Raw genomic sequence first — 71813 nt, 5'->3', positions numbered from 1 at the left:
CCGGTCTCTAAAAGGTTCGCCATCAGTGGCTTAGGACCTGGGTATCTGAAGGAGTCTCCCACCCCATAAGATCTGAGACGAAGGTCCTTAGAGAGCCCTCCTTGAAGAAGATTAGGAGGGTGGCTACCTGGAGAAGGGCCTTCTCTGCGGTGGCACACTGGACAAAACAACCACAAACTATGGCATTTAATATATTACTATGTTGCTATGTTTTGTCTTACCAGGTTTGCAAGTGAGATTGCAGGTGTTGATGATCTAGGAACTACAGGAAGAGGCAATGAGATGCAAGTTGGGACTTATATTGAAAAAATGTTCATGTCTGAGTTATCAGGCAATATAATTGATATTTGCCCAGTAGGTGCCCTTACCTCCAAGCCCTATGCGTTTACCTCTCGACCATGGGAGACAAGGCATGTATCTCTACTTGATCTATAACGTGTCATATTGAGTATAATCTTTGTTATGCCATTTCAAATATGCTAATTTGTTTTTCCTGGCTCTTGCTGTATATTTGAAACCTTTGAATCTTTTGAGTATCACTAGGATCCCACCAAAACTGAGTTGATATAAGAATTTATAATAAATGGTGGATGGACCTACAAAACATATTCCTTGGCATTGTTTTCTAGAGTAGAGGAAGCAATATTTGCTTGTAACAGCTGGGTAAAACTCCCCCCAACCCCACCGCCAAGAGTTCCCCCTTCCTAGCAGCCTCTGGGGCTCCAGTAGCCCAGGTTTTCTCCCTAAAGAGCCAACCTACACTGGATTCAGCACACAGTGGCCCAAGACTTGGAGGAAAGGGATTTTATTCCACAATAATTAACAATACAACCACAACACATACACTACACGTTACACAACAGTAAGGTTAAGGGTGTGGGGAGGGGGAAAGTGGATAGCAGCAACCAAGTAAAACGTTACAAGTAGTCATATCTCTTATTTCATTTGGCCACCGAAGCCTTAAAACAAAAACAGCTAGCTGATCAAAAATCCTAACACTTCCCTAGTACTTATCGGTCTTCTCAGGAGTAGCGGGGCTTCCATTCCAGGGCTTCGGCATCCACTGGCAGACCTCTCTCTCCCAGGCGTGCATGCTGTTTGTCAGCTCTCCTTTTTATCCCCTCCTGCACAATCAGCTCCTTTGTTGCCAGGTCTGACATCAAAGCCAATCTTCTTTCTCTGACCTAGGTGCTAACTTCAGCACCCTGCCCCTCCCCGCTGAGGTTGCGTCTGTCCATGACAAACTCCAGACCTGCAGCAATTCCCTAGCTACGTGCAGCCTCGGAGGCCATCTGTGTCAGCATGATATCTCTCAGCTTCGTTAACCCTTGCCTCCCTCCTTCTCCATCTCAGGCCTTCTCTGTCACATTGCTAAACTGGAATTATTTGCCCACCATAAGTTAGGCAGAACTCTTTTTTTTTTTTCAGAACCATGCACGAGTGAGTTCATGCCAGATGGTGACATCACTGTTTTGTTATTCCACATGAGAATACTTCATTATAGGAGCAGATGTGCTGATCACTTAAGGATGCTCAGGGTACAATTTTGAAGCATCAAGGAAGTGTAGTAGTAATGAGTGGTGGTCCTTTACAAGTTGAATTTAGGGTTAGATTAGTTGGTTGCTGACTGCTGTTCTGCAATCATAAAAGATTAGTTGCACCTGTAATCCATGTCCAGAATTGTGATGATGGGATGCTGTGCTCTTCCCTTAGGAAGACAGAATCCATTGATGTTCTTGATGCAGTAGGGAGTAACATTATAGTGAGCACTCGCACTGGAGAAGTGATGAGAATTTTGCCAAGACTACATGAAGATATCAATGAAGAATGGATATCTGATAAAACAAGGTCTTTGTATATTATTGACTATCTTCTTAGGAACCATGTTGTAAAAAAGACAATTGCAGGACTTTCTTTGTCTCGGTATTTGAAAATTTAGTACTTGAGAACGTTGGTATACTCCTTGATGATATTCCTGTTGCTGCACAGAGGCTGTCAAACTCCTCTTTAGTTATAACCCCGTTTAGGGGTACCCTTTTCTCAAGAAAAGTGCAGACTGCTGTTTTCTCCTGAAATACTTGATCATATTGTTGGAATGTTGCTACTGTTCATCAAAATTGTGCATACAATATTTGTTTAATTTTTAAATTGTTACAAAGACAAGAGTAATAGGCTTCCTGCCTTTTTCTAAGTACCATTTGTACTAGAATGTTGGTTCCAGATGAACAAACACTGGAAACCTATCTGCTACAATTTTTAAAAAACACTTTTTAAAAAGAAATGGCTGCTCTTAGTTTTGAGAAGGAGGTAGTCTGTTCAAAGTTGAGGTAGCAGGTTTTAGAGGGACATCATTTGTAGTTGCTTTATATCATTAGCTTGGTCTTTATTCTCCAGATTTGCTTATGATGGTCTGAAACGTCAACGTCTCATTCAGCCAATGATAAAAAATGAAGAGGGGTTGTTTACTTGTGTATCTTGGGAAGATGCCTTGAGCCGGGTGGCAGGAGTGGTAAGAACATTTTCTTTCAACAATACTGTATACTGTTAAATGCAGGCCTACAAACTTTTAACAGAACTTCTTGAACTTTTGAAAGCAAATTACAAATAAGATCCATTGCTTCCTTAATGGTTCTTATAATGTGGGGGATTGTTGCTTTCTGTGCTTCAGAATTCAATGGTTACTTGCATTACACAATGGAAGGCATGTTCTTGAACTGGCTCTTAACTAGCCCTTGTAAGTTAAGGACTAGTTCAAGGACATGCTGTGCATTGTGGGTCATGAAAAGCTCTTTTGCATTCCCAGTGCCATATTTTATATTTGAAATCTCGTTTTTTTTCAATGCACAACTGTTTGGATTTTTTTTACAGAAATAAACACCCTGTATGCTCTCTGGAAACCATGGGTATCCTTCTGGGCAGGTTGGCTGGATTGTGGGTTGGGGCCCTGCTTTGCAGTGGTTCCATTCCTACCTGGCTGACTGTGTCCAGAAGGTGGTGCAGAGGGACAGTTACTCTGCCCCAGGGCTCCATACTGTCCCCTATGCTGTTTAACATGTACATGAAACTGCTGGGAGAGGTCATCTGGAGGTTTGCGCTGAGGTGTCAGCGATATTCTGACAATACTCGGCTCTACCTCTCCGTTACATCTGATCCAAGTAAGCAGTCTTTGTTCTGAATCAGTGTTCGGGCTTGATAATGGACTGGATGAGGATCATGGATGAGGAGAGCCAGTGTGGTGTAGTGGTTAAGAGCATGGGACCGGGACTCAGACGACCTGGGTTCTAGTCCCCGCTCAGCCATGGAGCCAACTGGGTGACTTTGGGTCTGTCACAGACTCTCAGCCCAACTTACCTCACAGGGTTGTTGTTGTGGGGATAAGATGGAGGAGGAGAATGATGTAAGCTGCCTTGAGCCCTTTGTAGGAAAAAGGCAGGATATAAATTGCAATATAAAATAAATAAATAAATAAATAAAAATTAAACTGAAATTCAATCCAGACAAGATGGAAGTGCTGTTAGTAGGTGGCTTGTCTGCTGGGCGGGATGGCCATTTCCCTATCCTGGACAGGGTTGCACTTGCCTTCAAGGACACATTCAGCAGCTTGGAGGTGCTCCTGGATCCAGCAGCCCAAGGGGATTCGTGACTCAGTGGCCAGAAACTCCTTTCAGTTGTGTTACATATACCATATATACCAACTATGCCCCTATCTGGATAGACAGAGCCCGGCCATAGTCACTCATGCACTGGTAACATCCAGGTTAGATTACTGCAATGTGCTCTATGGATCGTGCCTTTGAAAGACAGTCTGGAGACTTCAACTGGCTTGGAATAGGGTCACATGATTAGTATCTGGCGCTAGTTCATGGGCCAACATAACACCAATCTTATAACTACATTGGTTACCATTTGAAGCCTGGACCCAATTTCAAGTGCCTGTTTTAACATATAAAGCCCTAAAAGGCTTAGGACCTGCCTACCTGAAGGACTGCCTTCTCCTGTACATGCCTACTTGTCCGTGATGATCTGGGCAAAAGGCCCTTCTGAATGTGCCATCCCTCAAGGTGAGAGGGGTGGTAAATAGAAGGGCCTTTTTGATGGCTGCTCCTGCACCTGTGGAACAGGCTTCCCAGAGAACTTCACCTGGTGCCAACTTTGCTTTCATTTCAGCACCGGGCAAAAAATCTCGTCACCCATTTTAATAATTGATTTTAATAATGGATGTTGGATGTTTATTTTTATTGTATTTTAGTAAATTTGGTTGTCCAACTTACCTAAACATGTTTTTTAACTGATCTTGGCTCTATTAATAATTTGTTACTTATATTTTAATGCTGGTTTTAATTGTTCTGTTACTGTTAATTGCAACAGTTAATTTTACTGATGTATGCTGCCTAGAGAGACTATTTGAATTACTTGGCAGCTTATAACTGTAATAACCTGTTTTTTGTTTACCTTATTCTGTTTTTCTGTGTTTTGTGGAAGTTCCGATTCTCTAAGACTGACAGTATTTTTTTTTTCTCAGAAAGCATGCATTAGATTATAGCAGCAAATTGATTATCACCCCATGGTGCTTTGTGTTTCTTCTTTGCAGTTGCAAGTTTGCCAGGGTAATGATGTAGCTGGAATTGCAGGAGGACTGGTGGATGCAGAAGCACTAGTATCTCTCAAAGACTTGCTAAATAGAGTTAACTCCGACAACTTGTGCACTGAAGAAGTTTTCCCTACTTCGGGAGCTGGGTGAGATAACTGAATAAGGGCTTGAAAGCATATTCTTAGATCACTCAGGGTTGGTCAGTATACCATGATAATAATAGAAGCTTGTATAGTAGAGAAATTTGTGTACCCTTTGTTAGAGACCAGTGTAGGTTTCTATAGCAATGTAGGTTTCTTTCTGTTTTGGGCTTCCAGGCAGTTCTGCATAAAGTGCTGTACTACTTACTGCATTTCATCTTACAGTATAAAGTTGCAAGCCCTTTTACAAAGGGAAAATGCTCCTATTGCTCAGAAATGATACCTCCAAACTGGGGAAATGGACATGTGGTTCAGCATAAGCATAAAGTGATGCTTGTCAAGGCAAGCAATTCTGATTTCCTATGTATCTGATTGCCTGAGTACCTGATTCCTTCCAGATGGTTTGGACTGAAACTCACAGCATTTTTCTTCATGCTGTTTGATGGGAATTGTAATCCAAAATATATAGAGGGCATCATGATAGACAGGGTGGTGTGTGTGTGTGTGTGTGTGTGTGTGTGTGTTTGATGGGTCTGAACTGGGGTGACTGACCAAAGAAGGGATTTGAGGTTTGTGTTGGAAAGCTTGATGAAAATGTATGGATACAGTGAAAAAGGCAAATTTCCTCCTGGGAATCACTAGGAGAGAGAGAAAATATCACAGTGCCTTTATGAAAATGTGCAGTGCATTCACTTTTGAAATTCTGTGTACAGTTCTGGTCTTTGCACCTCAAAAAGGATATTGTAAAACTGGAGAAAGTTCAGAGAAGGACCTCCCAGGTGGCCAGGGGGTTGGATCAACTTGCCTGTGAGGAAGGATTACAGTGTTTTGGGATTTTTAACTTAGGTAAAGGGAAGGCAAGTCAAGTTATGCATAGTATAGAGAAATTAGATAAAGGGATTTTGTCCTTTCATAATACTAGAATGCAGAATGGTAGAAAATCAGACAGATAAAAGTACTATTAAACACAGTGGCATTTACCTCAAGATGTAGTGATAGCCCCCAATGTAAAATGGCTTTAAAGGGGATAGTACAAATTGAGGACAAGGCTATGGTATTCGTCGTGATGCTCATGTATTCTGTTCTGTGTTGGAGGCAATATGTCTCTTGATACCAGTTCCTGGAGAACAGTAGTGGGTAGGTACTGTGACACTCATATTCTGTTTGTGGTCTTCTCATAGATATCTAGTTGGCTACTGTGGAAACAGAATGCTGGACTAGATAGGGCTTTAGTGTGGCCCAGCAGTTACTTTTATGTTCTCTGTTAGTTTATCTTGCTCAGTAGAAGTCAGATCTGCAGTGCAAATTACTTGCATTTAGCATTTTGATACCTTGATTCCTTTTAAACTTAAGATAAAATTCTTGCTAGAACTATCTATGAAAAAGTCATTTGAACTCCTTATTGCAATTATAGTTTTGCTGATTGTTTTTTTCATTCTGTTTTTAGGACTGACCTGCGATCTAACTACTTACTAAATACCAAGATTGCAGGAGTAGAAGAAGCAGATATCCTGCTTTTGGTTGGCACCAACCCACGCTTTGAGGCGCCACTGTTCAATGCCAGAATTCGAAAGAGGTTTGTAGTTCCATGTTATTAGACTGCAAACTTAGAATGACATCTTGGAAGGCCATGTTGGATTTTCACCTACATGGTACTACCAGTTGTGAAACTGGAAGTTAAATTTGATCTGAGGTTAATGTCATGGTGACTACAGTTATTGTGTCAATGGAACAAGTGTGTTGAATGGACTGTTTCTCTTGGCATCATAAAGAAAAAGTGGGTACTTTTCCAAAGGTGCACTTGTTGGGTTTTCTCTGTGCTTTAAGATTGAATTCTCGTCCTTAATAAGGTGTTCCATACTGCCTAATGAACTGCCTCTGAAGTTCTGGGCAACTTCAAAAACATCTTCTGATGCAGCTTGAGAGCCTGCTAATCCTTTCAGGGTTGGGAAGATGAATCCAAAGCCTTGAATATGTATGGATGGTATATACTGCCTTTAATTACAGGCTAATACTTGTCATCATGTTCAGTATATCTGTCAAGTTCAATAACTGCAGATGGAGGAAAACTCCAGTAAAGAAAAACCTATTATGTATATACAGTTAGGTATATTTTCAGGCAATGAAGGGTGACAAAGAGACAACAAAAGCAGAGCTTTTTGAGGTTTTCTGGGGCTTTCATGTTAGAGGGCCCCAGGGACTTCTTAGAACCATTTCAGGCCTGGCACTCACTGGCACTTCCATGAAAAAAATCTTTTGCATCTGCCGGAACTTGTACTCCAGAGTTAAAGCAGCTGAATTTGTGGATATACAGAGCACAGCCAGGTCCAGTTTTATTGGATGAGTTTCATTTGGTACCATTCAAGGATGTAGACAAAGTGCTTGGACAGGTTTGTGCAAGTACCTCTGTGCTGGATCTTTGCCCCTCCTGGCATATGACATCTAGCAAGGAAGGGGTAACAGGCTTGGCTAGGGAGGTAATTAATGCTTTTTTGTGAGAGGGAGTGGTCCCGTGCTGCCTTAAAGAAGTGGTGGTGAGAGAATTCAAGAAATCTTCCTTTGACCTGAAAGATTGGAACTTTAGGCCAGTAGCAAATATTACTTTCTTAGACAAAGTCTTGAGAGGTGGTTGCTAATCAACTCCAGGCACTCTTGGAGGAGACTGATTATCTGGATTCCTATTAGTTGAGTTTCAGGCCTGTTTTGGCATGGAAACAATCTTGTATGATGTATGACAGTAGAAATGGGGGAGTGTGATCCTGTTGATACTGCTGGATATATTGGTGGTTTTCAGTAAAATTGACAATGATATCCTCCTTGGGCAGCTGGCTGAGATGGGAGTTGGGAGCACTGCATTGCAGTGGTTCTGCTCTTACTCAGGGCTCAGTTGATCTTAGTGGGCTTGGATTACTTTCTACCAGCTTCAGCTGGTGGCCCAGCTATATCCCTATCTGGACAAGGCTTCACTAGTCTATGCTCTGGCAATCTGTTAAATAGATTACTGTAGTGCACTGTATGTGGGGCTGCCCTTGGAGGTGGTTCAGAAGCTGCAGCTGGTGCAGAATGGGGCAGTCAGATTAATAACTGGGGACCTGCAGGTCCAAACACATAAGACCAGTTCTGGTCTGCTTGCATTGGCTGCCTGTATGCTTCTGGGCCCAATTCAGGTTGCTTATTTTAACCTAAAAAGCCTTACATGGCTTAGGACCATAATACCTGTTGAAATGCCTCCCCCATCTGCAGTCTACTCAGACACACTACACCCAACTTCTTGGGTCTTGGAATTGCTGACTGAGGGAAGCAAGGGGGAGGATTTCTTTGTAATAGCCGCCCCCCCCCCCACTTATGGAACACCCTCCCTACTGTGGCTTGACTGGTACCATTTTTTTCTTTTCAGCACCAGGTTAGGATGGCCCTTTATGCCAAGGCTTTTCAGGACAGGGCTTGAGGGGATTGCCTAACCCAGGTGTTTTTTCTTTGTTATTGTTTGGTTTTAACTGCTTTAATGTATTTCTGATTTTTATATATCTTATTGCATTTTATTATCTGTTATGAACTCTTGAAACTGCCCAGAGAGCTTTGACTCTGGGGTAGTATAGTAATGAAATAAAGAACAGCAACAACTTCTACAGAAGTTGCAGTGCAGTGCAAAAAAATGAAATTGAGAGTTCACACATTGTAAAACCTTGCATCTTAATATTGTGTTGCCTTTTCCTCCATTGTTAGCTGGCTACACAATGAACTCAAAGTGGCTCTTGTGGGCAGCCAAGTTGATTTGACTTACACATATGAACATCTGGGAGATTCCCCTCAGATACTTCTAGACATTGCTTCGGAAAAGCACCCATTCAGCAAGGTAGTATTAAAAAAATCATTGCATCTGTTTAAAACTTTTAAAAAATGGATCTCTTGGTTCAGTACTCTAGCTGGGTATTGATTTTCTGCTTTCTTGCCTCACCAACACAGGAACTGAGCCAAGCTAAAAAGCCAATGGTGGTGGTTGGCAGTACAGCACTTCAGCGTAGTGATGGAGCAGCTATTCTTTCAGCCATTTCTACCATGGCAGAAAATGCTAGGACAAAGAGTGGAGTTGGTGCTGACTGGAAGGTCATGAACATTCTTCACAGGTTTGCTCAAGCTTGTTAACTCTTCCCACCCCAAATGATAGGCATGAAGGATGAAGGCTTATGACAACCCTGTTAGCTACATCTCAAGTGTAAAGTAGAGAATTGTTAGGAAATAATGGATACTAAGTTGTGGCTTTGATACAGGAACAAGCATTATGACAATTAAAGCAGAGTACACAAGTAGTCAGAAGGAGGCATAACCTGGCAATATGTCTGGCAGAACATGCCTAAATATGATTAGAACAAAATGCAAACTTATTTTCAGAATGGAACATACTTTTATTACATTTATAAATGCTGTTTTCCCACAGGATTCCAGTGCAATGAATGTAATATCCAAAACATGAACACAGCATCAGATACAAGAATTCATTTGTCATTTATGCAGTTTACCTCTTTCCCTGCACTTATATATGCCTAAATATTTGCATGTATTTTCTATATAGTTATAACTTAGAATTATTGGAAAGTACTTCCAATAATTATTCAAAGTATGTCTTGCTATGGGACTGAATGGGTTACTTAGTTTCATATCCCTCAACATTTTAGAAATAGCTCACATTGATAGGAAACTATCCATAAATTATTGTCACCACTTAGCCGTAGCTTTGTTATAAAAGGTCAGCATTTTCCCATGATAAATGTAGGAAAAACTTATTAGAAAAAAGTGTTTCTGTAATGCTGTAAAAATCTTTTTTTCATTTAAAAACTGTATTGGCCTGATGGAATGAAAGGAATGCTTGCATCTAATAAGGTGGATATTATTACATATCCCAGATCTCTTGAAGCTGTTAATACAATTGTTTGTACCCTAACCTGAATTCTGGTGTTTTTTTGTTTTTGTTTTTGTTTTGTTTTTTAAGCTAGACCTTCAGCTGTTCTATAGGATCGGTAAGGTTGTTCCAGTGAATACAATTTGTTTGCATTATTGTCTAAAAGTTTGTACTTTGAGGGAATGAATGATCCAGTGTTCAAAGATAGGTTGGGCATGCACATGATAGGCATGTTGCAAGCAGAGCTGGCTAGAGCTGGGGGTCAGACTAGATGGCCTCTTCTCTTCTGACTCGCTCTGTTTCTGTGTTTCCCACCAGTGGCCTCTAGACATAGTCTGAGAGGCCAAGGATGGCTTAGATTCCCAGCTCTGAGAACGGAGCTAGTACTCTGACCACAGAGCTGGGAATGGGAGTTTTAACTCACCGCCCCTGCCTTTCTGGTACAGAACAAACTGTTCTGGCTACTTTCTGAGGGGCAGGCAGAGAAGAGCGAAACAGCCAGAATGCAGGTGCTTCTGAAGCCATTCCTGTTTCCTGCTCTTCCACTCTGAAGCACCATTACCAGATGGGCAGAAATGGCCTAGTAAAAATGTGGAGTGGGAGGAATAGATCACTTCTGCTGCTTTTCCCACTTTTCACTGGATGCACCTAAGCCCCTCCTTCTAGGGCTTACAATTTCTTCCATGGGACAATGTCTTTAATATCCTTTTTCTGGATATGTTCTTTTGTCCTGTTTTCTTTTTAGCAAGACATACTTTTACTGTACCAAATAGTAACAAGGGACATTGATAAGGTTACAGGAATGGGTTCTTGAACTCTTTAACCATCAGTTGAAGAAATAATTAAATGAGAAGTAATTTCTGTCTCTGTAGGGTTGCAAGCCAAGTTGCTGCTCTTGATCTAGGTTACAAACCAGGAGTGGATGCAATCCGGAAGAATCCTCCGAAAATGCTCTATCTCTTAGGGGCTGATGCAGGTTGTGTTACTCGACAGGATTTGCCCAAGGGTTGCTTTATCATCTACCAGGGTAAGTAGCACCATAAGCTCACCGTATCAAGCAAGTGCTTAAAAAGTACAAAGCATTTCCCCATTCTTCTCCTGCCTTTCCCAAAAGTATAGCTGATAAATGTTTGCTTTATTAGCCCCCAGAACTATGCAAAATTGTAGCACCTTCCATATTCAGCTTTCATGACGTGAAGACCAAGAAGTAGCTTATGTTCATCTTGCTAAAGGCCTCCACACAGAAGAAATTGAAAACATTAAATATTTCTTGGCATGCTTGGTTTGCCCCTAACAAATGCAGGCACTCTTAACTGCACTGTTTACCTTGCATATTCCATTACAAATGTGGGTGTTTCTGAGACCCTGCAGCTGAAAACATTTGAGATAGGTAACTAATAAAGATAGGAGACCTGATTATATAAAGCCACAGAAGAACTCTTGGAATAGCTCAGAAAAACCCCCTAAATAGCTATCTCAGTTTACTTACCTGAACTCTTTGACTTATCTTGTAAGAACTGGGTAGGTGTTGTCCTATACTGGGTAATAAGTCTTGGCAAGAATATAATTTGACAGAATTAGATAGGCAGCTATTCTGCACATGCTTAACTGAACTCATTGATACTACTTAGTGGTTACAGGATTGCACCTTTAATACTCTATTGAAGAAAATGCTGAAGAGCTTTTTAACTTTTTAACTCTCAACTGGCTGATCCTGTCTGTAAAGCAAACCACTAAGCATAGCTTCTGACTAGGTTTAGACATAACAAACCATGAGTAGAGCTAAAACTAGTGCAGATTATATCCCATGGGTAGTAAGGGATACGATAATAGCTGAGAATAAAGGAACACAGAATAAGAATATGCTGTACTTAGCATGGTGTATATTCAGGATACATACAGTTATTGAGGAAGCAAATGTTTGTTGGCATTGGGAAAGATTTCTAGCAATACAGCTGGGGAATATATTGAGAAATCCTTCCGAAACCTTTTACAGGCACTTATGCCTGGTTTAATATTAAGTACGTATAGTGTCTTAAAAAGCCTCAAAATCTGTAGTGACAGCTGCAAGCAATTTCTTGAATATAATGGTATATAGCAAAAATGTTTTAAAGCTAAAGAGGTAAAAACAGAATATCCAAATACAAGAACTAATTTGCTAACTCCACTCAGAAAGGCAAATGTAGCATTGGAGAAGAATGATAATGCTAAAGGCAGCTGATTAGAGATAGATTATATAGGTCTAAGTGAACTAGATACATAAATTATACACACATGCATTGAAGTTATGAATTTTTCCATTACTATTGACATGTCTGTTGCACTCTTTTCCAGGGCACCATGGTGATGTAGGAGCTCCTATGGCTGATGTTATTTTTCCAGGAGCAGCATATACAGAAAAGACTGCAACCTATGTAAACACTGAAGGCAGAGCTCAGCAAACCAGACTAGCAGTAACACCACCTGGCATGGCGAGAGAGGACTGGAGGATTATTAGAGCACTCTCTGAGGTACTGCAAGTGAAATAAAACTGGTAGTTTCTAGTAGCTGCATTGTATTTGCTGCATTTATGCAATCTGTTAAGGCATTAAGTTGTTTTAAAACTTAATATTAAAGACAAAGTCATGTAGGACAAAATAAGAGTTGCCAAAGGTGGCATTGGTTCTCTTCAGAAGCCAGAGCCATAAACTGCTTAGTCTGGACTTCTCTTCTGCCATTGCCTCACAGCTTTAAATAGTTGTTGGGAAGATGGTGGAAGAACTTCCTACTTGAAACATACTCTTTGGGAACTAATCGCATCAGCTCCCTGACCTGAGTTTCTCTGTTCAAACATTTGGCAGCTTCATTGGACTGTAAGTCTTTGAAAGATAATTGGTACAGAATGCAAGTAAAAGCTTCCAGTAGAGATGGGCAATTTGTGGATCTCTAAATGTTTTGCCTTACCACTCCATGATACTTCACTATTGGCTGTGTTGCTTAGGGCTGATGGGAGTTATAGTCCTCCAGATATTTTGGACTACAGGCTGTCTATATTCCTCAGCTTTTATAGATTCCTATATTCAGTTGTGAAATGTATTTGCTTGAGTTATGAGAGCTGAGCCTGGAATCCAGCAAATTCTGCTAAAATCATGGTTGTGGACTAGATAATTAAATGCACTTGTTTGACATGGGATTTCCCAGAGAAGACTGGTAGCAGACTGGGCTCAGCTTTATTGCTTGGAATATAATTAGGTATTCAATGCTGCTATTATAAAATTTGGGGCTAAACAACACTGTATGTCAGCCTTTTCCCTTTGCATTGTATTTATACCAAGAAGAAATTCTATTTTGTTGCATTGTACAGTCCAGTAACTATCTTTAGTTAATATGATAACCATATGAAACTGGTCACAATGCCTCCAAAATTATAATAATTCCAAAGTACTTCTGTTGTAAATATTAAGTGTTAACAGAAGGGGAACACATCTACACTTCATTTTAAGCTTGTTCTTCCCTTCTCACTTCATTGTTCAGGTGGCTGGCATGACCCTTCCTTATGATACTCTTGATCAAGTGAGGCACAGATTAGAAGAAGTATCTCCTAACTTGGTGCGATATGATGATGTGGAGGAAGCCAACTACTTTAGTCAAGCAAATGAGCTGTCCAAGGTATAATGAGCTTTAACTGTGTACAATGTACTACATGGCATATGAGAATAACCATATTCCCAAACTGCTTCATTCTTTCTTCTTTCCCGTCATCAAAATTTACAACTTCCAGGTAAACTTTCCATATAAAACTTATGAGAAAGATTACAATAAAGATTCCTATGTAGAATGTGTCTACCTTAATCATTCTGATTAAAAAGTATTGTACTCAGTACAGTAAAATTAACTATACTATCAAGGACTATACTATTAACCATTCTATCACACCAACTACCCTGGTCGTTTTCATTTCTTTAGCTTGAAGTTTCCTTGCAGCTAAAGCACACACAGCAGTTTTTAGAAGTAACAAAAATGTGACAGGTACTTGTAAATAAGATTTCTAGATTAGAATTGGTAGTTAAAGTTTCTCTTGACCTAAAGTAAAGGTTCTCCAGTGTGTAATGAATTTTATATTCCTCGATTGATTCAAAATACAGATGCATTTCAATTTGGTATCTGGGGCTTTATTTGTTATTCATTCCTTCAATTGCAGGCAGTAAATCAGAAGCTTCTGGCAGATCCTCTTGTTCCACCCCAGATCACAGTTAAAGACTTCTATATGACAGGTAACAAGTCCTACTTGTGTGTCTTATGCTTAAACACAAATAATTGTCTCCTAATGTTATTACTTCTGTATTCAATATTTTAATTACTGATACAAGATGTATTTACTGAATATGTCTTTAAAACATGTTTGTTTTTGCAGATCCTATTAGTAGAGCATCACAAACAATGGCTAAATGTGTGAAAGCTGTAACAGAAGGAGCAAAGGCAATTGAAGAACCCTCCATTTGCTAAAGAATGAAACCAGAGTCCAGCAGTTAACCATTATGCCTTTTTATTTTAAGTGATTTTGTGGCCTCATTAGGTTTCTACTATATGAATACAAGTAAAAATTTATTTAAGGCCATCTGTCCACTGTGCATTTGGTAATTGTGTTCAGTGTAATATATATACTGATTGTGTATAAACATGATGTAAAATTAAAAGTTTTACACATGCGAGACTATTTCTATGCATTGTGATTCTTTAGTGATAATATATAAATTTTCTCCCATGTTTAAATGAACTTTGAATATATATGCAACATAGAATGCTTTGAAGTAGTAAGAAATTCAGCAAGATTAAGCCACCTTGTTTCATTTCATGATGTTGTCAAATGTCATTACATATTTATCACTGCTTTTCCATACTCTTTTGTTTTATGAAGGAATGTACTTCCCTCAAAGAAAATTTGAAATTTATATAGAGTTAATATATGGGAAGTGCTATAGGTGACCTATTATTTACCAAAAATAAATCACAAACCCAATATAAGAAATATAATGGTACATTAGAAGAGATTATTTTGAAACTACAGAAACATTTAAATTCTTTTTGCTAAAAGAGGCTGCAGTGCTGGCCATATGGGAAATTTTAAAAATCCACATTGAGTATCAGTTTAACATAGTGGTTACTGTGCCAGACTAGTACTTAGAAGTCTTCTTACTGGGTGACTCTGGATCAGGCACAAACTCTCAGCCTAACATACCTTAGAGCATGGGTCTTCAAACTACTTCATGGTGGGACCCGTCCCGCCTCAGAGGTTTTGGACTCCCCGCACTCGCTGCTGCCTCGTTTGCTCGGAGATCATTTTGGACTTACTCGGAGAAAATGATCTCCAAGTAAGCAAGCTGCTGCCTCGCGCGCACACCCGGCGGCACCTTGCTCTCTTGGAGATCGTTTTGGACTCGGAGATCTCTGAGTGAGCAAGCCGCTGCCTCGCCGCGTGCGCCCGTGGGCACCCCCTGCCTTACCAGCCCGCGCTTGCCACCGCCACCTTTCAACTGGCCCCCTGTTGAAAAAGTTTGAGGACCCCTGCCTTAGAGGGTTGTTGTGAGCATAAAATGGAGGGCAGGAGGATCATGTAAGCCTCCTTGGGCTTCTTGCTAGACAAAAATGGCACAGGACATGAATAAATAAAATCTAACAATACCCAATTGAAAGGTCAATATATGCAAGCTTTAGGAATCTCCAAATCACTTAATTAAGCATGATGTTACACAAAAAAGTTGAGTGGGGAAATGGTAGGGGCGGGGGAGGCTGACTAGATGTTAAGATGTCTACATCCTTGTAATCCCAACAGGACATGGGGAAAATAGAACTTGGCCCTGCCAGGTGATGTGATGGGCCTTAGGACCATTTAATAGAAGGCAATCTTACAGAATCATACTCACTTTTTAAAATGCAAAATTAATCTGTTAATGCAAAATGACTCCATCTGAACAGATTTCTAGTATCCTTAAATTGCTTTCTCTGATAAGGTATGTATTTTTTACTATCTTTGCAGCCTTTATACTAGTTATTTGGAATGAGTTCCAATTAGAAAAAAATGACTGTCTCTGAATAGTTTATAGGACACAGTGGGAAGAGGTAGCAGCTCTAAGGCTAATTTAAAGACTGCAGAAATAGCTTTTTGCCAAATCTACCTGTTCAAGATTAAGTCAAGCAAAAAGCACCCTTATTTTGTATTTACGGATTGAGTTTTATTGCCTACATACAGTTTTAGAATGCTGGTACTTGCAAGAAAAGATGGCATCTTGTGAGTTCTGTGTACTTCTATGAGGGAGTCATTAATTTCCTCCCAGCAAGTTGCTCCCCCTTACAACATACACCACTTCTGGACCATGTGGTCCTAAAGGGGCAGTGGGAGGGAGTGCAAAAGACCTAGTATTTTAATCTCCATATATAGGTAGTAAACCTAATATTGCTTTCTAGTTACTTCACTATTTTTCCATTTCCCCAAATCTTTGTGGTTGCTTACACCTTTGTTAAGGGAAGCCATAACAAATTACAAATTCCTCAGCGGGAATTTAAAACTTATGTGGAAATTAAGGAGACAATACCATATTTAGATCAGTGGTTAAACAGGGCAGATTAATGAAATTAACTTCCAATTATCAACCACTTTAATTAAACATAAAGCAATTAGCTAATTGCCCTTCTCCCAAATTATTGAGCATGTTTGCAAACAAATGTACTCATTACTAACTTCTTTTATGCAAAAGGACAAATTGGATTTAAGCTACTTACTGTGATAGGACTAGCTTTTCACAGCCTATGGTGTAGCTATACTTTTAATGAAAGCTTTTCATTATGATTTGCTGATCAAACATTCAGCATGAGAATTGGAAGCACAAAGTAACTTCTTTGCAAGGAAAACAGTGTTTTACATGTTAAGATTCTTCACATCCCCCCACCCCCCAACAACACACAATAACCACAGCTAAGTCTCAACCATCCGTGTTGGCATGCCAAACATGGCACAGTACAAACAATCATGAACTAGTGGTTGACTACGGAAGGAAATTCTGTTTCATAGTTAAGGACTCTAGCATTGGAATCAGTGTTAAGTATTATAATAGTCCTTACCCATCTTGCTAAGCAGCTATAGATCTAGTCAAAAGTTGCATGAGCCCCTAGCTGCAAATTTCATCTATCTTACCCTGAACAATGAGGACTATAAAAGGTCATATTCAAAAGTTGGTAAAAATATTAAATACTCCTTGTCCTCATCCCTCTCATTTTAATTACTTTTAACTGCTCCCCTTATCTAAATACAGCATTTTGGACAGAAAAAGGTAACAGACAAAAACTAACCTATAGAAAGTGATGGTAAAAGGATCTCCATAAACAGATGGAATTCTAGGCAGTCTGTTTAGTTATTCACCAGGTTAAAATGTATTGGAATCAGTGCCTTATCTGAAAAGTAGTTTTGTTTTTCAGCCAACATATATAACAATATTTGCAGTACAAGCCTAAACATGCCTATTCAAAAGTAAGCCTTGTTGGGCCTGTTCACATGTAACAACAATCTATCAGTTTAAAAACTGACAGGCTGTTGCACATGACAAGATGCACTGCTCTCAGTGTGCCTGCCTCTCCTGCTTTTACCTCACAAGCCATGATCAGCTGCTTCAGAGGTTGTTGAGTCAGATATCCAAACCTGGACTGATGGGTTGCTTAGGCGCTAAACGATGCAGTGGTTAGCCTAACAAATAAATCATGGATGTAGGATTAGCTCTTGCCTAAGAACTGTGTGTGTGTAAAAACATAACAAAAATGCATATCCCCAAAGGAAATACCATAATATTTGAAAGGGAGAGAACTCTGCAAAGAAATGCCTCAGTGTATATGAAGACTTCCCCCTCCTCCAAAAAAAAAAAAAAAAAAAAAGTGAGGCTGAATTTACCATTTATAAGAGGGCAAAGAAGCAAAATTATCCCTATAAAGTAGTACTTTCTTTAAAATATTGCTACACCTTTGTGGTGATGCTGTTTGGAACATTTATAAAACACCTGCATATATTGTAGAATTCTGTAAACTAGTGCTCCAAGATGGTACAAATAATGAATGGACACAATGCAGCCAAAGGTAAGCAATTTAGTCTGCAAGTTTGTATATGTTTAAATAGTAGTAAACCAACTGAATGCAATATGACTTCTGAGTAGTATACATAGAGAATTAAATTGATTACAATTGGAGGTTTGAGCACATATTTGACTCTTCTATTAAAACTAACTGGAGTTTCACTATAAGATATTCTTAATTTGGGCTGGATTGTGCTCAATATTTACCATCACCCTAGACAAAACTTCCTATTTCTAAACTGTGGGTTACTGGCTTACCACTTCTATGAGAACTAAGCTCAAATTATGCAGTTCTGTTGAGCCTAGACTATGAGTTTAAGAGAATTTCACTGTACATGACACAATACCTCAGAAGTGTATGTTGATCATAAGCATGTTTACCTATACACAGAATTTTCTCTCAGGTAACTGCATATGATTGCAACCTTGATATTTTTCAAATGCAGTAACTTTTTAGAACTCGTATCAAAAAGCAGGGATGGGGAACAGCTAGGTTCCAGTTTAACCTAGCCACAGAACCTTTCAATCTTGCCTTTGGGCTCTCTTCTGTTGGCACTGGCTCTGTCCCCATTAATATAGGGAAGCAGAACACGGAAAATTGCATAGGGAAGGAATGAGTTTGTTTTGTTGCAGTAGAGGGTTCATGTGTGTTGGAAAAGTATTAGAGCACCAATAGATCTTAAGTGCTTAGTTCCAGGTGTAGAAATCCAGATGGAGGAGGCTGGACGTACAGAAGCAAGAAAAATTGCTTTTTTTGGACAATGAGGATTCTTAAGAACATCTGATGGATATGGGATTAATAATTTGTGTGAGAGTGCGGGTGGGGAAGAAAGAATGAAAAGGTGAGTGAAAATGGATGGATGGATGGAGAGGTGGTGGATCTAAGATGATGATTTTAAGATTCCCTTTCCCCACTTGACATATACATATGCACACTCTCTTCCTCCACACTGTTTTGGTTAAGATTATTAAGGGTGTGTGTGGAGGTTCTGATCTTCCCTGCATTTATCTACACAAATAACACTTCAAAATACAGCAAAATAATTATTTTCCAAAGGTAAGTTTCAGCAGGAGTAGTAGTCAGTAGGAGAAAAATCTACACTCCTACATAAGAAACCTACACACTATATCCCCAATTTTTTGTAATGGTATATCATTTATACATGTTCACACATGAGAAACCAACACCAACCTTTACTATGACTGAAATGAACCAATTTCTAGCATCTGTATCTCAGACAAGGCATTTTGCAGGCCACATTATGTTTCTCACCGCTTTCAGTCTGGACTGCCAGTTCACAAAAGACAGAGAATGCAGCAAATAGCATTCTTTCCTCTATTTGGTCCTAGTAAGTGCCAGGGTGGCCTAATCACAGGAAAAATTATTTTGTAAAGTCTATGCTAGTTAACAAATCTTAATTTCCAGAAATTCTAAATTGTAAGAACATAAATTAGAACCAAAATCCATAAGCTCCTGGAAACTAGTGCTAACCCAAATATTTGGTTTCTGACAGTAATGTCGTAAAACTATATTTACACAGAAAAAAAAGTCCTCCAAATCCTAGCATGTCCCAGCCAGCCATGCTGGTTGGGGCATGCTGGGAGTTGGAGGACTTTTTCTTATAGGATTGCATCTGAAATAGCTCAGATTAGATACTATATAAAGATAACCAGGATAGGCCAGTGTGGCCTAAAACCACCCATTCTGAAATCTCACTAGCAAATCACATTTGCTTTAGAAGAATTTTTCTCCAGAAGGTCAAAAATTGTGTACTTGCCAACTATAAAGGAAAGCAACAGTATTCTTGCCAGGATGGAAGGCAGGTTTGGCAATTCTGACAAGAATATCAGGTATTAGGAAATAATCCTGCCAAACTAAGAGGGAGAAAGCCTGTAAGACTACTACTTCAGGACTAAATCCAACCTGTCAAGTAAATTCGTTCTAAGCAAATGGTTATGGAAAGCCACCTCCATGGAAATAAATGGAAATTAATTCCAAGTAGTGTAGGATGGGGGTGCACAACTCAATGACATACATAAAAATTTCAGACAATAAAAGAAACAATATATTCAAAATTGGGTAGTCAGGAATCAGCACTCATTAAAATATGGAATAGGGTCCTCTGAGTCATTCTTTAATATGTAGCCAATGCTGAACTGGAAACACCCTCACTTTACACATGTTACCATGAAACAAGAGACAAAAGCTAATGCCAGTTTAAAACCACTGCACTGTTATAATTCCCACCCTAATACTCTGAAATACACTGCAATTTGAAAATTTCTCCCATAAATAACAGATTTCTAAGTGTTTTGGCAGTAATTTACACTACATACACTACACTGAACTGGGTAACATAATAGTATATACTAGTTTTTTAAAATTGTCTATCGTTTTTACACACACACACACACACACACACACACAGTGATAGACACTGCATATGTGCACATGAGAGAAACATGCACAAATACATATGCTTACATAAATCACAATCTCCCATTACAGCAATATTTAGATTTGTTTCTGAAAAGCCAACCTAGAAGTTTCTCAACTTTGAATATATCACACTTTGTCACTCAAACTTCACACAAAAACAGGCAAATTAAAGAAATGTATAAAATAGCCCAAGTATTTGTAAAATAGTTTTAATACTATAGTAAAACTTTTCTGTCAATTTATTGAAATCACTTTTATTCTCCCCCCATATTGCACCAATATAAACAAAGACATTGAAAGAAAGTACGTTACATGTACTTTTTAATAATTCCTGTACATCACCTTGGACCCTAAACATTTATCTTTTCCCCACCTATCATTTTATCTTACCTTGAACAAGGAAGAGTCAGTTTCTGTCAGAGTCATCCCATATCAATTTCAGCTTGCTTGCACAGAAATATTAACCATTCTATGAGAATCTCCTACATTTTCAGACCTACTGCACAAGTTATTAAGTTTACATTAAACTTCTGGGGCAAGGGGAGTGGGAACCAAACACTGCTCTGTTTTTATGTTAAAATAATAAATGAAGAAAAACGTATTAAAATACACATTTTTCACCTTTTAAGTTGCATCTGAGCTTCAAAGGATTTTTTAAACACAAACATTTGTTTTTTGTAAAAAAAAAAAAAAAGTCCGTCCAACCCCACGTTTCTACAAAAGGTGTCTTTCTAAAAATCACACTTCATAAAAACGTACTGTACTTTTCTCCCCTTCTCTTTCTTTCCTCTTCCTCCTCCTCCTCCTTCTTTCTCTCTATACTACCTCCAAGATGGTAGGAAAGTTGTTGTTTTGGAGGGCAGAGGAACCGCTCTCTGGTGTTATGTCCTCTCAGTGCCTGTAGTGGTGCTGTAGGAGGCTGCTAAGCTCTCTTCTTGAGCAGCCCCAGCAGCCCTGCCTTCTTTGCTGGAGAATATATTCAGGGATTCCCCTTAATAATCACCTACCCTCTGAGCACTTTGTAGTTTTAAAATAATAAAGAGCGCCCGTTCAAAGCTTTCTTCTCTTCTAAAAGCAGGAATCTTTCTCTTCAGAGCCAGGGGGGCAGCAACAGCTCCTCAGCACTGAAGCAGCTCCGAGTCCATTCCCCGGTCCCTCTGCTGGGGAGGAAACTCTGGTCTGTCAGCCCAACAGAGGGAAGGGGGGAGAGGAGAGAGAGGAGAGAAAAAAAAGCAGCTGGAAAGGTAAGCCAGGCCTGGCCTTCATCCCCGGGCTCTCTTAGAGCGGCAGGCGGCGCTAAGTGCGCAGGGCGGGCGGCCAGGCGGGCTACGCGAGGCCGGGGATTCGAAGGAGCGCTCTAGGCCTTGGGGACTTAAGGGGGGGCGGCGGGATTTTGGAGGCCGTGGGGTGCTGTAGAGGGAAAGAGGGGGGCCGAAATGGCTGGGTCCTTTGCAACAGGGGAAAGGGACGGCGGCGCCGGGCTGTATTTGAGGGAGAGCGGGAGGGGGAACAGGCCTCAACCCAGCGAGGGCCTGCAAGCTCCCTGCCCCCGCAGGGTCCCGCTCCAGCGCTAGCCGGCCCCAAACACCAGGCACTAACGCGGGTTGAGACGGCATTTTCCCGCCTCCACCTTACTTTGGGGTTCGGGGGGTGGCTGGGAGAGCGCGTAAGCCCGGGAGCGTTGGCCGAGGCCCCAAGCCGTGCCGGGGACGGGGAGGAGGCGGACTGGGGCTGCGGGGCGCGAGGGGGGGAGAGGCTGTGGGACGGGGGAAGAGGATGAAGAACATTAAGCCGATCATCGTTTTTAACTATAATTTAAATTACAATTCGAACATGGTCCCCAGCTTTCAGTTTAGACTGCGGTCGGGTGTGTGCGTGCCGGGTCCCGACAAGACTTGGGGGAGCGCGTTTAGTAGTAGCTCCTGCCGCCGGCCTTTAAAGTTGAATTTAGGCACCGACCTCTTCCTTTTTCAAATTCCCTTGTTTATTTTATACTTGTGTATTAAACCAGGACTTGGTGTGAAATGAATGTAAGAATATTTTACTGTGTCCGAAATTGCAGGGGGGGGGGGGGACACACCACCTTCATTTTTTAACCCTTCTTTGCCCTACCCTTCCTCTTCCTCTTTCCCGTAAGTTATAATGTTAATTCGAATTTAAAGTTGTTCTGATGGTGGAAACTTTCTGGGATGCCCCCTTGTACTCGTACGTTGGACAAAGGGTTAAAGGTTCTGAGTAGAGTGGAGGAAGGGCATCTTGCTTCATACGTACTACAAGGTCCCACTAGGAAAAACTTCGCCACGCTTGTCATTACCTTGCATAGGTTAAGCTTTGCTTTAGACAGGGCAGGGGGGTACATCATGCCACCTCCCGCCAACTTCTTACTTCTGTAGTTCGTTTTTCAGGACTCCTCGATCTTCCCACTTAAGTATGTTGTAGGTGCTGTCACTGGAAGTCCAGCAGTGCTAACACGTGCTGGGTTTATGCATTACACCCGGTTTTGTGAATGAGTGTATTACACTGGCTGATCGCCTTGGTTCTGATCATACATAGCCTGCAAATATTGTACTGTCCAAGCCCCAATCCCATAAAATTGATATTGTGTAGTGTCAGAGTGTGTTGGGCAATAAATAATAGAAAAAAATTCTATAAATGATTGTTGAATTAGTTGAAAAGTCAGCATTTGTGCATAAAAGCCTTAAGAGAAAGCTTTTGTTGCAGATTATGCACCATAGTTTCAAGGATAAACCTGTCATTCTGTCTTGATTCCTTGGGCTGGATTTCATCAAAATAGAGAACTACATTGGGCACACTCCTGGGCATGCATTAAATCAAATTACTTAAAACCAAGGGAACCATTTTAGCCATAAGAAAAATTCCAGAATCTATATAGTATAATACTTTTATTAGCACTCAAAATGACTATATGTAGGTTATCCAGTTTATAAATTTTATAGATTGAATTAAAAATATTTTTATTAAACTAGCTAAAAGATGACAAAACATGTGCAAAGTTTTGAGAGCTCAAGATCCTTTCATGAGGAAACATCTTTGGTTGTACATGCAGTTGTAGTAGTAATGTTTTTCCTGATGAAGACATCCGAGAAGTGTGCACATTTATTGTGATCTTTGAGTTGTCATAATAAAGATATTATAGTATATGAATTTTGAAAAGTTACTTGAATTTGGATGCCCACAGTAGATTAGGCTTCCATCAGATGAACTTTTGACCACAATGCAAGAATTTTGGATCTTAGGGTTTGCGGCTTTGAATTTGTGTTTCTTGGACTGCAGCTCTTCAAGCTATTTGTCAAACAGCTTCTGGGACTGACAGGAGTTGTTATATGCAATACACAGAATAAGAAAGTTTAGAAAACAGCCCTATATGCTTGTAAGGACTTGAGTATGTTTTAAGCCAGACCTGGGCATTGTACAGTCCGTGGGCCACATCCGGCCCAATGGCTGACCCTGACTGGCCTGCATGAGGTCACTAGCAAATATTCAACCTGACTTCAGTGCACTTGTTGAAGCCCAAAACAGACTAGATTTCTCTCACTAAACAACAACAAAAAAGAACTGAGGTAATGCAAGCAAACAAAGCTGGATGCATTTATAGGGAATCCAAAGGCAACTTGGATTGTTGAGTTTTCTGTTTCTCTGTACTGTTATAATTCGTAAGCTCTGTACCTTACAATGTTAAGCACTGGGAGATTACATATGTTGTAAATTTGCGCTATAAAAGTAAATTTTATTTATTTATTGCTTTTCATGTAATGTTAATGATGTTTTTGTGAATATTCATTAAATAGTGTTGTTCTGTGCTCCACATTTTCATTGTATCATTGTAATGTTTCATATACTGTTTTTATAGAGATATGTATTGAGCAGAGCTGTAAGTGTATTGGTCCGGCCCTTAACAACTGTCAAAGTTTCTCATGTGGCCCCATAGGAAAATTAATTGCCCACCCCTGCTTTAAGCAATTCTTTGGATCTCAGCCTCTGTATTTGCATGCAGAACAATTCTGGATTTGCATTCAGAAGAAGAATCAGATGAAGTTAATAGACATAACTTAATGTTAATAGACATGATGGGAAACATGTATAGTCAAATTCAGGCGAGTGCAGGGCATTTTCTTTTTAGTCCTAAAAGTATGTCTGAATAATAAGGTGTATAGTGCACGAAGTTTTCATAGAAATGTGCATTTCAGAACTGTTGTTCAAACCAGCTTCCTGAGATTCTGAGTGGTGTTATGCTGGATGGGAAAACACCAGCTTTTCCACACCTTAAAATATTAAGTTTAAACTGCAGCCCAAATACATTCTAAGCCTAAACATGATGGTGAAGCAGTGTTAAAGTGTTAAAGCATTGTTATCTGCATTAGGCTTAGGCCTAATCTATGCTTTCACAAATATATTTGAAATCAAAGCCAATATTTAAAGCAAATTTCGTTAGACAGTAAGGGAAAAAGTAGTCTTTGTGTTTGAATTTTTATTTATTATGTAGTACCATCAGTGTGTTTGGTACTTCCTAGAGTACAAGAGGGCAGAACCTGACTTACCATCTTTTCTCCCATTTCTTGAGCTTGAATATTTCAGTATTTAATAAGTTACTGTATAACTGATAAATATTTTATAGATTCTACCTCCCAAAATGTACAGAACATTTTTAATAAGGTTATATTTCCAACTTCATTCTTGGTTTTCTTTCCTTGCAACAGTTTCTAAGTTAATTGTACATGCTCATATATAAATTTATCCCAATATGGAAGATAACAACCTATCTTAGAATGATTCTCCTCCTCCAATTTAGGAAAATAATTGTCAATCAGAGTATCAGGGTGTTTGTTTGTTTGTTTGTTTTTGGCCAAACAGTCCACTTAGCAGTCTCAACAAAGAAAGTGTTTGGATTTTAGTCAAATTGGTATGCCTGGTGGGGAGATATGTTGAGAGGATCCGTTGCAGGTCTTTCTGATTCAACACTATGAATTGTGATATTTTACCAGTGAGGAAATTCTCAAAATGTAGCAACTTGCAAAACATTGTAAGGAGTCTGACACTTTGCATTGTGCATACCAGAAACAGGACAATAATGTGGCAGCATTAAACACAACCCTATCCAAACTGTCAGAGTTACAGATGTTGCAAGCACATGGTTGTGAACACAAACATAACTTGTCAAAATGCGGATGGTTCATGTCAAGGTGGTTCTTTGCCCCAAATAGAGATAGGGTTCTGACTTGCTTGTCTTGGTGTCTTAGTAACTCTTTGCATGTCCTCAACAGTTTTAGCTTTGTAAACTGAAATTTCTCTTCCAGAGCTGGGAAAATGACAGTTTAAGAATTAGAGACAAGCTAAAGCTGAGGGTTTTAGTCTGCTGCTAAGTAATAAAATATTCTAAAATAAGATGTATCAATAAATTTCATGGGGAAAGGCCTCTAGAATAAGGGTTATCTGACAGTGAGATAGCGTATCCTATTTTTTTGTTCTGAATATTTTGGTCCCACCAGCCTACCTTGTCTACAGATTCTAAAAGTTTATCAGTTTTAGAGAGACAGAATGGGGGCATTTTTGTCACATCTAGCTTCTGGAGCTTTTTTTTAAAGTGGCTTGAAGTGTTCAAATATAGAATTACAGATGATAATGAGAAAAATGCTGCTGGGACTAAATTAACATCTTTCTGATATGTGGGAGTTGGTACTGAGAGCAAGATGATATGAGTCACTTTCACTCTGATCCTAAATACATGTGAAAAGAACTCATTAGTTTCAGTGGAACTTAGTTTCACATTTAGGGCTGTCATCATGAGCTCATACCTGGGGTTTACCACTGAGTAAACATATGTAGGATTGGGCTGTAAAATTGCTTAGTGATGTGCAGTAGAACCATGTCCCCACAGTTCATGCATAAGAGAGGAGGTTGCATTACCAGCTTCATCTAGTACCTGCTCCTAGTTGATTCACCTCTGCAAAACAACAAAGCAAGAAGAAACTGTTTGTCAGTTTGCATGGATAAATTCCTGCTGTGGAAGATGAGAGAAATACCTTGTGGGTGGGATATTAGGATCATGGCTGCTGTACCTCAGGATGAAAATGACAAAACATGAATAGTTCACCAGAAGATGATGAGTATCTGTTGTAAATTTGACTAGCACTGATCTGTGAAGTCTAAGAGGCTTTCATGGCAATAAGTTTAGCACCATAAAAACTTAAGGCTGCAATTCTAAGCACATGTACTAGTGAGTAAGGAGAAGTGAATTGAATGGAACCTATTTCTTTGCAAACATGGTTAGAATTATGTTACAGGAAATGAACTGTAGAACTTTAAGCGGAATTCCAGTTTCAGAGATGTATTATAACTGGATTGCTTAGTCACTGTAATAAGCTGTCACCCCTCAGAACTGTGCAAGGTTTTTTTGTGTATTCAGACGAATCTCCTTGAAGCATGGATATTTGTCTTTCCTTTTTCACACACTGCAGTTGCTTGCTAAACACCATCATTTTATAGAGAGGATTACCAGTGAATCCCTGCACTAAGCATAGAAACATAGAGAGTCAGAAGGGGTCTTCCGGGCCATCTAGGCTGACCCCCGGCTCCAGCCAGCTTCGCTCACGACATGCCCACCATGTGCATGTCTGGCCTATCCTTGAACACCCTCACCGATGGGGCCTCAACCACCTCCCATGGAAGCCCATTCCATACCCTCGGGGTCCTAACTGTCAGGAAATACTTCCTGGCATCCACCTGGAACCTTGGTTCCTTGAGCTTTGCTCCATTGGAACGTGTCCTGCCTTCCTCTGCAGGGGAGAAGAGGTCTCTACCCACCTCCATGTGGCACCCCCTCACATACCTGTATATCTCCAACAGATCCCCTCAGGGGTGATAAGCAGAAATGTTTCTGCCACAGATATTTGCAAACCTCTTCCATGAAATTGCCTTGTTTGTTTCTATGCAGGAAGTCTGCACATGTGTTCCAGACTTTTTTGGGCAACTTCTAATAGATACCTGTGTACACCATTATTATTATTATTATTATTATTATTATTATTATTATTATTATTATTATAGCATTTCTATGCCGCCCCTTGCCGAAACCTCGGGGCGGCTTACAACATGATAAAATACTTTGAAATACAATAGTACATAATAAATTACCATTAAATATAAAAATACAAAGAATACATTGATTTACAAAAATAAAATTAAAATTATCAGTATAAAATAAAAATATAGGAGGACAAAGAGAAGGAAGAAGAAGTTGCCCTGGCCAGATCATATGTTTTAACAATTGAAATGATGTTTAAATAAAAAGGTCTTTACCTGGCGCCAAAAAACCAGTAACGACGGTGTCAGGCGGACCTCTTTGGGGAGTGAATTCCATAGGTTGGGCGCCACCGCAGAGAAAGCCCTCCTCCGGGTACTTACTCTCCTAATTTCTTTCATGGAGGGTTCCCGGAGAAGGGACTCTCCCGCAGATCTCAAAGGGCGGTCGGGCATATACGGACGTAAGCGCTCGTTCAGGTAGCCAGGACCCAAGCCGTTTGGGGCTTTGTAGGTCATAATCAACACCTTGAATTGGGCCCGGGCTTCAATGGGAAGCCAGTGAAGCTGACGGAGGACTGGAGTCATGTGAGCATAACGCCCCATCCCCGTCAGCAACCTGGCAGCTCTATTTTGCACCAATTGAAGTGTTCGGACTGTCTTCAGGGGAAGCCCCACGTAAAGCGCATTACAGAAGTCTAGGCGGGAAGTCACCAGCGCGTGTGTCACCGTCGCTAGGCAGTCGTACTCCAGGTAGGGGCGCAGCTGATTAATCAGCCGAAGCTGAAGGAAGGCGTTCCTCGCTACCGCTGTCACCTGAGCTTCCAAAGAAAGCTCCGGGTCGAGGAGTACTCCTAAGCTGCGGACCTTATCCCTAAGAGGGAGTGTTGCACCATTCAGGACCAGGTCAAATCCACCCTCTCCGAAACCCGATCCGCCAACCAACAGGACCTCCGTCTTGTCTGGGTTGAGTTTCAGTTTATTGGCCCTCATCCATTCCCTTACCTCGGCCAAGCACCGGTTCAGCACAGCCACTGCCTCACCTGGATTAGTGGAGAACGAGAGGTAAAGCTGGGTATCATCAGCGTATTGATGATTCCGCAGCCCACACCTCTTATTGAATATGAGAGTCTCAAGTCCCCATATGGATCAAGAAATGAGTAGTAAATTATAGATGGTGATGTTTTATGGCATGTTACAAGTTTGGTATATTAAAAGATACCAAAAAGCTGGTTTTAAAATATCATTTGGCAGTGAGAACATTCATGATGCTACTGGTTGCTTTTCCAGAATTTTATGGCATTTTTGTGGAGGTTTTGTTTTAAAAGGTCACTGGTACATGTTTGTACAGTGAATGATGAAGATTGAATAGCTGAATGATGTTCCATGTGATAAATTCTAGCCATGTGAGTAGAAAAAAACCTTAGGCATTGCATTTGTTCTACTATCTCTCCAGGGCCAAAAACATTCCTTGTGGCCCACTAATAATAATACCATTGAGGCATCAATTTGCATAATCCTAGTGGAACCAAAAAAATAGATAGCTTGCTCTTCTTAACTGTTTTCCAGAATTTATTCAACCAATCCAAAGTAGGGCCTGGTGCTTTCAGTAATAATTGCTCAGATAAAGTTCTAAATATGGTGCTGTCTTACAAAGTAGTCTGAATTTAGCAGTTTTTTCATGTTTAACAGTATTAACCATTTTCATGTATTGTTAAATTGTGTGTATGCATATTTTTCCCATAATATGTGTGGTTAGTTTTGCAGATAGAGCAAAATATTCATTCTCTAAATATTTTGGGGCAGAATTGCACCATGTAATTCTTGATTGTCCAGTGTTACTAACCTTCTGGTCAGAAGTCAATAAACATGAATAAATATGTCTTATGTTATCCGGAGGATCTGTGCAATAATTGCACAGGTACCTGAAGCCTGGAAACTAACAATGAACACATTTGCATGTTATTTTTAAGTCATGAATATTGGGTTATTAAACCACTGTGTGAATGAACTGCATGATTGTACATGGAGCCCATTCTTGCATTTCATCCAAACCTAGGATTATGATATATTGCACCTGAAAAAACAAGATTGCAGGCTTCAAAGTGGACTTTGTTATTGGCTTACAATTCTGACTTGTTTGGCTACAGTAAGCCCTAATTTGAGATTTAGATGTTGCTATGCTTGCTTTGTTTGTTTTCCTGTTCGCATGAGTGAGTGGACTGAGTGCACCAGCACGCAGCTTGTTCACACTGTGCCTTACTTAATTAGCCAGGATTCCTGGCTTAAAGTGATGTCTGAACATGGCTGTTATCACATACAGTGTGTGCTGCAGCACAGCTTTGGTGGTCAAGTAATTCAAAACTGATAATCAAAGAAATTGCCAGAGTTGCATTGTTAAGTAGATGACTTGCTAGTGGAGGCAGCCTAGGAGCAAGTGGTAAGACTGAAAAAGGAGAATTATGATAAATATATAGATGCATTAGGCAATTGTGTTGAAGTTTATACTAACTGAGGAGAGAAGCAGTTAATCTGTTGTCTACCATTCTTCTCCCTATTACTTTACTGTAGCTTTGTTTGGTTTGCTATGTTTCCTTTGCTCCTTTCTATCATATTCGTAGAGGGTTCCTTCAGTCTAACTGCTGTATATTTAGAGGGCAATCTGAGGTGAGAGACAAGAATGAGGGTAGGAAGGGACAGGTGTGAGGAGTGATGAGCCTATAGATAGGAATAACTCATCATTGCTTTTCACTTTATTTCTAAATGATAGAAAACCTTAATAAACTTTTAATGACAACTGTGAATAGAAGCTCCAATAGAATCATGACTCTTGAGAACACAAAACTGTTCTAACCTGTAAATAATTTGCTCAAAAGAAAATAAACAGATTTTGGACAAGCCTTGAGCCACTGATTAAATTGTTCCTTATGGCCTTCAGAGCACCAAACAGTGGTGCTCAGCACCTCTGTGTATAAAACTCAGCTTATAACATCCTTGTACAACCAAGCAACTGAGCCCAGCAGAATGAGTCTATGCATGGCCCTAGGAGCAGTTTAGGGTCTTAAGTAGCGGCATCACCAGGGCAGGAAACAAGATTAATTCCCACTCCCACTTATTTCCACAGGTGTATTACTTTGCATTTTTCCTATACAAAAGTGACTACCATTCATTTCTGTGGGGTCAAGTAAAACACTTCACTTTGCAACATGTTCTGGTGGAGGCAACCCTGTCCACTATCTCTGACATTGACTGGTTTGCACACTGTCCCCTGCCTTTCCTTTCTGAAGACAGCGCTAGAGTTGAGGAGGGGGTAGTCTCTGGGTTTGAGAGCAGTGGGGTGAGGGAGTGTTTTTCCTTTCTTCAGGATCTGACACAGAGTTCAGTTTGTCAGCATTCCATCAGTTGCCTTTCTGTCCCTCCTTTTCTGGCTCCCTTAAGAAGTATTTTGCTTGATTACAAGTACCAAGTTCTGCAAATATGTTCACACTCAGCTATCTCCAAGTAAAAGGATGACCTGTGAAGCATTATATCTTAAGAAACCACACATACCTGGTGGTAAAATGTTCCCCAAGACAGATCTTATCAGGTAGATCTTGCAGAGGTGGCCACCAATTATAGACCAGTGGTCAACATCCCGTTTTGGGCAAGGTGTTAGAGCGGGTGGTGGCAGGACAACTCCAGGCACTCTTGAATGAAACAGATTATCTGGACCCATTTCAGTCTGGTTTCAGACCCAGTTATGGTACTGAATCTGCTTTGGTTGCCCTGTAAGATGATGACCTGTGCAGGGAGAGGGATGGGGAGTACGTCCCTGTTGGTTCTCCTGGACCTCTCAGCGGCTTTCGATACCATCAGCCATGGTATCCCTCTGCATAGGCTGGCCAGGTTAGGAGTTGGGGGCTTGGCAGTGGTTCCACTCCTATCTGGCTGGTTGATTCCAGAAGGTGGTGCTGGGGGACTATAGCTCTGCGCCATGACAACTATGCCATGGAGTACCACAGGGCTCTATTTTGTCCCCCATGCTCTTCAGTATCTACATGAAACCGCTGGGAGAGGTCATCAGGAGGTTTGGGCTGCAGAGTCATCAGTATGCTGACGACATCCAGCTCTACCTCTCATTTACATCTATCCCAGGTGAGGCAGTGGCTGTCCTGAACTGGTGCCTGGCCAAGGTAATGGGCTGGATGAGGGCCAATAAACAGAGCCTCAATCCAGATAAGACAGAAGTCCTGTTGGTGGGTGGATCGAACTTTCAGGTAAGTGACTTTGACCTTGTCCTGGACGGGGTAGCACTCCCTCTAAAGGACAGGGTCCGCAGCTTGGGAGTGCTCCTTGATCCAGAGCTGTCAGTGGAGTTCCAGGTGGCGGCGGTGGCAAGGAGTGCTTTCCTCCAGGTTTGGCTGGTCCATCTGCTGCGTCCTTACCTGGATGAGCACTGCCTAGCAATAGTGATACATGCCCTGGTAACTTCCCAGTTGGATTATTGTAATGTGCTCTATGTAGGGCTGCCCTTGAAAACTTCAATTGGTACAAAATAGAGCTGCCAGGTTGCTGACGGGGGCCAGTTGTTATTCTCATATAACACTGGTCCTCTATCAGCTACACCAACTCCCAGTTGAAGTCTGGGCCCAATTCAGGGTGCTGGTATTAACCTATAAAGCCCTAAATGGCTTAGGTCCAGAATACCTGAAAGATCGCCTCCTTCCCTATATGCCTTTACGCCCCTTAAGATTGGTGGGGGAGTCCTTGCTCCGGGAACCCTCTTTGAAAGAAGTAGAGAGGGTGTCTATCTGGAGGAGGGCCTTCTCCACAGTGGCACCCATACTATGGAGTGTGCTTCCCAGAGAGGTCCACCTGGCGCTGATGTTACATTCTTTCTGGTGCCAGGTAAAGACCTTTTTATTCAACCATCATTTTAATAATCAAGAGTTTTAGATGTTTTCGATTTTTTTTCTTTCCTTCTTCACAGTCGCATTTTCTATTCTTTTCCTCCCTTTCCTTTTTTCTAAGTTCATGATGTGTTATTTTAGATTGTTTTAATGATTGAGGTTTTATTATTGTACTATTGTAATTGTATATTGTGTAAGCCGTCCTGAGCGCTTGTTGGAAGGACAGGATATAAATGTTTGTAATAAACAAACTTCTACACCTTTTCAGAGAAAGCTAAAGGGAAGAATTACTTGAAAATCAGGGAGGTGATGAATGAATGAATGAATGAATGAATGAATGCCCATGTTTGAGTTGACATTGCAATGCATGCTTTCCAGCTTGTCCCAACACACACACATGTGCACACACAGTAAATATGCAATGCAAATAAATTTTGGCCCTCTTCTGAGTTCTGCATTGAACAAGGGGTTGGACCTGATGGCCTTTTAGGCCCTTTCTAACTGTATGAATCTATGAATCAGTGAATCCTGGTAGATTGAACTAGTGGGTGGTTTGCTTTGTCTGCAAAAATAATTATATTTCCTTAGTCAGGTCTCTTTTCCTAGACTGCACATGGAAGAAGTTCTCCAACATTTTCTCTTACCTCAAACATGGACATTTTCTAGGGCTTGCATCTTCTATGAATGAATTGAAACGAGGAGGGCTTTATATTTCATTCTTGCTAAAATAATGCAGTATGTATTATATTGTGACCTTCTAATGTTGCTTTTTGCCTCTTCTGACTTGGAGTAAGACATTCATTGTTTTTTCATTCAACAAAGTAATCATCTACTATGCACGAAATGGCTTCTTCCCTTTAGCATTGCAGAGAATGTGTTCTACAGATGAAGTTTCTTTAGATAGGTGTTGCTGTTGTTAGTTGCAAAGTCGCATCCAACCCATCGCGACCCCATGGACAACATTTCTCCAGGCCTTCCTTTCCTCCACCATCCCCCAGAATCTACTTAAGCTCACACTGACTGCTTCAGTGACTCCATCTAGCCACCTCATCCTCTGCTGTCCCCTTCTTTTGCGATCTATTGTTCCCAGCATTAGGCTCTTCTCCAGGGAGTCCCTCCTTCTCATTAGGTGGTCAAAGTATTTGAGTTTCATCTTCAGTATCTGGTCTTCTAAAGAGCAGTCAGGGTTGATCTCCTCTAAGACTGGCTGGTTTAATCTCCTTGCAGTCCAAGGGACTCGCAGAAGTCTTCTCCAGCACCACAATTCAAAGGCCTCAATTCTTCGGCACTCAGCCTTCATTATGGTCCAGCTTTCACAGCCATACATTGCAACTGGGAAAACCATAGCCTTGACTACACACACTTTTGTTGGCAGGGTGATGGCTCTGCTTTTTAGTATGCTGTCTAGATTTGCCATAGCTTTCCTCCCCAGGAGCAAGTGTCTTTTCTTGGCTGCAGTCCCCATCTGCGGTGGTCTTGGAGCCCAGGAAAATAAAATCTGTCACTACCTCCATTTCTTCCCCATCTATTTGCCAGGAAGTGATAGGACCGAATGCCATGATCTTAGTTTTCTTAATGTTGAGTTTCTAGCGAACTTTTGCACTCTCCTCTTTCATCTGCATCAAGGGGCTCTTAAGTTCCTCTTCACTTTCTGCCATTAGGGTAGTATCACCTGCATATCTGAGGTTTTTGATATTTCTCCCAGCAACCTTAATTCCAAGTTGTGATTCATCTAGCCCTGCCTTTTGCATGATGTGCTCTTCATGTAAGTTAAATAGGCAGGGCAACAGTATACAGCCTTCCCGAACTCCTTTCTCAATTTTGAACCAATCAGTGGTTCCATGTCCAGTTCTCACTGTTGCTTCTTGACCCACAATAGGTTTCTCAAGGGACAAATAAGATGGTCTGGTACTCCCATCTCTTTAAGAACTTGCCACAATTTGTTGTGATCCACAGAATCAAAGGCTTTAGCATAGTCAATGAAGCAGAAGTAGATGTTTTTCTGGAACTCCCTAGCTTTCTCCATGATCCAGTGTATGTTGGCAATTTGATCTCTAGTTTCTCTCCCTGCCTGTACTTCCGGTAGTTCTTGGTCTTCATACTGCTGGAGTCTAACTTGTAGGATTTTGAGCAGAACTTTGCTAGTGTGTGAAATAAGTGCAGTGGTGCGGTAGTTTGAACATTCTTTGTCCAGATATATCTGCAACCGTGTGTACTTTTGACTTTGACCCAGTCACTTCCTTCTTTCTGGCGCTACTAGTACTAGCCCTCTGCTCTTCCCAGTAGCACATTGGACATCTTCCGACTTGAGGGGCTCATCTTCCGGCGTCATATCTTTTTGACTTTTGGTACTGCCCATGGGGTTTTCATGGCAAGGATACAGGAGTGGGTTGCCATCTCCTTCTCCAGTGGAACACATTTTGTCAGAGCTCTCTACTATAACCTGTCCATCTTGGGTGCCCCTGCATGTCATAGCTTCATTGAGCTACACAAGCCCCTTCACCACAACAAGGCAGTGATCCATGAAGTGGTTAGATAGGTAGATACTCTTTTTTCCAAAATATTGTTGCACATGTTTGAGAGGTTGAGAAGTTCTTATCTTTGAAACATTGAAGCTACTTTACTGGGATAGGCTTAAAAAAATAAAGAGAAGTTTTATTGGTCAGCTGCCCCTTTTTGTCTTTTTCTTTCTTGAACTGTTGTAAACGGTAAGATTGTTTTGTAACTTTTACATATAAATGAATTACAGGAATTCTTGAATTTCTGGAACACCTTCATGGGAAGTGGAAAGGCCTGCAAGGATGGCAATAGCGTAGAGGCCAACACTTTTTCTGCTCCTCAGTTCATTAGGCTAGTTAGCAAAAGCACACCAGTTCTTTGAAAGCTTCAGCTGTACTGTAATGCGCACTGCAGTGGAAGATCCTCAGGTTTTTGACTTGATGTATAACAAAAAAATTGACTGCCATTGGGCTGCTGGACGAGTGGATAATACCAATAATCTGTGTGTAGGTATTTTACAGTCTGTATATGTTTGTATGTAATTGAGAATGAGCCTCATGGAGAATCAGAGTGGGGAGTTTCCCAGGTTCCTGCTGCAGTGTTTCAGATGCAATCCATTAATTACTGTGCTAATATTGCCATCTGAGCTACTCTAGGACTAACCTTTGTATGAGAAACACAGAGCACTCCTTATAAGTACACATTCTGTTCCCTGGCTATAGGCTAAACATATGAAAGTGTTCTGATAACTAAAGAGCAATCCCTACCTTTTTGGAAGCTTTGTAACATACCTGGCAACCTTTCTAATTCAGATTTTCCCAACTTTTAAAGCTTGTCAACAAGGTCAACTACTAATTCACATATTCAAGTCTGCTCACTAAAGATTTCTCACAGGACTTGGCGAAAGCATGGGATGTTTGGCCCAGGACTCTCACTGAAACAGAATGATGAATATTAAGAAGTCCCCACCCCTCACCACACACCAGTTTTTCTTCTCTGCCTTGGCTCAGCTTCCAAGCATCCTCTGAGGCATTCATACTTGGCCTAGCTGCTTTTAACTGTTCAGTGCTGCTTCCCAGCTATCATCCATTTCCTGCTGTCCCCTGCCCCAGTTGCTCTGGCTTCCCATAATGCTCAGAAAATATGCCTCAGAGTTACTTGGTAGTAGCAGTTCTGTGTTTCCTTCCTAGCTCTAGCTCTAGCTAGCCCTGCACAGTTACCCCAACTGGTCTCCAGTGTGGTCCCTAAAGACTCTGGATCTGCCAAGAGTTAGAATTCCTTTGATATCCTCTTAACACAAAGGACAAGTCACGTTCCAGATAATGCTGTATCTTGTTTACTCTTTTAAAATAATGGGACACTTGTCACTTCTCTGCATGTCTGAAATGTGGGAGAAAGGCAATAATGGAAGGGGCACATGAGATAGTTGCAGGGTCACTGGAAACTTCAGTTTTATCCAGCATCCATGCATATCCATAAATACTACTGAAAGTACATCGATGGGGCAGTCCATCGCAGCACAGAAAGGAAAGACAGAGCTGGTTCAGCAAGCAAGCAATTCTTGGAAAAAAGTATGTAGATCCCTGACTGGGATGTTAATCCAGTTCTGGTTAAATTTATCCTGTTCAGCAGATTTGTAAAACAAAAACACCCACCCACCCCCAGCACCACTACTAAACATATACTTTGATTTATGGATAAAACTTATTTCCATGCAAAATACAGGTTTTTATAATCTCTAAGCATGGTAATTTTGCCACTGGTCCTTAATTTACTTTGCAGCCTTTGGCAATAAAGGTAAGTTGAGTCTTGCCACTTAAGGCCAGAAAGGTATCATTTGCATTTAGCTGCGGTGGGGGGGGGGGGGAATGCAACCTAAGGGGTGACTTGAAGCTGAAAAGAGATGAGATGTCCCAGGAAAGGGTTAAGCACCTCTTCTCTTACCCAGTTCTGGTCTGCTCCAAGCTGCCTGTTGTTGAAGTAGCTTTTCCTGAAAGAAAGAGAAATAAGATATTGGGGGTATGGATGCACACATTTGCACATAAGCCCTTGGACCCATATTTTGAGCTTAGGGGAGCTGTGGCTCTTCCAAAATCCATAATGTGTGTTGAACTGAGGACAGCTGTGAGTACTTTCTGATACTTAGCTTATGGAATTCACCAGAAACGTTGGAGGATGCATCTGTTTAGAGATAACCCTGTGCAAAACATTCTTCACATTCAAAGTTTTTGGTTTGTATTCCCACTATTAATTGATTTGGAGTGATCCAATGGATTTAGTTAGACTCCATAAGCTTCCCTCTTACATTTGTATTAACATTTTTCTCTGTGGTATCTCTTCTAGACAATCTGCTTCATTTTGACCAGTCACCATTCCAGGATAGGGGTCCCTAGGACTCTCTGCTAACGTTGACATGGTACAGAAGATAGTACAGAAGATTTAGAATTGGGTAATTGACTTTATACTCTTCGATTAAAACTGAACATTTCTTTTTCTTTAAAAGTTTAACTTTCTTGTGGGAATCTTCTTTCAGCTGATGTTCACAAGGAAAAGAGTCACGTGATGTATGAAGGCAAACACATACACTTTTCTGAGGTTGACAATAAGCCGTTGTGCTCGTACAGCCCCAAACTGTGCAAGCAGAGGCGACTTAACGGCTACGCCTTCTGTATCAGGCACGTTCTGGAGGACAAGACTGCCCCCTTCAAGCAATGTGAATATGTGGCCAAGTACAATAGCCAACGCTGCACCAACCCCATCCCCAAATCGGAGGACCGTAGGTAAGAAATGCTGGTACAGTTATAATACCTGTCTGTGTGTAGTCCTGGAATATTACTTGGAGTCACATGGTGGAAGCTAAGCAGATCTGCATCAACCTGGTCAGCAGGTTAATGGGAGACCATCTGCATTCCTTAGGTGAATTCTGTGGAAGAAATACAACATGTACATGAAATATACATATTTTAAAACAAAGAAAATAATTGTTTGGAGTGTATTCCTCTTGCTTTTACCTTTGAGGCTAAGTTCTTGCACTTGGGCATTTAATGGTCATCCTGTACAGAGCAGGAAGGGTGTCAGAGGCATTTTTTATCTGCCCGTATTTGTGCCCTGCATTTTTTGCCTTTCACACTGGAGCACTTCGGTGGGGAAAGGAAAGAGCCTGGAGAGGTTCATATCCTGGCCTTTCCACTCTTGATCTTCCCTGCCCAACAAAACTCTTCCTTTTAGCCCTTTCTAAGACTGTGGTCCTGACTTCAGAAAGAAGGGAGGGGGAGTTGGTTCTCAGATTCCCTGCTCTGAGTTTGTCCTGCTGTCTCTGACACTGGATTGGAGGAACTGAAGTATCCTGTGACCTCCTCCTGGCTATCTTACAACAGCACACTTTGCCAGATTCAAATTCAACAAAATAAATAACAACTTTGTGTGTGTGTGTGTGTGTGTGTGTGTTTGGAGAACACAGCTGGATTACATGAAGATGCAGGCATATCCCCATAACATAGATAAAAATGGAAGGTTTTTTGCCTGAACACCAGAGACTGCTTGCAGCTGAGCACTTTCAAATGCACACATGCAGCCGTGAGAAAAGCTGTAGCCATAGTAGTAGACATAATACACACAGGTGAATCCTGAGATTCCCTAGAGTTTCCATTTTGCTTTGCTTTGCACAGCTCTAGAATCTTGGTATGAATAGCTAGGACTGAGTATTATAAAACTGCCTCTCTGATTTTGTTGAAGATCTCATTGTTGAGGACAAGAGAGACCAGATGACAGATACCTCTCCTTTTAAGTGCTGAACTATACCAATAGTGTAGAAATGAGTGTAGATTATGAAGTTTCCACACTGTAAACTTTGGGAACCATGCTGAATTCAATAATATACAAAATATATTGTTCTTAATATAGCATAAATAGAAATAAACTCAGTGGGAAAATCAATATATTAGTAATTCTGTCATGGGTAGCTTGAGCCTTTTCTGGGTTACATTAGTTGGCAGTTCAAACAGGGGCATTCAATGCAACAGTCATAGTGTGCTTTCAACAAGGTAAATGCTCAGAGCACCCCACAAAAAGTGTGTTGCAGTGATCCAATCTAGAAATGACCAGGGGATAGGTGATTCAGGCTAGACTAGCGTGTCCACTGAAGAGTGAGGCTGGTGCTCACACCTTACCTTGTAAAAGGGGCTTTCTGACTTTCCCTGCCTCCCAGTCATCCAAAAACAAGAGTGGAAGTAAAGAGCACATCCAAGCTGTGACACTTCTGTTTCAGGGTATCCACCTCTGTTCAATAAATTCAGTTCAAAATGTTATTTTTCTGGCTTCTGTCTCATCAATCACAAATTACATATTCCAACCCAAAAGGCATCTTGGCATCAGATTTGAGAGCACTCTGGCTATATTTTTTAACAGATCGTGCTTGTAGCTTTTAAAGTTTTTTTTAAACTATGTGGGCTAGAGAGACATCCTTTTAATTGAAAGGGTTAATTGAAAAAAATGGTTCTTAAAAACCAGGTTCTGTAATTTATAGTGCAGTCCTATCTATGTCTACCACCCGGAGACATTGTCACTGCCCTGAGACATGGTGAAGGATGGGATATAAAAGCTTGAAACAAACAAATAAAACCTATGAGTTCAACTCCCAAGCAAGTATATAGCATTGCAGCCTTAGTTACCCATATGCTATACAAGTACCCTGGACTGTAGTCTTGACTTTCAAACATAAGTCCTTAACAAAGTCAATAAACGTTTCTGTATATCCTGTTTTTTTTAATCCATCGACCATCAGTTGCAAAAAGGATCACTTATGATATGTTCACCCCTGGAGTGGTGCAGTTCACCAGGCCATACTAGCTGAGTGCATGTGGAGCACTGACGGGTGTGGAGATCAAATAAATTATCTCAGCCTTTACAACACAAGGGTGAAGCATATGGTTATTTATTGTTTTCTGGAATTTTAGCTCACTGCTGTTGAAGGTCAGATAGTATGAAAGTGATGAGAAGCTGCTGTCCCATCCTCCTCCTCCTCCTCCATGTCCTACCCTTCCTCCAAGGAGTAGAGTAGAATATATGTCTTTATCTTCACAACAACCCTGAAAGGTGCTGTAAACTGTGATTGCTCCAAGATCATCTAGTGAGCTTCATGGCTTAGTGAGGATTTGACTCCATGTCTCCCTGTTTCTAGTGTAATATTTTCAGGTTTAGAATAGTTGGCATAACAACAAAAAGTCTTTCCAATTTGTCCTGGCTTAGTAATGCAGAAAGCAAAGACATATTTATTCTTTTCCATGTCTTGGTCTATTAAATTAGACTGCTATATTTTATTTTGCCTCTTTCTCAAGCATAAGGCTAGAGTGTTAGGAATGTAAACTTTCAACAGAAATGTGTTAAAATTAACACAGCTATTTTTATTAGGATGAGAAAAAAAAAAGATTGCCTTGAAAGATTTTTGTTGTACTTAAATGTCACATTTCCTCCATTAGCAGAATTATAGCCTCTATTTAAAGGCTGCCCATTTATTGAAAGTACCCCATATCTGTGGCTTTAATATATCTCATGTAAAATGTTCGATGTAATTCAAACAAATATTTTTATTTTTGAATATATGTAAATAGTCATGAGATTTTAGGTTTCATCCACTGAGATTGCTCACAGATAGGTATGGAAGAGTCCCAATTCAGTTATTTGTTGAAGACTTGTTAATTTTTAATTTTTGTTTTCTAATTTTGCCATGCATAAGAGCTGGGGAGAAATCATTTTTCCTTGTTTTGCTCTTCAAAGGTACTGCAACAGTCACCTCCAGGTGCTTGGGTTTTTACCGAAAAAGGAGAGGAAGAAAAAGAATGATCCAATAGAGGAGGTGAAAGTTCGGCACCAGATGGATTCCATGGCCTTCAGTCTGACTGTCCCTCCATTGGCCTTGAAGATGCCCAATGGCCTGGACGGGATGTCCCTCTCTCCTCCGGGGGCCAGACTTCCTCTTCATTACTTGGAAGCAGAGTTGGAAGACCCCTTTGCTTTTAACGAGGAAGATGATGATCTCAAGAAAGGGGCAACGGTGAAGAAGAAGCTGCAGAGCAAACTAGCCCAGAACCGACAGCGCCAGAGAGAAACAGAGATCCTGAAAGTTCGCCAAGAGCACTTTAGTCCCCTTCCTGCACCTTTGCAGCAGCAGCAGCCGCCTCAGCAGCAGCAGCAGCAGCACTCCCATCTCTCACCTTTACCAACTTCTTTAAAGCCAGCAGGGCTACCACAGGGCTTAGTCTGCAAGTCACCTCAATCTCAGAACACCAGCCTACCACTGCAGGGAGTGGCGCCCACCACACACACTATAGCACAAGCCAGGCAGTTGTCCAACAGAAGACCTCTGCCTCTCCTGCACCCTGCCAGGGCTCCTGCCCCAGACCCACCCAGGGCTGACAGGATCCTCATGAAAGCCACAGCCTTCTCTCCACACTCATTCTGTGTGAGCCGGCTACAGAGACTGGTGAAACTGTGCACTCACAAACAGCAGCTGGATGCTGATCTGTTTCCACACTTAGGTAGGCTGAGCATGAGTTGTGTCTTGTGTTTCTGTTTGCTCTTGGGTCTGGTGGATTTGTAATAGGTGGGCAACTGCATGCAGAGGTACTTCTTTGCTTTTCACATAAAAATGACAAGAATCTCCTAGACAGGCAGTTACCTCATAGTCTAGTCCCTCCAAAATCCAGCTAGGTGCTACCAGGCAATTATTTTGAACCTTCATTGTCGTTTCTGAAGGCAGTTCTAAAAGTAAACAGGAAAAGGGAGGGTGACTACAATGTTGAGCACCAGTTTTAGCCTTTATCATGTGACGTTCAGCCTTCTCAGGAATTTAGAGGTGCAAGCATATGTGGCTATGCAGTCCAAAGCAGCAGAAAATGTAGTTGCTGGCATACGGCACTATCCTGTTCTGTCCATTTGCTAGCAGGATGAACCACACATGCAACAGGGAATTACTGGTTCTAAAAAGCAACCCAAATAGAGTAGAAATCCTTGTGTCTGGAACAGGCTACTCAGCAGAGCTCCCAGAAGGGAGTCCTACTGACTAGTCCAAATATAGGAGCAAGTGTTTCCACTCATTTGCAGAATAAGGTTTAGGATCACAAACTCCTTGTTGCCCAAGTAGCTGATCCCACAGATGCTACATAGGCAACAGGAGCACCGTGGCATTGTTGGATGTTGATCATGGTTCCACAAAGTAAAAGACAAGCAGCTCATATGTATGACAGCTCTCTGGCAATGTCGCCTGTTTCCTTGGATGGGCCCTTTTCCACAGGGCATGAGGTTGCACTTGTTTGGGAAGCTTCCATAACAGCAGGAGAAAATGTTACATATTTTAATATGCTTCTTTATAATGAGGTTCCAGACCATGTGGAAGCCTTTTATGGCAACCCTAACCATGCTGTTTTATACTTGAGGGAGCAGGTCTGTTCACATCTGTCTCCTGCCACAAGGAATTCTTGTCACCTTAGCCTCAGAAATGTAGCAGCTATCGGTATTCATTTCCTGTCACATTTTCCAGGGTTGGACTGGTCTGAAGACAGTGGAGAAGAACTGGAAGAACTGGAGCAAGCCTCACCATATCAGGTTGCATGGTCTATTCGGGAAGCCCTCAGATATGAAAGGAATGAGTAAGTACAAAATAGGGGCTACAGTCGTCAAGCAGTTTTTCAGACTGTTTTGGAAGCCATTGCACTGTATTACCTGTGGGGAGTGGAGGCACTTCTGAGAAGGGTGTTCATATAGACTTGGAGAAGCCTGACCAGGGTATTCACGTTAGTCCTGCTTCTGCAAAGCACTAGCTTTAGTCTTGATTTTCAAAATGTTTGTCTTTGTTCAGAAAGGCATCAAATACAGGCTTGAAAACATTGTTCAAATCTCCAGTAGCTGGCGAAGTCTCATGTTTCATTACCCACTGACTTGGTTTGCCAAAACTGAAATAAGCATCTGTAAGACTGAAAGTTAGGGCAGAATCAAAATACCGAAACTTGGCTCATAATCTTCTTCTTTCTTCTCTCTGGTAGTGGTTGTTGTGATCTCTTCCTACCTTAAGAACGTAGGCACAATCTTAGGAGCTGTTGCAGTGACAAAACTGCAGGGGTTCAGGCATAAAGGCTGCCATGTTGCATGATGTCACAAGCTGGTGGTGTCACACTAGTACAATCATTTGCCCACTGCAGCCATTTGTCATAAGACTGCTACACTTGGAATAGCAGTTGCCATTGCATGTCCCATAGAAGTGTTGTGCTGAGCTACTGCCTTTTACTGAAGTGGGCAAGCAAGAAGTTGGGAAGATTTTAAGATGTTAGATTAGAGGGTGGGAAGATGCTAGGTTTCTTCCACTAGTGGGGACATAACCTTTGTGATATTTTGAGCAGAAAGCCACCGATGTGGATACTCCTGAAACAGTGCAGATGGAAGTTACTGTGAAAGGACCCTCTGTTTTTAAAAATAGATTTCTATATGACCAGTAAATCCAGTAATTCCCAGGGTGACTTATAATGAAATCATCAAGGCTAGGATCTTAAGTTTTGAGAATTCCACTCATGAGATAATCCTGGCAGAAGTGGAGCCAATTTTTTAAAAATCCTCTTTCAGCACCCTGAACATCCATTCCAGAGCATTGGCTGGTCCTCTGGAACAACATGGAGGGCAATGCAGGGAGCTTCAGGGGGTATAACCATGTTTGTTCTGGATCCTTGTCCCTCTTGGCTAGTAACAGCTAGCAGGAAGGGAACAACTGGCTGGGCTGGGGCGGTGATTAATGCTTCATACTGAGAGGGAGCAGTCCCATGCTACCTGAAGAAGGGGGTGGTGAGAGCCCTCATGAAGAAACCCTCAGTTGACCCAGAAGATCTCAATAATTTTAGGTTGGTGGCAAATATCCCCTTCCTGGGCAAGATTCTTGAGCAGCTGGTAGCCTGCCAACCCCAGGCACACTTTGGTGAGACTGATTATTTAGATGCATTTCAGTCAGAGTCCAGGCCAGATTTTGGTACAGAAACAGCTTTGGTTGCCCTGTTTTATGACCTATGTTGGGAAAAAGACAGGGGAAGTGTGACCCTGTGGTCTTCTTGGGTCTCTTGCTGGCTTTCAGTGGTATCCCTCTGGGGTAGCTAGGTAAATAGGGAGAAGGGTAGACTACATTGCAGTGGTTCTGCTCCTGCTTGGATGGCTGATTAGCTCCAGAAAGTGGTGCTTGGCTCCTTGGACTTTTCATTATGGTGTTCATTAGAGGTTGGTCTTGCTCCCCATGCTATTCAACATTTGCATCAAACTGCTGATTGGGAGTTTTGAAGTTGTGTCACAATTAGTCTGCTGATGACATGCAATACTATTTCTCCTCTTCCTCAGCTGAATTGTCCCAGCAGAACCCCTACCTGGACAGTAATAGTCTGATTTCAGTACTCCATGGTAACTTCTTAATTAAAGGTTTCGGCGAATGGGGCGGCATAGAAACCTTCTAAATAAAATAAAATGAAATAAAATAAAATAAAATAAAATAAAATATTTACTGCAGTTTACTCTATGTAGAACTGCCCTTGAAGACTTTTTAAAAAATGCAACTTGTGCAAAACGTAGCAGCCAGATTGGGACCAGGTGGTCCAGACACATAACACCAATTCTGGTCTACTTGCAGTGGCTGCCTATGTGCTTTCAAGCCCAATTCAAGGTGGGCCTGAATTCAGGTTTTAAACTATAAAGACCTACATAACTTAGGACTACAGTACTTGACAGAACACCTCTCCCACCTGTTATCTACCTGAATCCTACAATCAAGATTTGGGGCCTGACTCCATTTGCCACCTCCAAGGAAGGCTCAGCTGGTGGCAACTGCCTTCTCAGTGGCAGTCCCCATTATGGAATAGGCTCCCCACTGAGATATGCCTGGAACCAGCTTTACTACCTTTTTGGCATCAGGTTAAGATAGGGCGTTTCATCACCTTTAGTATTATCTTGGGGCATTATGTCAGCTGCTTTGCAGGTCTTTTGATTTCATTTGTGTTAACTATTGTAGCTTTTAAAATTTAGTTTCAAATATGGCCATTAAATTTTGTACTTTACTTTCATGATGTTTTCACTGTATTTTTATTGAATTTTATGTGCTGTAAACTTCCTAGAGATCTTTTGCCTATTGGGTGGTAAAGAAATCATCACCATCACCACTACCACCACCATCATCAAATGTCTCCATTCCACTGCCCCTTTCCACCAGCAATGCTCCCATGGAATCAGAGAGCCTTTCATGAATATAAAGGGTGTCTTTGTTTGCAGAAATGCTTTTGAGCATCACCAGGCCAAAGATGGTTACTAGTTCAGTAAAACTTCCCAAACAACAGATCAGTCAAGTAAAAGAGGCAATAAAACCAGATGGTAAAACTTTTCCAGTAGTAAAAGTCAAGGGGGGAAATGGTCTTTGCCTGGTGCTGAAAAGGCATTAACATAGATACCAGATGAGCTTCTGAAAGGAGCAAATTCCCTGCACGGGGTGCTCTAACAGACACTTCTCCGTGGGTACCCACCTTATCTTCAGTTAATGGGGGTGCCAAAAACTTTTGCAGCACATGTATAAGCTATGTAGAAACAGATGTTCCTGCATGACTTAAGCTGTATACAGAAGAATTTAGTGATATTTATGCAATATTTAGTGATATTTATGCAATATTTAGTGATATTTATGCAAATAATTACATACTTATGTAATAATGATAATACTGTGTTTGAATGCTACTGATTTTATTGACTGTTTTCATTCCCCATCCCAATTCCACAGGCCAGTTGATGATGATGCCAGTGGCAGGAGTTCCCGCATTTCCCAACTTTGCACTTACTTTCAGCAGAAATACAAGCACCTCTGCCGCCTGGAGCGGGCAGAATCTCATCAAAGGAAATGCCAGCATACATTCCGGAAAGCATTGCTGCGGGCAGCCAGCAGAGAGCCGGAGTGTGCAGGGCAGCTGATACGAGAACTTCGAAGAGCATCATACACTCGGGCCAGGTGAGGTACCCCCCTCCCACTAATGCAGTCAAACTGATGGGCCTTAAAAGCAATTATATATTTTTATACATGCACACCCCTTTCCCCTGTCCCTTCTGTGGACCTTTGGTCTTTGTAGGACCAATGTTTAAGAACCCACATGTTCTAGCATACCATAATCTGTCGTGATCCAACAATTAATTTTCAAAAACATGATAATTAGAAGCACTGGTTTTCTATATACTAAGTTTTTCCCCCTAGCTCTTATTTCAGTGCACTGTTACTAATGTCAGCATAGGAACATAGGACGCTTTCTTGTATGGAGTCACATCCCTTGGTCTATCCAGCCCAGTATTGTTGGGCACTGACTGGCAGTGGCTGTCTGGGATTTCAGGCAGGGGGTTTCCCAGCGTGTAAAGGCACACATCTTCATTCCAGTGACAGTTTTATATTGAAATGGTTTTATATTACATAAAGGAATTGCCATCACACAGTGGTTGTTTTAACAGTTTCAAACAAGAAGGCCTGTAACTCAAGAACAGAGCACCTGTTTTGGGCACAAAAGGCCCCAGGGTCATTAATTGGCAGAAGCAGTTCAACAGATCTTAAGCAGTAGGTTTTGAAAAACCCCACTTGCTATACTGCAGAGCTGCTGTCTGTGCTCAGTCAGTGCCTTGTGCCAAAGCAGGAGCTGGAATAGGTGCTGATGCAGAGCATAGGGGCTAGAGCTGGGCAGAGGTGCTCAATAGGGAGTCATTACCCTAGCAAGACCCCCGGGTAGACAGAGAGGCTCATATCTTTATCATCAGCCCCTCCATGCTCTCGTGAGTTGCTGGGTCATTGCTTGCAACTGCTTCTTTCCTTTCTGGCTCTTCCTCCTTCCTGAAGAGTTCAGCTTAACCTGCAGGAGGCCTGCTTCTCATGCGTGTGGGAAAGGGCTTTCCATTTAATTGCTTCAGACCCTGCAACTCACTCTCTCTGCAGCTGCAACTGGATCCCATACTTTCTTCCACTTGGTTTTTCAAGTTGTTGTAAGTTTTAATGTGGTTTTACATGTTTTTAGACTTTGTATGTGAAGGTTTCCTTTATGTTTGAATTTTTTGTAAACTGCTTTAATTGGGTCTCAGAAAAGCTGTACACACATTCTATAAAATAAATGTCACCATTTGCCATGTAATGGTGTAAAAATTGATGCTGCACATTTCAATCCATTTACTCATGACAGGGCAAGACTTGGATGCTTACTCCCTAAAAGAGCCTTCCAAGCTAGCCACATATGAATTACGTTACAGTTGCCTCATCTGGATGCTTCCAGGCATGGATAACTGTTTCCAGGCTATTTCCCTGCAGGAGAAGCTGCAGCTGCTCACTGGCCTCAACTGGTTAAAAGCACTCAAGGCCATCATCGCCAGTATTTGGGGCTCCGCTGTACTTAGGAGTATCCCACGCTACACACCTGATCCTTCCCATTTCTGTTGTGCCTTCTTTGGCTCTCCCTCTCCCCTACTTGCCAGCATGTACAACTGACAAGTGCTCCTTGGCAAGTGATAGAGTCTTGTCTTCTCAGTTTTTCATCTGTTGCCTGCTCCACTTAGCCCTCCCTTTGACAGTGGAGACACACAAGAAAATGGACCAGGCAAGACTGGTGAAAGACTGTCCGAAAAAATTGCAAACACCGTTGCACAGGTTTTTTTTTTCCTGGGGGTGCTGAAGAAAAAATAAAATGACAAAAGCAAAATGACAATTGCTTTTTTGAGGCTCCACTTAAGAAAAGGCAGTGAGCAAAAAGGGACAGTGATTGGAGTGAGGAGATAAAGACAAGATAGATTCTGCCACCATGAACACTTGATTATGTGCTGCTGCTGGCTGGAGGACTGAGGGAAGACAGTCACACTAACCCACTGTGGCTTATTTCCAGGGTGTCTTAGTGTCACATGAAAATCTGCCCTTTATCTGTTTAAACGGGCTGCCAAGGTCTACCAAATGGGGATGGATTCCACCATTATTGCCTATCTGTGAACTTTTTTGCAGCGTGTGCGCCAGGGCTCCTCCAGAATACTGAGCTAGGCATGAGCTGTTGGCCTCCTGCCTATCACATCAGTACTTAACTTCCTAATTACTTTTTATTTTAGCACAAGCCAAGTGAAGCAGAGGGATGCATCACCTTGTAATGGAACAACGAAGGGTGAACCATGCCCCAACAAGGCTCTACCATTCACCAAACATTGTTTTCAACGTATCTTTTTCACTGTGTTCCTGTTCATGTCATAGGTGAGAAAATGTAATTAAATTCTCTGACCACCTTCCATTTCCAGTGACTATTGCCAAGAGACTCCTGCCAGTTTCTCTAAATCCAGTTTGTTTGCACCTTTCCCGCTTTGATCTGGTTTGCACATAATGGATGGGCTGACATGTTGCTTCTGTTTTATTGTTCCACCCACAGTTGGTGCCTCTGTGAATTGTGCAGTGTGATGTGAAAACCCAGAGCTCTGGATTGTTTATGGGCTAAACCACACAGTGGTTGTAACTGCGCTAACCATGGAGTAATTTAGTCCTTTTAAGTCCTTAGTCCTTAAAGAAGGTGCAACTAGTCCTGATTCACATGTCATGCTGCACAGTCTGTGAAGGAACTGATCATGTTTCTGTAGTAAAGGGAAGCAGCAGTCATACGCCTTCTTTGTGGGACCTCCCTTCAGTTTTTAAACCAGTGGTTTATCATTACATGTGAACAGGGCCATTGTGCAGCAGGAGGCCTGGGTGAACTTTCAGCCTAGCCCTTGCATACTTCTCATAATCCTCATCTTATAAATCATGCTCCTGTTAGGTATGCTTCTTTGCATCACAACTTGTGCTTTCTTGCTTAGAGACATTCAAGGCAGCATCATTCTATCTGTTCCAAATACAATGGTACCTCGGCTCACAAACGTCTTGGTTCACAAACAAATTGGGTCACAAACAAAAATTTCTGAAAATTTTGACTTGGGTCGCGAACACCGCTTTGGGTGGTGACCAAGATTGCAGCCATCTCCCCCCCCGCCCAAGTGGGGAGATGGCCACGATCGCAGTTCGCGGGGGAGATAGTCGAGATTCCGCCTGTCTTTCCTGCAGGAGCGCGCCTCTGATCAGGCATGCTTTCCCTGCATGAACAGAACTGCGATCATGGCCATCTCCCCACCCCCCAACCAGCATGATCACAGCCATCTCCCCACCCCACCACTGAGTGCTGAGATGGCTGCGATCGTGCTGGGGGTGGTGGGGGGAGATGGCTGAGATCGCACCCATCTCTCCCTCCCCCAGTGCACCGTTTGCGCCCGTCTCTTCCTCCCCCAGTGTGCCCATGACCACGCCCATCTCTCCCCCCCACCCCCCAGCGCGCCGAGATGATGGGCGCGTGCCGGGATGATGGGTGCCTGCAGGGATGATAGGCATGTGCAGAGATGACAGGCGCGATCTCGGTCGTGCTGGGCGGGGGCGGGGAGATGGCCACGCTTGTGCTTGGAGTGCAGGGTGGGGAGATGGCCGTGATCTTTGTTGTTGTCTCTTTGCTTCACATTTTTCTGATTTAAAAAATGGTTACAGAATGGATTAACCTTATTTGCATTGACCCTTATGGGGAAATTTAACTTGGCTCATGACCAATTTGAATCACGACCAGAGTCCTGGAATGGATTAAGTTCGTGAGCCAAGGTACCACTGTATGTAGACTTGATGGGGATGAGTTCAGGAAAAGTTACAGTGGATAACACATGGACATTAAGGATGTGCATGGATTCTGTGAGTTAAATTGGTTCTGGGTGTCCATAAAACCTCCAAACTCAGGGCGCACAGAAGGTAGCTTCCATGCTCCTTTCATACAACTTAGATGGCTGAGGTGCTTTGTAGCTGCAGGGAAGGAGGTGCTGCCGCCTCCCAAACCCCTTCTCTGAGGTTGCTCTTACGAACTGGAAGAAGTAACCAGGGCAGTTCTTTCTGTGCGAGCTGCAAGGGGCATTGGAGGTTGGAGTTGTTTGCTGTCCTTGGAGTTGGGTCCCTGAACAATCCTGCTGCCCTCTAGATGCTTTCTGGGAGCCAATGAATTGCTGTGTTAATAAACAAATATCATGCACATGAACAGTGCCAAACCTGACCCACCACTGAAAGATATGGACAGTTTCATATCCACAGGTAGGTTGCTATTAGTGAGTCCTGGTTTTCGGGCAACAGTGGCTTGAGGAGCTAGGCTCTTGCCCTGCTTAGTGCACTGAAAGACCAAGTACAGGGTTCATCTGTCCTCTAGGTTTAAAGTTTCCAGCCTGTTTTTTCTAATGTTGCTTTGAAAGAGGTCAGGTTTTGATGTGGCCCAGTCTCCCCTTTTCTACTCTGGTAGATGGGATCACCCAAGGTAGGAGATGACTGTTACCTATAAATACTGGGAATGCTTGGATATTAGGGGATTTGCACAGAACTTCAAAACAACCTTCAAATTACAGGCTGGTAAGAGAGAGTTGGGGGAATCCTTATGCAGTTGTTGCACCCTGAGGCAACAGAGGGACCCAGAAACGAAGGCAGAATCTGTCAGTAAGTGGGGTGCAGGACCTGTTTAGGACCTAGTTAGCATATGAACATGTCTTTTGTTCAGGTTACTGACATCTATTCAGATCTGCATGGTTAGCAGTATTGTACACCTCTAAAGTGGAGGAACAAACAGCTCTGTAAAGATGATCCTTTGTCAGTTGTTCAACTAAAGCGCCCAGCTGGCCTTGTCTCTGTGAAGCTGGCTAGTTGGATTCCACAGAAAATCTGAATTATCTCATAACTTAAACTGCTTTCATGGGTGTAAGCAGGATATACAGACCTGGAGAATGTGAGGCGGTAAAATGGTGTATAATGAGCCAGAGATGAGAGAAGTATAAGCCTGTAGTATCAACAGAAGAGGCAGAGACCAAGGAGAATGGAAGTCGTTGGATTAGAAAACCTGTACAAAGCAGGAGCCTGGACATGAGTGTATGCAATTGCGGCCACAAAGAAAGGGAGAGGAAAGAATTCCCAATTGTTCAAAATAGTCTTATCTCTTTCCAGCTCTTCTCCTCCATCCCCCTGCTCCCCACACACACACTTACTTTATGAATTCACTTGAGTTTCTCTGGCTACTTCTGCTAACATTCCCTAACCACAAGCTTAGCTGTAATTCTGCAGTCACTTTAGGCAGTGAAGAACTGAAAATGATACTGGGAACAATGAAGACAAGAATGGTTAAGGACAGACAGGGCCTTGTAGATTTGATGAGGACAAATACTTCAAAGTATTTGAAAGGAAATGGCACATTGAAATGTTGTCAAACTGTTGAAAAGCAATTAAAATTGGGTTTCAGCATGACTGTTTGTAGCCTAGATTTGGCCAGTTAGATAGCTTGGTGGATGAATTTACATATCCCCCCCACAGAATTACCTCAAGCGCCAGACAAGGCTGCTGAGTCAACAATGAGGAAGTGCTTTTTCTATGAACCAGCAACTCTGCATAGGGGCTCCGGACCTGTGGCCCTCCAGATGTTGTGACCTACATCTGGCATGAACCCTCACCATGAGCCCTGGCTAGGACTGATGGGGCTTCTGGAGGGCCACTCTGTCAACAGTGCTGCCATGCTTTGTGTGAGCACAGTAGTCCTTGTCTGAGCAGCCAGGGAGATGCCACAGGGGTTCCATCTGAAATCCCTGCCCTGTGTTCATGACATCAAGGCATCCTCAAACAGACCGGTTGCACATTCTGGCACACTGCCTCTTTGTTGCCTGAAATAATGGCTATACCACTGTTCTCTGGGCTATTTGTCAAAGAGGTGAAGTCTTGAAAATCCAGGGAATTATTTTGTGGCACCTTAAAACCTAACAAAAGTTTTGGTGACCTATAGCCTGCTTCATCAGGCACATGGAGGTCTTATGTGAATGGGCATTGGGTGAATGAGAAGAATGGCAATCACTGAGGTTAAAGGAAATAAAATGCCAAAAATACTGAGTGACAATCACATTTAATAATGTGCTTATTATTATTTACTCTTAATAATGTGATTATTAATAATTACTCTTAATAATTTATTCATAATGCAGCTCTTGCTGACTGGTGTGCCAAGTAACACAGAAGCAACTTTTATCCAGATTCAGACCTCTAGTGAAAGAATTAAACCTGTTGGTGAATTCTAGCTTGGCAGTCCCTTGCTCTGATCTCCCCGCGGCATTTCTGAGCTCCACACTGGCCACTGTCAGGTCAGTGACAGAGTGTCCTGGGAGGTTGACATAGTTTTTTGGCATTCCCATTTTTGATGTCACAGTTGTGTCTGTTCGTTCTTTTCTATAGAAATTGGCCTCTTTGCTCTGTATAGAAGGCAGACGGGCATGTTTGACAGAAGATGGCATGCAGTGCAGTGGAGGGTGAACAAACGAATGGCCTTCTAACGATGTGGGTGGCATCAGTGGGTTCTGCAATAGGGTTTCCTTGTTTGGCCCTTTCAGGGAAAAGTAAATACAAGAACAAAGCAGGTGAAGAAGCGTTTCAGGGAAAAGCAAAATGTAAATGACCCCATAGAAAAAATAGGCTGCTGCCAGTTTTGGAGGTGGGGAATTGAATTAGTTAGCAAGACATTAAAGATGCCCCATTTATGTAGCTTTTCTAAACAATATAATCTCAAATTCAGGATCCAGTTTATTGACTTCCTGTGTGCATCATCTTTCATGCAGGCAAGGAGATTTTACATTTTTTAATATCTTCCTATATGTGGATGACAAATCCTCTTTTTAATATTTGAATATGGATTGTCATTACTTGGCTAGAAAGCAAACATATTGATTGCATTGCATCCCCAGAAATGACAATATTGATTAAGAATCTCCTGGAAATAGACACATGAACTCATTAGCTAAATATCTACTTCAGTAAGTTCATCTTAATAAATTACAAAGTCACAAGCCGTTCTACTTGATGACAGTTTTCAGCTTTAACTTTTGACTTTGCATGGCCTATTACTTGAAACATTTCTTACATTTCATGAAACTAGTTAAAAGTTAGATCTAAGTTGGAAACAGAACTTAAGGGACTGTATTGTTTTCTCTTCTGAAAATAAAATAGTTTTCTCCTCTAGTCTTGCATGTTATTCCTGACACAAAGCTATGTAGATATCCTCTTGAACCGGTCACAGCAGCTTTTCTCAAGCTGCACAGCCAAGTTTGCTGATGGACAGCAATGCTCCGTGCCAGTTTTCGACATTACGCATCAGACACCTCTGTGTGAAGAACACGCCAAAAAAATGGTAAGCATATTTGATTGCCAAACTTTTTGAAGAATTCATGCCCAACAACATTACTGGGGTATATGCTGAGTGGAAACCAAGTCCAAAACTATGTGCAAGAAGAGGAAGCAAATAAAATTCTTGCTCATATGCTTTCCAGTCTTAGGCTTGCCAAGTGGTCCACTAGTACTTGCACAGCAGGAAGAGACAATTCCACTCTGCTAGTGCAGCAGTGAGTTTAGGCCATTATTTCCAGGAAAGCACAGATTTAACACTGCAGTACAGTGTGTTCCACTTTCATACATCTCTTCTGAAGGTTGTAATTTGTGCTTTGAGCAGGACCATCATGTCCCTTCCATCAGTAATGATTTAAAAAGCCTTATTTATTTATTTATTTATTTATTTATTTATTTATTTATTTATTTATTTAGAAAATTTCTATGCCGCCCCATTTGCCAAAGCCTCGGGGTGGCTCACAAAACATCAATTAAAATATAATACATTAAAAATATAAAACGAATTAACAATATAAAATAAGTCACCCTGGCCAAAGAATAAAATAAGGAAATAATATTAGCAATTAAAATGACTTTTGAATAAAAAGGTCTTCGCCTGGCGCCAATAAACAAATAACGACCATAGATTGGGCGCCACCGCAGAGAAAGCCCTCCTCCGAGTACCTACCCTCCTAATTTCCTTCACGGAGGGTTCCCGGAGAAGGGCCTCTCCCGCAGATCTCAGGGGGCGGGTGGGCGGGCGTATATGGACATATATCAACCTCAGCTACCTTAAAAGATTACTCTGTGAGGGTCGGGGCACTTCAGAACTCCTTCCTAATTTGATCCAGGAATGCTGATTGGGAGCTGAGTCTGACTGCCAAGTATCAGCCTAACAATGATTGCTGCCCTCTTTGTGACTTTCCAATTTGTCTGCCTATTTTCTCATCATTGTTTAGTCTTCCCAAACCTGGTGCCCTGCAGATGTTTTCAACTTAACTCCTATTGGTTGAGCCAACACAGTCAATAGTCAGAAATTCTGGGAGTTATAGTCTAAGATATCTGGAGGCCTCCAGGTTAGAGAAGCCTTCCTTAAGCCTAATTTCACAGGCTTTTATACAGGTAAGCCACATTTAGGTGGACAAAGCATGCTCTGTTGTTTCACACAGTTTATAAATGTTGCTGCCGTTTGTGGTAGTCAGTGAAACACAAGCTCTTACAATTAACTAATTCTGCCTCTCAGGGACTTGAAGCCTGTTCCCAGCCTTTCCCCTTAGGGCCTACTAAAGTAATGTATCATAGTCCTCACCCTAGAGTCAACATCTGGCTGATTCCAAGGTTGCATCAATGATTTATTTGTCATTGGTTAATTCCTTGCTTAGTACCATGCAGCCCATTTTTTGGCTGTCCTAAACCAATTCCAAAAACAGTCTTTTTGATCACAGTGGTTTATTCAACTTTTGTAACAATAAGAGAGACATCATATGCACAAAATACGGTCTGCACACCATCCACCATAGGAGAGCAAGCGAGAATGTGACTTGCTGAGTTTTAAGATGAGGCTTTCAAGTTAGCAGGTGTTCTGTTTTGCTTTTCATGACATAGACATGGTTTTGAATGGCAAGAGAATACAAAGGGGCTTGCCATTCATGTGTTCTTTCTGTTCACATTCTGAAAGGATAACTTCTTGAGAGGAGACAGTTCTCGTAAAGTTCAGCACCAACAGCAGAGGAAACCCAGGAAAAAAACAAAGCCACCTGCGCTTACCAAAAAACACAAGAAGAAGAGAAGGCGAGGGCCACGACGACCCCAAAAACCAATTCCTCCTGCTGTGCCCCAAGGAAACCTCAGTATGCCCACCAGCGTCTCACTGCCAATGGAGATATCCCATTTACGGTCAGTGCTCAGCATTCTTAATGTTTAGGATGACTTAATGAAGATGGACAGATGAGGAAGCATATTTTATGAGAAGCAGAATAAATGAGAAATAGGATAACCAAGTTTGAAATTCTGTGCCCACATACGTGGGAGTAAGTTGAGTTGTATACATGGGGGTTTACGTCTGCATAAATATGCATAGGGACAGGCTGTGAATTGACTTTAACATACGTATGGGTGAAGGATAGCAATGAGAGAGGGAAAGGGTTGTAGGCAGCGGTTTCGTGCACTTGCAGTGTGATACTCACTCTTACTCCTGTGCTTTGCTGCCTGGCCAGGTCCCTAGAGTGCCTTTATCATGCTAACTTGGAGGCAGTTGTGGCCAGTCTTTATGACCCAACATTGCACTGCTGCTCTTGTAAAGTTATTTTCATACACTATAGCTCTTTCCTTCCTTAATAAATTGCTCTACCAGGAAGGTGGGCTTTTATTGTGGCTTTGTACATTTAATGCCTTTCCTACATCCAAATGTATTAAAAAAGGTATTTATATGGTTGATGCATATCTTACCAATAGAGTCTGTAAGGTAAATTTGTATGAGATGTAACACTACTTATTGGCTCCTTTTAGTAATATAATAAGCCAATCTTAATAGCGGCTGAGTTGGCTTCTTCTCTTACTTCTGTGCTGAGCATTTTCACAGTAGTTCAGCAGGCACCTTGTGCACCAACTCTCATGCAGCACTGGAGGTAGAAAAGTGGCACAATTGTTGCGGGCCTCGCTGCATGGGTCCTGGTTATGTGGACCACACATCACCTGCCAAGAAAAGTTCCTAGTGATGAGGGACTGCCGTACCTGCAGGTGCAGGAGGCTTTCTCCACAGTGGCTCCATGATTCCATAAATACAGACTGCCTGGGCCGGAGAGAACTCTTCAAGCATTGGAATGAGAGAGGGTGTGTACACAGATCTCTCGCAGTAGATCGATGGCAAGCAGCCAGGTATGGTGCTGAAGCTAAGGGGGTGACTGGCTGCCCTGTCTTCTTAGGAGCCCTTCCACACCAGAGCTGAGTACAGATGAGCTGCCAGATGACATCGCCAATGAAATCACAGACATTCCACACGACCTTGAACTGAATCAGGAGGACTTCTCTGATGTCCTTCCGCGGCTGCCTGATGACTTGCAAGACTTTGATTTCTTTGAAGGTACCACTTCACTCTGGTTTTATTTAAACATCCATGCTGATGGGAAAGAGCAGTTGAAATACAGCTGCAGGATTATGGGGTGCTCTCTATGCATTTTTGGAAGTTGCTTAATATTTCAGATATTAAAAAAGCAAGTGCTGAATTTTGAGGATGGAAAAGTGGTATCTTAGGCATCAAGATCTAAAGTATATATTTGTGAATGGAGAGAAATCCAGCACAAAATTCTGTGATTATTGCATGATTGTATACCCTTAATGCTTTTATTTTCTGTCCCTCAAAGCAATAAGTTATTTTCTTTGCATTGTAAAATGTAGCCTTTTAATATTTTATGTAAGTTTAGGAATGCAAATTTTTACGAATGATAAGGAATGTTGATCAATGTAAACATGGTGCGGCTTTTAAGTTTTGACTTTGTTTCTCTATCTGAAGTAGAGGTTTATTCTTATTTTCAACCTATACCAACAAGTTGAATGATGTGAATTTAAAGGGAACTTTTAAACAAAAGTGTTAAAAGAAAGAAAAGTTATGGCCAAGTGGTTAAGAGTGCAGGACTGAGACTCGGATCTGGGTTCTAGTCACCACTCAACCATTGAGCTCACTGAGAGACTTTGGGCCAGTCACAGACTCTCAGCCCAACCTGCCTCACAGGACTGCTGTTGTGAGAATGATTGAGAGGAGGGGGAGAATTATGTGAGTCACCTTGAGTTCCCTTGAAAGGAAAAACATAGGACATACATACATACATACATAGCTACGCACTGAAAGGGACTGCCACCTCTGTAATGGGAAGGACAGCTTTTGAAGGAAAGATACAGAGAACTCTTAATTAGAAGAGACCAAGCTTCTTGCACCATGACCGAAGAGCCAGATTACTCTGCTGCCTAAAAACAGAGTCATTCCGTGTTGCAGTGCCTGGGTACAGGAAGGATTGGCCTTACCCATGTGGCTCTCTCTGCATATTGAGATTTTCCTCTGGATCCTTCTCCACATGCCCCCTTCCCCACCTTCTGAACTGAGGTGGGAGGCAACAAGGGGTAGGGACTTTTTGGCTGTAGTGCCACATCTTTGGAATTCTTTCCAAGGGAAGGCCCACACTTGGGGCTGCCTTCTCTAGCATTTTTGTGTCAGGTGAAGAGTTTGTTCATTTTTCCAGGCCTTTTTAATGCTGTTTTAAGATGCCTCTCTATGCCCTATCCCATTGCCATGCTGTAGTTGATTAAAGGCTTTATTCTGTTTGTATTTTTAGTGTATTTTGTTTGTTTAATTTGTATTTTTTTAGTATTGGTTGCTCAGAAAACAATATTGAAGAACAGGACAGAAAAGTACTAAATAAGTAAATAAAATCTGGGAGAGAGAAATACAGACAGCGTACAGTTCTGGAAACAGCGGTGCATCAACTGGATCTCTCTCTGACCCATTTATGTGTCTACATCTTTCCCACCCTGGGAATATCTTGCGTGAATGTGGCAATATAATTAGGGTGCTGTATGGGAATCAACGTTAAAAGAGAATGACATGCCTTTCCTTGTCATCAATGTTATGCCCATATCATTGAGTTTAGCATTGGGTTTCATTTCATTTACTTTTGCTCTTTTATGCACATTGCACACCACTCAGTCAATGAAATTAATAGACCCATTCTGTCCTATCCCAGGGCTAGAATTTCACTGAGCCCAGTGCATGTCAATCCTAACCATGTGACCATGTCTTTTGATTTTGTGATGTGCAGATCATGCTTTTGGTGCATACATGCATTGGGCTTTATATGTGTAGCCCTCACATTAATGTACCTGGCCATGTAGAATTGTCAGTGGAGCAAGTACTCTTGGACAGTGGCGTGGGGTGTAGCAGATGCCAAAATCTTAATGCTGTTATTTTTTAAACAAGTCCTTTGCTGGTGGCTTTGACTTCCTTCTTCATTCTGTATCTTAAATCTGGCACTGTTATCCTTTGTTACAAACTGTGGCTTGGATGGTACATATCTACAGAATCTTACTATGTAGCATGTTGTTATGTGTTTATATACTGCACATTCCAAATTCTAAGAAACCTCAGTTCTTAGGTTAGCAAATTCTGAGGCAGATTTTTGTATTCTATGATTGTCCATGAATCCTGTGGAATACATATGGACCTGACTAGGAATGTTCACAGGACTGTTGGTCAGTTCTTAGAAAACACACTTTCTATTTGAATTTAAGGATAAAAGCATGTCACCCAGTATTAGTGACTCGACACAGTGGTGGCAAAACAGCTGCCCAGCAGTTTTGCTTTAAAGGAGTGGGGATGGGGGCAGACAAGAGGCTAGGGGGAGCATGCAGCCTGTAGGCTGTGTATTGCTCATCTCTGACACAGAAGAATGAATTAGGGCCAGGCTAGACCTTACACCAAATAGCTGTTGCATGGATACTTTTTAAAATGTGTATAGATCCCTAGAAGGTGGGAGGGGATTTTAACCATTCTTCCCCTTGCTGAGGTCCCACCATTGCATGCGAAAGGGAGCTCCTGTAGCACAGATTACAGCTTTCCTCCTGACACAAATAACTGGTGCGGGTATTCCTGCAATTACAGTTAGGAAACCCATCATGCTATCAGCAATTTGAGCTGAATGACTAGTTGAACTTTAAGCCTCTAGTGCATTCAACCCCTTTGGCAGCTTGTCTTGGAGGTCCTGTTTGTCAAATGCATACATCAGTGGCATTTGGATTAATTTCTTCTCAATCCTTAATGCAGGTAAAAATGGAGACCTCCTCCCTACCACCGAAGAGGCAGAAGAGCTGGAGCGAGCCCTGCAGGCTGTCACATCTCTTGAGTGCCTGAGCACTATTGGAGTGCTCACCCAGACAGACGGTGTGCCCGTCCAGGAGCTGTCGGACAGAGGCATAGGGGTGTTTTCCACAGGTGCTGAAACTTCAGGAATTCAATCCTTGAGCCGGGAAGTCAATGCCGATCTAGGTGAGCTGCTGAATGGGCGTATAGTGCACGATGACAATTTCTCTAGCCTGGACCTGGATGATAGCTTGCTCCGTTCTGCTACCTTATCCAACCCACCTACGCCCCTGGCAGGGCAGATTCAGGGGCAATTCTCCGCCCCAGCCAACGTTGGCCTTACTTCTGCCACTCTGATGAGCCAGAGTGGGCTTGGGGAGAGAGCCTTCCCAGGACAGTTCCAAGGACTTCATGATGGCAGCCATGCCTCCCAGAGGCCACACCCTGCCCAGCTGCTCAGCAAGGCAGACGACCTGATCACCTCACGACAGCAATACAGCAGTGACCATTCACACTCCTCACCCCATGGAAGCCATTACGACAGCGAGCATGTGCCCTCGCCCTACAGTGACCATATGACGTCCCCCCATGCCACCCCCTACTCTGGCGATACCTTGGCAGCTACCTTCTCCACAGAGATGCCCATCATAGCACAGCATTTGCTCCCGCCGCAACTGGAAGTGCCGCTCAGTGGGGTGGTGAATCCCAGAACTCACTGGGGGAACCTCCCTGTCAACCTGGGCGACCCTTCCCCGTTCAGCAACCTGCTTGGCGCAGATGGACATCTCCTTTCCACCTCCCTGTCCACGCCGCCTACCACGTCGCACTCGGAGACCACACAGCCTGCCTTCGCCACCGTGACCCCCAACAGCTCCAGCGTGCTCCCGGGGTTACCCCAGACCAGCTTCAGTGGCATGGGTGCGGCATCCTCTGAACTCATCGCCTCCACATCTCCCAAGCAGCAGCTCCCGCAGTTCAGTGCGGCCTTTGGCCACCAGCTCAGCTCCCACAGCGGCATTCCCAAGGACCTGCAGCCCAGCCACAGCTCCATCGCTCCCCCCACAGGCTTCACAGTCACAGGTGCCACAGCTACAAGTACCAATAATGTATCTGCTCCCTTCACCACCTCCAGCTGAGCTTAACTGCCTGTGAATTTCAGGCAGTGGGGGATCGTGTGCCCCTTTGCCCCGCCCACCTGCCCTCCCTCCATCTTCTCTCTTCCTGGTTTTGGCATCCCCTTCTTCTTAAATACGTTTTTAAAAATAAAACAACAACAACAACAAAGAGGGGGCAAAAAGTCCTGATTCAGTACAGACCAGGCCTTTCTTGTTGCTAAGCTCTGCTCTAATGATCTTATGTGCTGTTTATGTATTGGTGCTCATTTACTCCTGGCAGGTTTGCTATACCTACCCAATTAATACCCCAGTTAGGGAATATAGCACAGATACTGAATATAACTGACCTTAGACCAAGAAATGAGAAGATGGATGTAATTGACCTTAGAACCAGAAATAAAAAGATACCTCAAATAAATCTAATGCAAGTTCCTAAGGTTCAGATCGGAACTTTCAGGCCTATTAGCATCTCGGGAGAAGGTGGGGAATTGCTTTATTTTTAAGGGTGCGACTGGGATGAAAGGTAGATCAACCTTTTTAATTTGGTAATTGGGCACTGTAGAATTAAGCCAAGGCCATAGTTCAATGTTAATTCTGTCAGCTTAACAGTGGGTTCTTGACCTCCAATGTGAGTGTAGGGATGTGTTTGGCCATGCGTGCGTGCGTGTGTTTTGATGGGTAAATGACAGTTTTTCCCTTCCCTAAGCTGGAAAATCCCTTCTAACCAGTGACTGTTCCTGCTGCATGCTACTTTGTTTTCTGAAATGGGGTTCATGAAATAGAAGGAAGATTGGAATTGATAGGGCAAGTCAGATTGTATTTATTGGCTCAGAGAATACCCACGGTGGGTGTTTGAAAATCTCTAAGTATTGGAATAAATACTTTGTTCATTCAGATAAAATGTTTACAGATTACTAAAAATGATCAATTTACAGCAGTCTTGCAGATAAGCTGGCCTTTACGAATACAGCATTGTCACTGATTTCTCCCGACAGAAACAGATTCCTTAACTGAAAGTGGCAGAACTGCCTTGGACCACTTTTTCCATCCAAACCAATATGAGGACTGCTGGGTGACTTTTACATAGTCGCCACCATCTCCAGATGCAGAAGATTTCTGTAGCACTAGTGGATTCTGGTGCTGCTCCATAACAATTTAGGAATAGTTAGATACCTTTAGAAATTTGTGTGGGAAGCCAGATGTGGGGAAAGAACTAGCATGTGAGCGGCTGGGGTTTTTTGTTTTGTTTTTTAAAGCAGGCATTTTTCTATCTTTTATCAGTGGTCTTGCTAATAAATAATATACACACTTTTCAAAGTCAGAGATTCTATTTGTATTTCTCCATGGTCCTTGAAGAGCTGCAACAATCAAATTGCAAGACATTGTTCAGCAAAAGGGCTATTTCCTCCATGAAATATTATTTATCAAGCAGTCTTCAATTAATGCCACTTCTCCCTCCCGCCCCAAATAAGCCTTGTCCTTCTGGTGATTTTGGTTTTAAAATAATGAAAGTGGATTATACAGTGCATTTTATATTGAAGCCAAATTCTGTTCAGTGGAAATAATCCTTCCTTTTTAGGTTTTTCTTTCTTTCCCCTACTGTCCTGGGCTTGATATAGAAAGAAGGGCCATCTATACTTCAGAGCAGGTTTCATGATATTTTATAGCAACAAGCTTGAGTTGAACATAATTCCATCTGATTTTATAATATGTTGGAAAGATAGAAAGAGAAGGCTCACTCCCATGAATTATTTTCATTGGTTGGAGAGTGGGAACAAAGAGATCCCAAGATTTTCCTTTGTGTCTGAAGCAGTTATTTCTTGCCATGGTTTTTGTACTCTTCTGGTTCTCATGTGAAAAATCTAGCACAGGCCTTTCTGTTCCCACACTTTTACAGAAAAAAGGACTGCAAGAGTTGCCAGCTTATATCCCATTGATTAGAACTATTGCCTTCTTTTAAAGATTGGTGCTGCTTATTACCTTGAAAGAATCAAGTAGTAGGAGCCTGCCCTTTTAAAAAACATGTGTAGATGGAAAGCATTATTATGATTTTAAGCCTGAGAAATTTCCCCCTCCTACCACATTTTGAAATTGAACTGTATAATAAACATCTTTAGTGTCATCATCAGCATTACATTTACAATGTAAATGTTACAAGCTCTTTAAAATGCTGTAGTGAAGTTCCTTCCATCATCTTTATCCTATTGAGTGCAAACTTTATTGTGAAATGAGGTTCCACTGGCAGGATGGAATTCCCCAACCCCTTCCCAAATCCTGGCCCTTGTGCAAAACAGAAAAGTTGATAAATTGCCTTGCTCTCCTATCTGACTCTTCTTTCCACACAATTGGAACAGATAAAGAGCATTAGACCTGGAAGGAAGGTGATTTGGTTTTGATAAACTCTTATTTGTAATTTATAATCATTGTCACTGTTGGCACAATTTTTGTCTGGGTATCTGAAAATGCAACAGAATACCCAGGATCTAAATGCTGCTGCTTTCTGTGTACATGGAAGAGCTTGGCAGCATCCTCCTCCAGCCAAAAAGAAAGCTGTCTCTGAAGATCAGGGTACCCTCCAGGGCAGTATGGTGAGAGGTCGTATTGACAGAAGGGAAATCAGATGAGTTATGAATTCAGATTAACCAGTTGCAAGCATTGTTGCAGCTCTTTGATGTTTCTTCTCAGCTCTGCTCACATTCAGCACAAAGTCCTGCTCTCTTTACTGGACCCAATAACATCACTGTTCTGCTTGTTTCGTGGGGGCTGCTTCTGGTCATCAAATGAATGATGCTTACCTGCATGATCAGAAATGGGCTAGCCTCCCCTCATGTTGTGCTTCTGTACTCCCTGTTTCTCCTGCAACACAGCTGCTAGGAGAAATTAGGGAGCTTTTGCTTCTGTGTCTTATTAACCACAGCATCTTTCGTTGTTTGAACCTAGCAAACTTGTTATTCCTTACCATGGTTTCTTTCAAGCAAGCAACTTCAAACCATGGTTTTATGGAGCTAGCTTCTTTCAACAATCCATAGTTAGAATGTATAGCAGTGTGCTGGGTTCAGAGAAGACAACAGGATGTAGCTAATAAAAAAAGCTTACAAGCTCTTTGCAATCACACCAGAGGAGAAAGGAGAGTACACAGGTCTGCACTGAGGGCTTGATAAACTGTGGCTTAGTGTGATGTCTGGTGGAAAAGCATTTGAGGGTACAGCAGGGATAATGAATGCATTTGGGCAAGCAGTGAGTCAGGTTTCGATTGTATGCAAGTCAGGTGGAATCCCAGTTTTAATCCCTTTTTCTTATGGAAGTGGCATTATTCTAATAAACACGTCATGCAGCAGGTTCTCCTCCTTTGCTGGCTGCTGCTTTCTTGCTACTACTTCTCCCCCACATTCAGAACACTCTTCCTTGTGTAATTTTGAGTGGAGGAAGAGAACTGGCCAACCAGAATTTAGGGCCTTAATGCCATAATCCAGGGTAGGATATTTGATAGCCTCTTGGGAAATCCAGTTCCTGGTTTACATTTTGTTTTAGTTCTTGTCTTTGTGAATTCTTCCCTCCACTTCTCTTGAGATGTTTCTAGTGACTCCCAGTTGTATGACATGAGTTACAGTAATGTGGAACATAAGGTTTCATGCTCGGGCAAGGAAGGTGATATGAGAAGGTAGCATCCTGTGTAAGGTAGGAACGTCCCAGGTGGGGGGAAATTTTGTAAACTTTCAGTGTGTTTAATAACATAGTCTGAAAATAATGCCTTTTTAAAAGTATGATGTGCATATGAACATCCCCGTACTTTATTCCTGGATGTTTACCTGTGGGCTAACTTCCCTCTCATAATCATATATCAATAGTCAAGACACATACTGTCTATATTAGCTAACACTCTATATGATGACAAAAGAATCATATAGATTCAGATTTGCAACTGGTGTCCAGATTTGCAACTGAAAAAAATGATAAACTGACTTTTTAAATTTATGTTGCAAATTGATCTGTGTGGTTCGAGGTTGTTTGTGTTGTTGTTTTGGTTGTGTGCATCTTGGCTTTCCAGTTCTCTAAACTAAGAATGCATGGTAGGAATGCAAAAGAAAGGAGCTTGCTTTGCATTACCACCAGATGGCTGCATTTAGAAAGGTTCCCCTCTCCCCCAAGAGTCTATGAACCGCACACATTCAGTCTTTCCTGGAATGTGAGAAAGCTAGACAGACAAAACTCAGGGCAGAAAGAAGAGAATAAGAAAATAATCCTGTGTAACTCCTTTCTAAGCCCCATTCATCACACATAGATACCTGTACAGAGGCGCACTATGTAAATGTACAAGCTGGTTTTATATGTTGAACTTGGTCTACTGATGTGTCTTCACCCTCTCGGGCCTCATATTAATCCCATTTGTAATGTTTCCAAATCCATGTTGTCAGAAATGCAGTGCAGCTTACTGTTCGACTTCCAGCACTGCTTATATTACAGACTGGGCAGATTTGCTGTGAAACAACTCTTTAATCTCATGTAAAAACAGAATAGAAAACGGATCCATTCTGCAGAGAGGTTGCAATTGGGTTGTTCTATGGAGTGTCTGTGTCCAAGGAGGGGAGTGGAATTGATTTGGAACCAGTTTCTCTAAATGGTGATGATGATCACGGTCCAGTTTTGGGCATGTCTCAGGGATTCCTTATTGAAATGAGGGCAGTTAAGGTAGTTAAACAAGTAATTTTATCGTAGAATGTCATCAAAATGTGAGCACCAGAAAGAGAATGCCCTATTATTTTTTCAGCCTGTAAAGGTATGTCTATTATTCTCTTTTAGAACCTGTGCTCAAGTCCAGCGTACAAACTGTTTTTCCTCCATCATGCTCAGCTTTAAGCTTTTATTTAAAGACTTCTTCCTCTTTCAGCCCTGCCTGCACCCGTGAGTGTTCAGAATACTTATTGTAGATTTTAAAGAGAAAAGGTATATTAATTTATGCTATTAACATCACCTCATAAATTATACATTTTATACTAAAAACTATTGAGTGTAATGAATTATGTTGCATATGTGTTTTAATAGCTATAAAATTATACACATTAACAAAAAATCTTGGACCCCTGCCCCTATGAAGCACCTTTTTACACTGGATCTTTGCCGTGTCAAGGTGTACAGTTATTCTTTGCTACCTTGCAGATATAAATATATAAATAAAAATTTAAATCATATAAGGTGAAAATGGTCTCTTGTATTGACAAAGCATAAAACTCTTTTTGACCCATATATTCCTCCACTGAGGACTTTTGTTTTTCTGCAATAATTTATCTGTGCTTTGTACCTATAATGGTTAGATATTTTTAGTTACAGGGTAAATAGATGAAATTTGAAGGCCAATTACTGCAGCTGGGACTTGTAAACCAAGTTTGTTAGACTCTTCTCTACCCTTCAATATATGTATTTCCAGTTAGGTTTCCAGGTTGGAAGTTCAAATGACAAAATGTTGAATCTAGGGATCCACAGTGTCTTAATTGGGAATTTTCTCCCCTCCTGTCCTCACAAAGGAATTCCCACTGTGACTTTATATATAGAACTTAGGTAACTTGTGTGCACGTATGTATACCACACACACACACACACACACACACACACACAAATATGCATTGGGGTGAAATTGTATGTGTGATATATGAATGTGTATATTGTATGTAGCTATGGTTTGTTTGTTTGCTTTTTTTGTAAAGAGAAAAGTAGTTGAGGGTTGATAGAATGTCTTTGTGGAAATGTGATCACTTAGTTAGGGCTCATTTTGTATTCACTCCTGTACAAATAACCAAACTGCATATAATTTTCTGTTATAAGGCTAACTCTCTGATATCATGCTTGCTTGCTTGTTTCTGATTCTCTGAATCCAATTGGATTGAGTCTTGTTAAAATGACAGAAAAATGCCATGTTTCCAAGACAGCCTTTTAAATTCATAAATAAAGGGGAAGAACATTGCTTAAGGAGAATTTAAAGTGGAATTTTTATCTTTGGTGGGAATGTCAGCCATGGGAACCAGCTAAACAAATTTAGGACAGTATTAGAATTGTCTGCCTCCAATTATGAAACAGCATTCTTGTCAGTTGTGAACCCTTCTGTTATGTGGCTTTTCCCTCCATATCACATTGTCATATCAAAGTTCAATGCATCCTATTTCAGAAGAGCACTGAATGTCTGAAAAATACTTGCTAGTGGGACTAACTCCGTTTTCAGTTCCAGAGACCAACACTCTAATAACCATTTCAATTTCTGATCATGTCAGACCTTGAGAGGACTGGGAGTCCTTTCTTGGCAGGTGCCGGTGTAAGTCCTGCTGTGAGCTTATCATGGTCAGCAAGTGGGGGGGGGGGAGTGTTCCGGAGCCACCGCCTCCCTCGACTGCCTCTCCCTGTAACTGAGGTTAAGCAGCTAGTGCATGAGGGAAACCTGTATTCCTGTTCCTCTCCTTGACTGCAAGGAGGCGATAGGAAGTATCCACGTCCATCTTCAGCTAATTGCAATTTTTAATGTTCCTGGTTTAGATTATTAATAAGCAGAGACAGGAATGGACCTTTTGCCTACAGATGCAGCCTTTGCTCCACCTTTAGTGGCATGCCAGGATGTCTCTAACCACAGTTTCCCATTTCATCTAAACTTGGAAAGCATAGTTACTCGCTTTAGAATTAGCCAAGATCCTAAGTCAGTGGTTTTTCTTTAAAAAAAAAAAAGGTTTTGGCTTGTTGGAAAGCTGGCAACCATAGTTCCCACTGAAGTTTGGTTTTGGGCAAAACTGAAATTATGCTTAGTATAGTTGGTTTAACTGCAGCCCATACAAAGGGAGGCTTCATGCATGAGCAAAATGTTAGTGCATATCCTGAATTATTAAACTATCAGATTTTTGCCTGAATGTGACCAGTATTTGAACTGGGAGTTGCAAGAAGCTAGGGTCATGAACTGTGGTTTGAAGCTGCCATTTTCCAGTCAAGAATAGTTAACACTAAGAGCAACCTGTCCAACTTTGGCTGTAATGACAAACTGCAGTTAGTTGAGAATGGAAGTGGCTGCTTCTGAATGCCTGAGGCTTGGGCACGCAATTCTGAATGGGGGCTTGGCAGCACATTGAACTGCACCACTGCCTGTGCTGCCAAATGCCTTCGTTTTGGTGAAGGAGGAAGAGGCATTTCCTTCCAGAGACTGGAGGGGTTCTCTGGAGGGCGTGCGTGTTCCTAAGGCTGGCTCCAGATTTTGCTCATTTCAGTAAGTGGCGAGGCAACATTGCCAGTGTTTCAGAGACCTCAGCCATCTTCCCCCATTCCCTTTCTCATTTGGATAACAGAGCTGTACTAGCCAAACCAGAAACAGTTATGCCTGCAATGCTGTATGTTCTGTTGTTATAGAAATCATGTCACTTCACTTCAAAACCTCCATCCATCCATGGGTTTTTTTAGCGCAACAGCATGGGGCTTTTGATGACAGCTTTCATTGCAAAACAGGATCTCTCTCTCTCTCTCTCTCTCTCTCTCTCTCTCTCTCTCTCTCTCTCTCAAAGTTGGGTTTCCCCACTGCTAGCTTTTTCCAATTATTTTTATGAAACTCATATCCCTTGTACATATGCATGCAGTGAGAGGGGGGAAATGTGGGGAATCTGTGGTCGTTGCTTCCTGTTAGTGGGTGAACATGGGAAGTACCAGAGTGAATTTATTTATGGGGGAAAGTAGATTCCTTTTGTGTATACATGTACAGAGAGATGTATATCAGATGTGGCAGCACTTCGCTGAATGTGGAACTGCCCTTTCCATGTACAAACGATAAGAATGTGAGACTCCTAATTATATAGTTGTGTGCATATTTGTGTCCATACACTAACTATACAAGTGGCACACATACAAAATCTTATGTCACAATGAGTATCTGTGTGGGATAAAGATCTATGTATAAGAAGCTGAAATTGTAGTTCCATTTGAGGGTTTTGAATGACTTAAACTGCTGTTTTGATCACCAGTACTTTGGTTGGCATGGAAATCTCTTAATGTGTTTGCTTTTATTTCTGATATAAAAGCCCTACAGGATCTCTTCTAGGTTCTCCCCCACTCCTGTTGAGCCCCCTTTGCATAATTTTAACTCCTTCACTTTTCTATCAGAATACACCTTTCTGCATCCTTGAACACAGGAGACAAGTTCTCTCTAAGTATTCAGAGTTAATTCAGGTCTCATACCCAAATTCTTTAAACAGCTCATTTTGAAGCCAGTTACTTAAACCATTTTGGCTTGTTTGTTTGTTTGTTTGTTTGCTCTACCAAAGCATAAATCCCAAATACATTTTTTGTTATTTTTGTTTCCACATGAAACATGTTTAAAAACTCCTTAATTTTCCTCAAGATGTATATGGGGGCTCTGTCTCCTCTGGACATTCCTAATCACTCGGGGTTGAACCATCTTCTTAACTTCAGCACAAATACCACTTTGAACCTGAGGCTTTATAAAATCATCTAGTTGATATTTAACAAGATTCAATTGATACTGAATAATTTTTCCCTGCAAACAAGGTTATTTCAAAATACACATTAGGTTGTCTTAAGCTAACAGCTTCCTCACATGACCCCGAGGCCGGCTGTGCACATGGGTGACTTCAGTGCATCTCTGGTTCCTCCATGGCACATTCGGCTTTTCTTTCAGAATACAGCAAGGGATGTGTGGGAAAAGGTGGCTCAAGAGGCAGCAGTAGTTGCATCTCTTGCCCATACGGCAGTCACTTAATTTGCAACCTACAATTTTAGTTATGTGAATCACCCTTCAGTTGGACTCAGGTAGCTCCCAGTAGATGACTAGTGTGTGAAGTAGTAGATAAGCCCCACTGAAATCATAGCCTGCTCCACTGTAGAATGCACTTTCAAATTCTTTGGTCTTCAGGGCTTCCGCATTTGATCAGTGTTTTGTTTTGTTATTTTCCCTCTAAATCTTGAGAGTAATTCTAACCTGTAGCAGGAAAGTATAATCCCCTCGGTGTCCATGCACAACATAGGGACTGATATTGTAGGGCTGTTTCGGAATATGTATGTATATATACATAGCACACTATTTCAGGGCATATATATGTGTGTGTGTGTGTATGTGTGTATCTCTCTCTCTCATCCCAGTCTACATTCATGAATATCTGAGATATAGATACTTTGTATGTGATTCTTGGTTCAGTTTTGACATTTAGCAAAATGCTGTCCCTTCTGCAGTAGCAGATATAGCATAAATGAAAGAAAAAATATAATTCTCAAAAGCCATTTGATATTGTTGTTTAATGAGAGAGAGGCTGGCTTATTAAATGCTGCCTGGTGTCAAGTAGCGAAGGTGCCTATTTTTAAGTGGGGGGTCCTGTTGATTGTAAAGAATAGCCTTCTCCTTTTAATCCTTTTTTTTAATTGTAAAACACTTTCCCTCCAAGTGTCCCTACAATCAACATGCTTCCATCACAGTTGTTGACCTTGTGCATCTGACAGCACTGGTGTCATTGAGGAGAAGGCATGTTTTGATGCCTCTGCAGAAAAACAATATTGTTCTGCCACCATGAACAGCCCTTTCAAGGGTGGCCATTTTTTTTAAATGAAGAAATGTCTAGAAAGGAATTTTGCTTTTTTCAGTCAGAAAGTTCTTCACTTTTGTGTTCAAAAAGAATTTCTCCGCCTGTTTTCTTACATTGTATTGTTATTATGTAACTCTCTCTTTTCCTATATCCAAACTGAATTGATATGTTTGGGTATAAAATATGAGGAGTGGAGATTTAAGAACATACGTTTGATTCATGGCTGGAGTAAGCAGTTCAAAGCCAAATACTTTCATTTAGATGAAGCTGGAAAGGAGGACATCATTGGATGATTGAACTCTACCAGAAACTCTGGCAAGGCACCCTCTCTCATTCAGCTGTCCTTGAGGGGAAGTTGGTATTTGTGTCATTTTAAAGCTAGCTACATTACAGCTTGATATCAGAAGCAGCCTCATAACAAAGAGCTTCATGGCAGCAGCCACTTTCTGAAACGGAAGAAGTTGCAGTGGGAAAAACCAAGGTGAGGCAACAGTACATTGAGGGAAGTGCAGCTTGCTAAATGTTAACATGCATCCTTCAGGGTAATTAACTGCACGGAAGCAAGGATTAATAGTCTACACCCGTTTGCCGTTCCCACTTCAGCACACAGCTTGTGTTTTTCTTTCTCATACCTGGAATGAAAAGCAGAGAAAACCTTTAACAATTTGAAGCCTAAACAGCTGCTTAAAGGGAACGTGATACGAGCGTGCACAAAAAAGCAAATATAATATCTAATCTTGAGTAGATAGGGACAATCAAAAACAACAACTGTATCCCTGCCAATTCCAGCGTGAATAGAGGCCTAGGTTTGTTCTGCTGGAAGGTCCCAAGGCAGCATTTCAGAGGAGGGGTCGTGTAGCTGGCATTTGTACTTTCCCTGGAAATTGGAAGACTCTTTTGTTCCTCATACTTCTCAATGAATGTACTGTATTACCATTTTAGAAAAGAATCAATGAAATGATAAGATTGGTCTCCTTTGGTTATCTGGTCCTTGTTTAATTGGTTTAAGGGTTTTTGTATACAGAAGTTTACATTTTTATGTATATTCTTGTGTAAAAAATGATGTAATATGTGTATAAAACACTGTATGTATTATCTGTATATAGTGTGAGAAAATGATTTTTTTCTTTCTTTCTTTTGGATGTATTAATAAATCTTGCTGTGAAGTAGCCTTAGTTTATTTTATTAAAGTCAAATTCTCACCTGAAGGGGTTATTCACTTACTACTGTGTTGGTGAGCAGTGCTCTTCTGTATTGCAGCCCTCCTGCCACATAAGAGTCAAGACCGGGGCTCTTAGGGACAGAATGCCACATATGCAGCCCCTAAACTAGTTTCCAGAAACACACCCACCCACCCACCAAATCCTGAGAATCCAGAGTTTCAGGTTTGTTTTCCTTCCAAGTGGTGGGAGATCCAGACAGTGTGCAGGCAACGCTTCTGTATGTAAGCAAGGATGCCATACTGTAACACTGATTAGTTATGAAATATGTTAAAGAGTTAATTCAAAGCAAAGAGGTGTATTCACCCCAGAGATTCTAATAAAAAGTGGACTCTAAAGGACTGAAATCAACATTAATTTAAATCCAGATGAGCAAAGGCTTTGTAAACAAATAATGAACGTTTTTACACCTTGAATAAGCTTGCCTGTCTCGCTTCATGTCTTTTTGTTCTGGAAGTGGGGGCTCCTGCTGACAGAGGCTTGTATTCGGCCAACCTTCTGTTTTCCATGGGCTTTAGCAGCAGTGGTGTTTTCTACTCAAGGACGTATGTTGCAATCTCAGTGATTCCTTGACCTGTTAATTTAGCCATGCTGTGTTTCTGCTTGTATGCCAAGTGCAAGTTTCTTTTACTAGAGAGCAGAGCAGTGGCCGCTCTTGATATTGTGGACGGTCATTTCTGGACGCACTTTCATTTTCAAGTTGCATAATCTCAACACTCCTTTTCACCCCGAATTTTAGGACCCAGCAGTATTAAAATGTCATACACATAAGGTGAATAAATCAAGCTACCTTTGGCAGGAGAAGCTGGCATTTCCCAGCTTACTGGATAAGTGAGAGGCCATTTGGCGACTTCAGCTAATTCTTAGGTGGAAGCTAAAAAAAAATTGCCTGCCTATATATTTATGTCCACCTGTGTTCTGGTAGTCACCTGCCAGCCCCAGCAAAATTGGATACCTGCTGTGTGGTGCAGCCAGTGGGGCATGGTGGGTATGGAGGCCCAGGAAGGCAGTCCTGAAACAGCCCTGGGGTTCTCTAGTCCCTCAGCAAACAGCATTGAGACCTGGAGCACCTGAGTATGTCATAGCATCTTAATACATGACCATTTTTAAATGCTTTTCCTGCAGCCTCTTACAACTTTTGCTTACAGCCTCTTGCCTCACTGGAAGTAGGAATCAGTGTTCTGGGGGGAGATGGCCACGATCACACCTTTCCTGCATGAGTGCGACCACGATCACGCC

The 71813-nt window shown here is 41.7% G+C and overlaps 2 protein-coding genes across 4 annotated transcripts in view; both read left to right on the top strand.

Moving 5' to 3' along the window:
- The window catches only part of NDUFS1 (NADH:ubiquinone oxidoreductase core subunit S1), a 25861-nt gene extending 11539 nt beyond the window's left edge, over positions 1-14322 (top strand). For both annotated transcript variants that reach the window (XM_044432089.1, XM_044432090.1), the window contains exons 8-19: positions 225-410; positions 1714-1848; positions 2395-2509; positions 4592-4737; positions 6179-6307; positions 8458-8587; positions 8698-8858; positions 10504-10658; positions 11966-12141; positions 13145-13279; positions 13812-13884; positions 14025-14322. In XM_044432089.1, the coding sequence (XP_044288024.1) occupies positions 225-410; positions 1714-1848; positions 2395-2509; positions 4592-4737; positions 6179-6307; positions 8458-8587; positions 8698-8858; positions 10504-10658; positions 11966-12141; positions 13145-13279; positions 13812-13884; positions 14025-14116 (1633 nt within the window). In that variant the 3' untranslated portion in view covers positions 14117-14322. The remainder of the gene's footprint in view (positions 1-224; positions 411-1713; positions 1849-2394; positions 2510-4591; positions 4738-6178; positions 6308-8457; positions 8588-8697; positions 8859-10503; positions 10659-11965; positions 12142-13144; positions 13280-13811; positions 13885-14024) is intronic.
- A 6765-nt stretch (positions 14323-21087) lies between these two features.
- INO80D (INO80 complex subunit D) lies at positions 21088-70523 on the top strand. 2 transcript variants are annotated; one of them, XM_044432087.1, is made up of 12 exons: positions 21088-21411; positions 36937-37042; positions 37127-37373; positions 40369-41129; positions 42131-42239; positions 45383-45607; positions 47719-47822; positions 52729-52862; positions 54516-54733; positions 55762-55919; positions 58650-59765; positions 64601-70523. In XM_044432087.1, the coding sequence occupies exons 3-12, from the start codon at positions 37156-37158 to the stop codon at positions 64726-64728; spliced, it is 3171 nt and encodes a 1056-aa protein (XP_044288022.1). In that variant the 5' UTR covers positions 21088-21411; positions 36937-37042; positions 37127-37155; the 3' UTR covers positions 64729-70523. The 2 variants fall into 2 exon arrangements, with proteins under 2 accessions (XP_044288022.1, XP_044288023.1); XM_044432088.1 differs by having other exon boundaries at positions 21089-21411; positions 58650-64743.
- Positions 70524-71813: the final 1290 nt, after the last annotated feature.

The sequence above is a fragment of the Varanus komodoensis genome, unplaced genomic scaffold (assembly GCF_004798865.1).
Source record: "Varanus komodoensis strain SLA01 unplaced genomic scaffold, ASM479886v1 scaffold23, whole genome shotgun sequence".
NCBI classification, from domain to species: domain Eukaryota; kingdom Metazoa; phylum Chordata; class Lepidosauria; order Squamata; family Varanidae; genus Varanus; species Varanus komodoensis.
Note: the sequence above shows the minus strand (reverse complement) of the source record. Positions and strands in the feature narration are given on the sequence as shown.

Bases quoted from the DNA above. Each gene is read 5' to 3' on its own strand.
- INO80D (XM_044432087.1), top strand. From the start codon at position 37,156: ATGTATGAAGGCAAACACATACACTTTTCTGAGGTTGACAATAAGCCG. The intron at 42,240-45,382 runs GTAAGTACAAAA...CCAATTCCACAG, and splicing joins CTCAGATATGAAAGGAATGA to GCCAGTTGATGATGATGCCA. The intron at 55,920-58,649 runs GTACCACTTCAC...TCCTTAATGCAG, and splicing joins AGACTTTGATTTCTTTGAAG to GTAAAAATGGAGACCTCCTC.